Source organism: Sminthopsis crassicaudata, chromosome 6, assembly GCF_048593235.1.
Source record: "Sminthopsis crassicaudata isolate SCR6 chromosome 6, ASM4859323v1, whole genome shotgun sequence".
In the NCBI taxonomy this organism is placed as follows: domain Eukaryota; kingdom Metazoa; phylum Chordata; class Mammalia; order Dasyuromorphia; family Dasyuridae; genus Sminthopsis; species Sminthopsis crassicaudata.
The window spans coordinates 164,098,287-164,170,375 of NC_133622.1; the positions used below are offsets into that span (position 1 = coordinate 164,098,287).

Below are 72,089 nucleotides of genomic sequence, written 5' to 3' on the forward strand. Positions count from 1 at the left end.
CCTTATTTCCACATCGTCAGCAAGGAAGTATGAAAATCACCAGGAGTGTCTCCATTCCCCAAATAAGCAATTCATTCAATGACCCTTCTCCACTAGACTCTGATTTAATTTTTTTTTAACTTTCAACTGTACAATCCCTCCTCACACTGGGTATGGTTTATCTATCCCAATTGAATCAAAAGATGATATCTGCATCAGCACAAAATATTTTTTTTGCAAAAATAGCCAATATTTTGCAAGAAATAGTCAGTTTAGTATAACTCCAAGACAACTGATGAGTGACAAAGATGTTTCTTCATCATTTAAACATGACATTTTCTTTTTTTCTCCCTTCAAATCTAAAATAGAATTGGTTCTTCTATGGTTTCTTTGGAGGATTGATGAGAGGCCTGCCTGAAATGCAAGTGCTATAAACCCAAATTCTAATTATAAAATTTGCTTAATGGTTCTAAATTTTTGTATACTGAACAGAACTGATAAAAGTCCTAGCTGAGGAAATGTGAGAAATAAGTTTCCTTTCTGTCTTTGGGATTATACAACTTTAGGAAGTCATGTAGCTATATTTTCTCCACCTGCAAAAAAAAATTGCAGAAACTCTCCTATCTAGTTCATAGACAATATTAGATGGACTAATAATGTAACTTCTTTGACACTATCTAGATATTAGCATACTGATGATTATTTTTGACCTCTAAAGGATAATATAGAAGATGATACCACATATCCCCAAAGATTCAATCTTCATTTACCCTCTCTTTCTACATGAAAAGAAGCCATGAATAGAAAGATGATACATATATCTCAATAAAAGAATTTTCTAGAATGAACAGAGGTGAAGAGGAAAATAAGGGAAATAACCCATTTCATCTTGTCAACAGTTTGTGGGAATTGGTGGAAGAGAGAAGGTAGGATATTGAGAGGGAAAATGCACTAAGAAACTTTTTAAATTAATAATTGTAGATTATTAACTTTGCATTTCCTTTCCTCCCACTTATTCCAAAATTTAGGATTTTCTTGCCAAAACTGTGTTTGCCCAAATTTCTTGCACATGTTTTCCATCTGGAACTCTTTTCTCAAAAAAAAAAAAAAAAAAAAAAAAAAAAAAAAAAAAAAACTTATAAATTCATTAAACTCATGTAAAATACCTTAACAAGTTAAAAAAAAGATCTAAATTACTTGTACCGTGTCTTTTATCCTAAATATCCACTTGGACATTTTATTTTGTAATAGGTGTAAAATTTTAAGTCAAAGGTTCATATTGCAGAGCTGCATGACAATGAACCACAGATTCAAAAATGTGCTTAGGCAATCCATTCACAAGGTTGAACTTACCTAATGGTAATGAGATTCTGGGAGTGAAAAAGAATTACTAAATGAAAAGGTCCTATCCATTCCTGGAAGGCTTAAAGGTAAAAGTCCTAATATAGTCCAGAATGCAACAAATAAAGAGAATGGCCATCTAAAACATCTAGAATACAAATAGATATCTAAGAACGTTGTATCATAAGCCTCAGGTCTGATCCTCAAAAACAATTGTCATTTCTGTAATTCATTTTAATTAGTGAATTTGGCTTCACTTGTGATTCTTAGAAATGATTGTAGAAAATAATTCAAAATGATTGGTAGTAATAATGATCTTGGTAATATTGAGGTACAGATCAAAATTTTGAAGGTATGTGACCAGAAAGTACAGGAAGTGACTGTACGGCTGAAAATGTTATCTCCTTCATCAAACTGAAGCAACCTGAATATTTGTAAGAGACAAAGCAACACAGAAAGAGATTGACACTAAGCTTGTATTCGTGAGGAGCTGTGGGTAGATATAGGCTAGAGAGGGATGGGAGGAATAGGAGAGGAAGTAGAGAAAGAAAAGGAAGAAGGAGAGGGAGAAGAATGGAAAGAAGAAATTCTAAATAAGTGGTCAATTCAGTCAAAATCATTAGTCTAATTAGTATACCTAAACAAATGTTTTTTTGGTAAACTTCTCTTTCTCAACAAAAACAAAAGGTATCTTTTCCCCACATAGTCTTATTCCCCAAAGAAAAATACTAAACCATATATTAATTCTAAAAGTCTCTCCCTTTATAAGGAGTTTAGATTCATTCTGGGAGACCTAATCACAGACTCCCAGAATCTGAGTTCAGAAGCTAGCTAGTCTAATCTGTATTTGGCTAAGAGTGTCATTCCTATGACACCACAGACAAATGCTCATCCAACCCCTTCTTAAAGACCTTTGAGGAGAGGGAAACCACCTTCTTCCAAGTCAACTCCTTCCATTTTCAGACAGCTCTAATCATTAACAAGCATTTCCTTTTCTTGAGTCTAAACCTACCATTTTGAATATCCATCCATTCTTCCTATTTAGTGTCCATTTTCAGCAAATATAAGATTACTCCTGTAACAACATGAAAACCCTTCAAAAATTTTAGTTTCAATCACTACCCTCAAAAGTTTCTTTTCCAACTTCTTAAATCAATTCCCTCACCATCATTGTTGCCCTCTTTTGTAAGAGTTCTCACTTTTTTGATGTAGTGAAAAGAACACTAGACTTGCAGTCAAGAAGTTTTGAATTTGAATCTCATCTCCATCACATGTTGGTTGTCTATTCTATGGAGCAAGCAGGTAATTTGTCTGAGACTTAATTTCCTTTTCTGTAAAAGAGGAATAACAGGATCTATAGTACCTATCTTAAGTGATTGTTATATCAAACGACATAATTTATGCATAGAACTTTGCAAATGTTGAAGTATAATACAAATGTCAGTTATTTTCCATATCACTATTACTACAGTCCTACAAAACTCCTTTTATGAAATAAATATGGTGCTGATAACTAAACCAAGAAGAGCAAAAACAGAGGAAAGAAAATTATATGCCTATTAATATTGATACAAAAATCCTAAATAAAATTCTAGCTAGTTGACTACAGCAATATATCACAAAGAATATACATTATGATTAAATGGGATTTATATAAGGAATACAGGGCTGGTTCAATCAATGGTAGCATAATTGATTATATTAACAACAAAAAGCACATAAATAAAATTAAAAGATGAAAAAGATTTTGACAAAGCACAACACAAATCATTCTTCTTTTTAAACAAACACTTGAAAGCATATATATGAATGGATTTTTTATCCTCAAAAAAATAAGAAATATATTCCATCAGCAAGCATTATCTGCAACAGATATAAGCTAGAAGTCTTCTCAGTAAGATGAGGAATGAAACAAAAATGTCATTATCACCACTATGATTCAGTATTGAACTAGAAATTCTATTAAAAACAATAAGAGAAGAAAATATATTGCTGGAAGTAGAATGTACAATAAGGAAATAAAACTATCTCTCTGCATTTGATGAGATGATATACTTGGAAGATCCTTAATATTCAACTAAAATCAGTTAAAATAATAAACATATTAAAGTAACAAGATATAAAATTAACCCACATAAATTATTATTTCTAAAAATCACTAATAAAGCCCTGAAAGAATATATGTTTCATTTAAAATGACCATAGACAATATAAAATAGGAATATACCTGCTATGACAAATCCAAAATTTATATAATTATAAATATTTTATACAAATAAAGTCAGATTTAAATTATTGGAGAAATTTTAATTGTTCATGAATAGGATGAGCCAACAATGTCAAAATGATAATTTTATCTAAATTCATGTATTTATTCAGTGCCATTCCAGTTAAATTACTTTTTTAAAAAAGCATTTCATTGATCTAAGAAAATTTAATAAAAATTTATTTGGAAGAGCAAAAGTTCAATATATAAAAGTAATTAATGGGGGAAAATGTAAAGGAAGGGGGTCTAACAATACCAGATCTTATGTAGTATAAGGAGATATTTATCAAAACTATTTAATACTAAGAAAAAAATGATGGATCAGTGAAATCCAGTAGGTATATTATACATAGTAAATTACATAAAGTAAAAAACATAAAGTTATGTTTAATATACACTAATATCAGACTTATCAATAGAAAAACCCATTATAAATAAAGAGAGAACTGTGGGATATAAAATGGAAAGTTTTTATTACATTAAAGGGGTTTGTACATAAAAAACCAATGTATCCAAGATCAGAAGGAAAACAGAAAATTAGGAAAATTTCTAATAACCAATTTCTCAGATTAAGTCCTCATATCTCAATTATGCAGAAAACTAAGTCAAATTGATAAGAATATGAATCATTCCTCTTTTTGAAGGATATTTTTTTTTAATTTTTTATTTTATTTTATAATTATAACATTTTTTGACAGTACATATGCATGGGTAATTTCTTACAACATTATCCCTTGCACTTACTTCTATTCAGATTTTTTCCCTTCCTCCCCCAACTCCCTCCCCCAGATGGCAAGCAGTCTTATATATGTTAAATATATTACAGTATAATTTAGATACAATATATGTGTGTAGAACCGAATTTTTTTTTTGTTGCACAGGAAGAATTGGATTCAGAAGGTAAAAATAACAGTTTACATTCATTTCCCAGTGTTCCTTTTCTGGATGTAGCTGGTTCTGTCCATCATTAATCAATTGGAATTGGATTAGCTCTTCTCTATGTTGAAGAAATCCACTTCCATCAGCATACATCCTCGTACAGTATCATTGTTGAAGTGTATAATGATCTTCTGGTTCTGCTCGTTTCACTCAGCATCAGTTGATGTAAGTCTCTCCAAGCCTCTCTGTATTTCTCCTGTTGGTCATTTCTTATAGAACAATAATATTCCATAACATTCATATACCATAGTTTACCCAACCATTCTCCAATTGATGGACATCCATTCATCTTCCAGCTTCTAGCCACTATGAAAAGGGCTGCCACAAACATTTTGGCACATACAGGACCCTTTCCCTTCTCTAGTAGTTCCTTGGGGTATAAGCCCAGTAGTAGTATGGCTGGGTCAAAGGGTATGCACATTTTGATAACTTTTTGGGCATAATTCCAGATTGCTCTCCAGAATGGTTGGATTCTTTCACAACTCCACCAACAATGCATCAGTGTCCCAGTTTTCCCACAGCCCCTCCAACATTCATCGTTATTTGTTCCTGTCATCTTAGCCAATCTGACAGGTGTGTAATGATACCTCAGAGTTGTCTTAATTTGCATTTCTCTGATCAATAGTGATTTGGAACACTCTTTCATATGAGTGGAAATAGTTTTAATTTCATCATCTGAAAATTGTCTGTTCATATCCTTTGACCATTTATCAATTGGAGAATGGCTTGATTTCTTATAAATTAAAGTCAATTCTCTGTATATTTTGGAGATGAGGCCTTTATCAGAACCTTTAACTGTAAAAATTTTTTCCCAATTTGTTACTTCCCTTCTAATCTTGTTTGCATTAGTTTTGTTTGTGCAGAAACTTTTTAATTTGGTGTAATCAAAATGTTCTATTTTGTGATCAATAATGGTCTCTAGTTCTCCCTTGGACACAAACTCCTTCCTCCTCCACAAGTCTGAGAGGTAAACCATCCCATGTTCCTCCAATTTATTTATGATTTTGTTCTTTATGCCTAAATCTTGGACCCATTTTGATCTAATCTTAGTATGTGGTGTTAAATGTGGGTCCATGCCTAGTTTCTGCCATACTAATTTCCAGTTTTCCCAGCAGTTTTTGTCAGTTGAAGGATATATTGAAGTAGTTGAAGGATATGAACAGGCAGCTTGAAGAATATGAATGAGCTATATATAATTGTATGAGAAAATGCTCTAAATCATTGTTGATTAAAGAAATTCAAATTAGAAGAACTATGAAGAATCTTTCAACATCTATCAGATTGTCTAAAAAGATGGGGGGAATGACAAGTATTAAAGGGGATGAGAAAAAATTTGAACATTAATATACTATTGGCAGAATTGTACACTGATCCAACAGTTCTGAAGAACAATCTGCAATTGTACCCAAAGGGTTTTAAAATTGTGTATTACCTTTGAACCAGTGATACCACTAGTCAATCTGTTTCACAAGGTAATCAAAGGAAAAGGAAAAGAACTTATATATTCTAAAATATTTTCAGCAACTCTCTTTGTGTTGGCAAAGAATTGGACCTGGAGCACATACCCATCAAATGAGGAACAACTGAACAAGTTGTGGAATACTACTGAGCTGTATGAAAAGACAAATAGATTGCTTTTAGAAAAGCATAGAATGAGTTACATCAGTTACATGAACTCAGAATGAGCAAAACCAAGATAAGGTTGTATACAGTAACAGCAGTAGTATAATGACTAAATTCTTTTGAGTAATATGATCATTTGAATCAACTACAAAAGTTTTGCAAAGGAAAATGCTATCCATCTCCAGAAAAAGGATTATATGTGTGCACACACATATACATATAAACACATTTGTCTATATATACATATATGTATATATACAAACCACACATATGTAAATGGTGTATGTGTGTTTGTGTTTGTGTGTGTATGTGTATATAAAATGTTGGCTTTAGAGTCTCTAATGAAGGAATGGGAGGGAGAAAACTCAGTTTTCAAAATGGAATAAAATAAATAGATAATAAAAAAGAGAGTTTTATCAAATTATTGATAAATAATTTATCAAATGCTCTGATACTATATCCTGAGAACTATGGGACCTTTACAAATGATTCCCAGATGAAACCCTACTCTCTCTCTCTCTCTCTCTCTCTCTCTCTCTCTCTCTCTCTCTCTCTCTCTCTCTCTCTCTCTTTCTCTCTCTCTCTCTCTCTCTCTCTCTCTCTCTCTCTCTCTCTCTCTCTCTCTCTCTCTCTCTCTCTCTCTCTCATTAGAATGTGAGTCCTAGAGAAAAGGAATTGAATTACTTTTCCATTTGTATTTCCAGTGCTTTGCATAGAATAAGAATTTCATAAACTTTTCATTTGTTTATCTAATTGAGTTTAGAGTCCACTGAACTTCTCACATATTTATCTGAATTAACTTCTATATAACCACCCCTCCAAACTGAATTTTTTTAACCAAAGGGGAAATTTTCATAGTGGTCTATGTTAAATGTCATATTAGATTCAACCTGTCATTCAAGCCTGCAAAGTTGATTGTAGAACCTGACTGACTTTGTCGTCTAATATGATGATAATGATGATGATGATGATGATGATGATGATGATGATGATGATGATGATGATGATGATAGCATATATTTCAGGTTTATAAAGAATTTTACAATTATTGTTTCATTTTATTCTCACAACAGTTCTGAGAAGTAAGTTCTATTATTTTCTCCATTTTCCAGATGATGAAACTGAGGTTTAGAAAGGCTAACTGACATGTCCAGTCACACAACTATGAAGTATCTAATGGAGAATTTGAACTCAATTGTTTCTGACTCTATATTCAAAGCTTTATCCACTGCACTAGTGCACATACACTCCATGAATGCTGGTTGCACAACACAGAGAGCAAGCTATTGACTCTCAAGCAATAGCCTGCTTTAATGCAGTGAGCATGACTTCAGAGAAGGAAAAAAATGCCAAATCTTCAGGTCTGATCAGGATACATGAAGATAATTTTCTCCTATTCCAACAAAATATCCAAATTTTAAAATATCTTTAATATTCTAGATTTTAACTAACCCCAAGATTTCCAAGTATGGTACTGTCTTTAAAAAAGTGCTAAACACAGGTCACTTAATGACCCAAGACCTGAGATTCTAAGAATCCAGCACGATCTTCATCACAAGAGAGTCTTTTTTACTACATATATTCCTTAATGGATCTGGATCTTTCCAAATTATTGGATGATTAAATGACCTTGAGTCACCTGCTAAAAGGTGATACCTTATGGAGAATTTTCACCTATACAATTCACTCTCCTAAGAGAAGTCCTAGCTATCACCTTTTTTTTTTTTTTAGTTTTTCCTCATTCTATCTCAATTGATTTTTAAAACCTTTTTTTTAAATTATTTTATAAATTCTTTCTGAGCAGATAGCCATTTACCATTATTCTTTGCAGTAGGAGAGAGTTTTTTAAAATTTCAATGTTCTTCTCTGAAGATGAACCCTGGTCTTCCCCTATTCCTGTAGTAAATTTATATGATTGCTTCTTTTTCCTTTGCTCATTTTAAAATGCTTATTAATGTAAGCATCTGTAATCCTAGGGTGAGGAAATGTTGCATCTGGCTTCACTTCCCCACTGACTTGGAGCCTTAAACCAAGAACTCGACTCTCCTGCAAATGCCCACAGCCAGCAGCATCCCTGCCCCACTGCTTCTGAATTCACCAGGTGTGCTGGTTCCTTCTCACCCAGGCCTCATCTCTTTAGCAGAGCTGCGCCTATGTTCCTAGTGTGCGCTGAAGTTCCTTCAGTCCTCCCAGATTTAGACTTCTGAATTCCTACACTGTCTGGGAAGTAAAAGTTCCTGTGGTTGGGGCTGAGGCTACCCTAACCCTCCCCCAGTTAGTCCCAAGGCTTCTACTTTGCTGTTTCTGAAGAGCTAGCCTGGAGGTGTTTACACTTCAACAGGTTATAGCTCATTCCAGGAGTCTTTCTTTGGATCTTCTTAGCTTGTCCCAAGAGGACTCCTGTTCTTCCCCAAGTCTTATTTGTTCAACTGGAGGCACAATTTTGTTGGGTTTTTTTGTGGAGGAAATCTAGAGACCTTGGAATTTTCTAACCTACTCTACCATTTTCCCAGAATCCTCCCCTGACTGTTACTTTTCAATTAAAAGACATTTCTTAAATTCCTATTGTATGACAGTCACTGAGGTAAAGGCATTTACATTCTATAAGAAGACAAAACCATCTACATAGAAAAGCATATATCTATGGAAATACATATTGTGTATAGGGTGGAGACAGTAATAGCAGGGATCAAGAAATGCCTCATTGGAGGAGATGGTCTTGGTGCTGAAGTTGGAAGGAAACTAAAGGTCCTAAGAGATAAAAGTGAGAAGGAGGAAATACCAGGAATAGGGAATAGCCTATGTAAAAGTTTGGAGATGCAAAGTTGTATGTAAGGAAACATGAAGAAAGCCAGTTTGACTGGACCAAAGTATGAGTAAAAAAGAGCAATGGAGACTAAGTGCAACAAGGAAGATCGTAGCCATGTTGTCACAAGTGGAGGTTATTGAATAGGGATGTTAAATGACTTGCTCAGGGTCAAACAACTAATAAATGTCTGAGATCAGATTTAAATTTTATTCTTCCTGATTCCAGACTCTATCCAATGTACCGTTTAGCTTCCTCTCCTTTTTAACACTTTTGTGTCTCCTCCAATTAAGATGTTTTGTCCTCATCATTATTCTCTCTCTCTCTCTCTCTCTCTCTCTCTCTCTCTCTCTCTCGTTATTACCAAGTTGTCCACTTGGACCCCCTTATCCAGCCTGGTTCTAATTATTCAGCTACAATATCCATGCCACAGCCTTATACTTCTGCCATATTTTATATTGATGAGGAAACATGTTAATATTCTAGTGACTATAAATTGTCTTTTGGCCATCCTAGTCACAGGAATCATCCCAAAATTTTAAAATATATTATTAAATTAAAAATAAAAAAGAACCCAGAAGTCCACATCCTTATAACTCATTTAAATTAATGTTGATTTTCATGCATTCACAAGAATGAAGTTGGGGATCTTGGTCTGGGAAAAACATCTAAAGGTGGGAGAGAAAGCCTAATTCAGACACCAGTATATATATATGAGTAACACCTGCTGGTATAAGTCATCTTCACACACCACAGAAATATTAGTCCAAAACAATTGCCTTATAGTTTATGCTTTTCTTTATTAGTTATTGCAACACTGGGGAAGAATAAAAAAATTTAAGACAAAATTGATGTTTGCTTAACTCTGTTAGCTTGACACCAACAGAGAAACAAAACAGATGATGAATTTAGGATCTTCAAATTCTGTCTTTGTCTTCTTCCACTGGCCAACTAGAAGACAAAATACACATGTACATAAGTAAAAATGATTTTTAAATCTCATAATATTTTATTTTATCTAATTATATATAAAGACAGTTTTGATATTATTTTTTTTAATTTTGAGTTCAAAATTCTCTCCCTTTTTTCACTTCAAATCCTTTCCTTTCCTAACTTGCAATGATCCAAGATAATTCCAAACAATTCATGATGAAAAATGCTATACATGTTTAAAGAAAGCCCTAATGGAGTCTGAATGCAATTTGGAATATAATATTTTTCACTTTCTATTTTTCTTTCATATTTTTGGTCTGTGTCTTCTTTTACAACATGACTAAATATTGAAATATGTTTTATATTATTCCACATGTACAATGTATGAAGCTGCTTAATGTCTCAGGAAAAGAGACTTTCATCAAACTCTCATCAAACTTTCCATCCCAAGAGGGATGATTTCTTAAAGACCACAAGACTTTTTGACTAAGGTAGTGTGGTGGTATAGAATTCAATCAGGCTCCAGTATTGTCCATATGCCATGTGACATGGCACAGGCCACAGAGTGCTGGTAATTTAAATCAGGAGATATGGATTGGTAACCCACCTCTGATGCTTATCATTAAATCATTTAAACTCAACAAGATTAAATATCTATCAGTTGTGAAATGTATTACTGCAATGTGCTCCCACAAAGTTGAAATCCCAGCTACTTAACTTATTGATTTATTGCCAACGAAATACCCAAAGAGAGTTACCTGAAATGTTAGTATTGGCTTGTCCATTTGGTGTTTAAGCTAAGGCAGCTTGAGCTGCAGCAACCAGTTTGGGACCCTGCATGCAAAGAAATCACAATTGTGTGAGAAAGTGATTCTCATCAAAGGATTTGGGAAGATATTTTGCATAAACATTCTTCAATGTTAGATTTCTGTTAAAGGAAAGGGTGTCTATCTGTATATCCAACTTGTCTTGAAGCTATAGGAAAGCCTCTCCTGTGAAAGAGAGATTAGATTCCTTTTGTTGGACCCCTGATGATGGCAAAGCACAGAGGAGTAATGAGTAGATGTTAACAGAGAGAAGCAATGTATTCTTCTCCCTCAAGCTCTTCAAGTTGAGCCCAGATGACAAATTGTCAGGTAGGGAAAAGAGAATTCTTTTATGGGCGAGTGTTGGACTACATCAACAATTGTTAAATTTTTTTTATATTGAGAATTGATTTTCAATATAACTCGTTTCCTTGACACCTGTATGTATTTACGTTTGTGTATTTCAAAAACATTATTCTGAAAAGGACTCCATAGGATTCAATAGAATGACAAAGAGATCCATGAAACAAAAAAAGGTTAAAAATCACTGACGTTGATGGTTTCTGAGGTCCCTTCCAATCATAAGATTTGGATTCAGTGATTATGTGAAACTGGATCTGTTTTACCTCTGTACAAGAATTGAGATTGGTCCTTTTCAAAAAGATGGTCAACTAAAGGAATTCTTCTATTAAATCTTATAAATTCTACATGTCTGATTTTCATTCAATCTGACTTACAGGAGTCAGGAGAGACTGATAACCATTTGACAAATGAAAAAAAAACTACAACTGCATAACAAAAATCAAGCATCCAATGGGCACATAAAAATACTGTAGTCAAGTGAAAAAGGGGAATAAGCTCTTGCTTCAAGGATGAACAGTGATGATAACCTTGTAGGAAGCTAAGGTAAAAAACCTAAGTATTCCTGCATAAACCTCCATTTCAAATATTATCAAGGACTCCCAAAGATAGATGCATTAAAAGAAAAAAGAAATCCATACATCTTCAGCAAAGCAAGCTTCCTGGTTGTCAGCTTTGCAGCATTTGTCCACGAAGGCAGTGAAATCAGTAATGACACCCTTGAGTTGGTCATCAGTGATCTTGGGCTTGTGTTTCACAAGTTCTACAAGTACACTGGAATGAGAGAAAACACAGAAATGGTCAAGAAAGTAAGGAGCAACCAGGTTGGCCAACCATTCCTCATCTGCCCCTAGCTCTAGGTTGTAAATCAGAGGGGAGATGATGACATTGAAGCCTGAAATTTGGAGAAAGATGTGAATAAAGACGGTCCTTTTGAAAGCATTAGGGCTTCCTTAGGACATTTCCCCTTCAGTAATCACAGGCTTCATCCCAAATAACCAGAGAGATGTTCCTTTAGTTGACATTATCCAAAATGACAGATAGCTCTCTATTTGATTCTGTTTGGGGTAGTAGTAGACTTAGGTGAGTGGCTAGATGCCAAGAAAGATCTAGTGCTGGACTTAAAATCAAGAAGAACCGAGTTCAAACACTGCCTCTGCCTCAGACTATTACTAGTTGTGTGAGTCTCTGCTAGTTGCTTTATTTCTTCAGCCTCTGTTTTCTCATATGTAAAATGGGGTTCATAAATAGCCTTTACCTTGCAGAGTCGTTGTGAGGGTCAAGTAAGATAAAATGCATAAAGCATTTTTGATATCTTAAAGCACCATATAAATACTAGTAGCTATCATTGCTATTAGATAAAATTCAATTATAGTCATTTTCTTTTGAATGACTTGACTGAATCATTTTCTAAATACTTTTCCCTAACAGATTCTTGCCCTATGAGGTTTGTTCATGCTGTCAGAAGAGTATCTTTCTTACTCTCAAAGAGGAAACAATTTTGAGCCAAGCAGGAGACCTGATTCTCCTTACCTCTGTTTCTTGTCCTGTTTCTCCTCCTCAGGAAGTGTGCATAGGTCAGCATGGAAGGTGAATGTGTCTGCAGAAAATGGCTTGGCTTCATATGTTTCATCAACTCCCAAGGCACTGAAGCAGGGTCTGCGGTTCACCAAGGAGTCCTTGCAGCATTTGGTGATTCTCTCGCTCACTGGTGTCTTCTCATGCAGGCGGCACAGATTGTCAATGACGATGGCCAGCTGAAGAAAAAAGAAAATGTCAGGTGAATTCGTCAAATGGGCAAGGGGAGCACATTACTATTTATAACCGACTAAACCAAACTGCTGATTGAAGCCCACACTTATTCATTGCCTCAATATAATTTCAAACATCGAATTTTTAAGCCTCAATTCCATGAGCGATTAGAAGCTTCTGAAAGTGTGGGGTTTATTAAAAAATAAATAAAGATTTTTTTAATGTGGGTTTGTTTAGGTGCTCCAAGGAAGAATCAACTTCTCTGCCAGAGATTTTTAAAATTGGAATCTCAAAGTGAAAATTCACAATAGGATGAGAGTAGAAAAAAAAAGAAAAAACTTACATAACCCTCAGCACAGCCCAGTTTTTCTTGGTCACTGACTTTACAGCATTTAGAGCCAACTTTTGCCAACTTATGTCCAAGATTGAGCAATGTTGGGGTTGACACTTGAGGTGCTTTCCTGGTGTATCGGATCAGCAATCTGTAATTATAATGTTCAATTGTTTTAGTCAAAGAATCACTTTTTAGTAAAGTAACAATAATAATTGCATTAAAAACTTGTCAAGCAGCAACACCAATCCAGAGTCAGCTTGACATCTTTAAACTGACCATCCCTGACAGTCAATATGGCTCTTCCATTTTTCTCCCTCCCTGACTCTCCACTGCCATGGCATCCATCACTAATCCATTCTCCTCAGTTCTGTGATCTGCATAATGCTGGCATATGAGCCTTCATAAATCACCTCAATGATGTTCACTTTTTTAATGATGTAAGTTTCCCAAGTATCCCAGTTTCCCCCAATATTGATCTTTCTTAAACATGGCCCTTAAAAATGCTTTGGTCTCAACCACCTCTTTGTATTCTATAAATTTATTCTCCATCACAAAGAGTAATCCATCCATTTATTTGTCCTCAACCATTTTGTTTACATTTCAAATGTTGTCCCAAGCCTTATATTTGCCTGAACAAATCTGGATTTCTTTGCTCTGTTGCTTTCTTTTATAGTTTTTTTAAAACATTTTACCCCATTACCTATTAAGTTGTTATTTTCCATGCTGAAAAATCTATTTAGTTCAACATTGGATCATAGATTTAGAACTGGAAAGGATCTTGGAGGTCATAGAGTCCAACACCTTCATCTTACAGTGAAGAAAACTGAGTCTGTTACTTGCCCAAGACTAGACATCTAGTAAATGTCACTCAGGTCAGAATCAAATGCCAAATTCAGGTCTTCCTGACTCCAAGCCCAGTGTTGCCTAGGTCAGCTGACCTTCTGAGTGCTACTCCTGTAATCCTAGTTTTAAAAGAACCAAAAGGGGCAGCTAGGTGGCACAGTGGATAGAGCACCAGCCCTGAATTCAGGAGGACCTGAATTCAAATTTGGTCTCAGACACTTCCTAGCTGTGTGACCCTGGGCAAGTCACTTAACCCCAGCCTCAGAAAAATAAATAAATAAAATAAAATAAAAATAAATAAATAAAAGAATCAAAAGCTTACAGAGCACTTTGAAAGAGAAAGTTGAAGCTCTTGTATTTTATTGTCTTTTATAAGACATACTCCTATTAAACTCTAAATATTAAAAACTGATCAAGCAGCAAGGTCCCACTTACGCATTTTCAAAACCATATTCTCCAACTTTCTCAAAAAGGTCACAGTTTTCCTTGATTAAATGCTGGCTGTCATCAATAACATTTTTCCGATGTTCAGCCTGAAAGAGAATAAGACAGTGTTTATATTATGTCCTACCTGAATATGTTATATATATATATTGCTTATGGTTTTTTTCACTGATTAGAATTAGCTTCAACAACCACTTAATTTCATGCAAAAGCATATCTAAAATATCAAAAAAGGATCTTTAAGATTTCTATATGAGGACCTACCAGTCCCAATGCCTAATGACCCTCAGGCTTAGGAAAACCCCAAAATTCTTGAGTCTCTTTTACATTGTGCCTCTCATAATGTTTTTTTTTTATTTTGTCTTCAGTAAAAATGTAGAAAAGCAAAATCTTTTCCTTTGTTAAAGAGCTGTTCTAGAATGAGAGTCTCATCTGAAATCTTCCCATCTCTAGGGTAGCTCTTCTTAATTTTTTTTTAACCATTGCTCATAACAACTTGATTTGAAAGCCCAGAATAAAACAAGATTCACAAGAAAAGGTCCAATTACCTTTCCTTTGACTTTACTTTTTTCCATACTGAGAAAGACAGAATATATACATACATACATATATATGTATATACATAAATACATACATATATATGTATATATATATATAAATACATATATATATAAATACATATATATATATGGAAAAAGTTAAGTGAGAAAGAGATACATAGATTCACAGATACATAGATACCCATGTGCTGTGCTATCATTTCCAGATAAAGCAATCCCGAGCACATGCCATCCTCAGGAAAGTACTTTGATTTTTCCTTTCTTATGAGAAACCTACCACTTTAGCATAGCAAGTGGGAGGGTCAGCTGTGGCGCAGCACTCCTCAAGTGTATGTTCATAGTCCTTGGCAAGTCTAAGCAGTGTGGTAACGGCAAGCTCAGGGTGTCTTCTTGCATTGTCATACAAATAGCTTAAAAATGAAGATCAAACAGATGTCAGCATGGTAAGGAAAAGGACCAGTCCTCAGCATTATTCTTCTATCCTGAGATTTCATGAATTTTGTAAAATTAAAAGAACAACAAAAATACTAAGATAAAATGTTTAGACTTAACATTGCCTATTGCTATCTATGTTGATCAATTCAAAGGATGGGTTAAATTTTCCTTTTTTTTTTTTTTTCAAAAAAATCAGTTGTGTGCAGTCTTATTGTATAATATTACAACATATCACTGAGTCCAGAGGACAGCAGAAATAAATCTCCAGTTCCACACTTATTGCACTTAACTCCATACTGCCTTCTATCATTACTTAGTGACCACATGTCTGGATGGCTATTGGCTTCTCAACTGGTCTGTACATTCAGTTTTAGACTTCTTTGTCTCCCTTGCAATGCCCTGCTAAGAACTGTGAGTATAACACAGACTCAACAAATATTTGTCCAATGAATGGGAGCGAATGGATGTTTGGATAGATGGAGAGATGTTTTAATGAACAAAAACCATCTTGGCTGGCAGGAAAAATGCAAAGCTTCCCTTTCTTCCCTAATAAATGAATGATAATGTCACCGAGCTGGAAGGCCATAAAGTGGATCATTTCAAAGATTAAGGGGCCTCTGGGGTCTTTTGTATCCCTCCAACCAGCACATGTCCGAAACTAATCCAAGTTCCAATATATCTGTCCTATCTGGACCAGCAAAGCAATTATAACTTCCTGCCATCATTATCTGTTCTTGAACTTGAAAGGAAAAAAGTCTATTTCATGGAGCCAAAGATGAAATACAATTATGCTGAAGTTACAATCATGGATCCCATAACTAAGCACATCAGAAGGCCCAAAGAAGGTTTGTCTCTATTTTTGCCTAAAAGGCTTGGGAGAGGAATAGGATACAGAATGAGGAAAAGCAAGGAGTGGCCAGCTACTCTACAAAAGTGTCTAGCAAATAGACAATCAGATAAATGGTATTCAGCACAAGAATGACACACATGAACAATATTAAACATTAAATTACGTGGCTAAGAAGAGGTCTTTTGCTTCTTTGTAGTTTTGGCAAGCGTCCTTGGTTTCTACATATTCAGCAAGAAGGTCAGGGAGGCCAGCAGGAATAGCATCATTCTCCAAATCAGCGATGCACTGGCTCTTCTCTATCAGAGGCTTGTCACAGCATTCTCCAAGTTTGCTAGAAATTGTGTCTTTGTTGTTACAAATGTAATCAGAAAGAGCCACCTACAAGCAATAAGATAGAAGTGATTAATTCAACACATGAATTGGGAACTCCAACTCATTTGCCTTTCTCTTCTAAAATGCCTTGGAGAACATTCCTATTTTTAACAAACTGTCCTTCACATAGATCCCTTCCTCTGAAGTTCCTTCCATATCCTTGCAGCCTCAGAAAACTGACATTCCCCTGGAGACATGTCATCCCTGTCCACCCTCTCCAGAATGGAATGTCCCTTTTCTCATTCTTTGCCTCAGTTCACACACAGAGAGACACTAGACCAAGAGAGAATGAGGATGGGGTTTCTTGCCCATTTGTTATGACTTTCAGATGATGCCCCTACCACTTACACTCACTAATTCACCCCAACCAGATGTATCACCCTATCCAATCCCTAATGGTTTTCATCTACTTCCCCTAAGTGATTCTTCCTTTTCTCCTGCACTTCAGTATTTGGTTGCAGCTCAAGGCTCTCTCCACTCTTATCTATCCTCCACTTGGCTAATTTTTCCAAGACTTAGCTCTAACCAGGTCACTCCCTTTCTTTGCAAACTTAATGGGTCCTTCGTACCTCCAGTAGCAAATATTAACTTCTCTTGATAACCAAAGTACTCCATAGCCTGTGCCCTTTCTACCTTTCTAGTATTCCTACACTTTACTCCTTTTCATAAACTCTTCTGTCTAGGGACACTGGCCTACTTTGTACTGTCTGCCCCTCATTCATCAATGCTCTGTCCCCCTCACTTTTGCCACTTAGCTTTCCTGTCTTTTTAAAAGAAAGATTAAGAGGTGCTTCAGTTGTAAATTCCCTCCTCAGATAACCTTCCAAGTACTCGGTGTATATCTTGAATATTCATTATTTATTTGCATGCTGTCTCCTCCCATCAGAATTTAAGCTTTTTGAGGACAGGAAGTATTGTCTTTCTTTGCATATACAACACACACACACACACACACACACACACACACACACACACACACACACACACATATATATAGCACAATATCTGTCATGTAATAAATGCTTGATAAATGCTTATTAATTGTCTGACCAACTGGATAGCAGTCATATTTACCTTAGCTTCAACCAGTTTTGCCCCAAGATAACAGCAAAAATGATAATGACTCTATTAAGAATTAATTTTGGTAAGGGGAATAATAGAGAAAATTTGAACATATAAGAAGCCATGGGAGTTTCCTCAAGGAGTGGAAATATTTCTCAAAATAAGAATTAGGGGGAAGCAATGAGAACACAAGAAACCTTGTCTACTGTATTTCACCATATTGCTAATGACCTCTCTTATTTTATCATGCAGCAAGTAATTACTAAGTGCCTTCCACATACAAAGTATTATGCTAGGTCCCAGGAATTCAAAGGCAAAAAGTGCTTATCGTTCAAGGACTTATGTTCTGGCCAGGGAAATAACAAATATAAACATAAGTATGTAAAAATGTGTACAAGTCAATACATGGTAATTTTCTGTAGGAAGAAATGAGCAGTTGAGAAAATTAAAAGAAAGACTTCCTCTAGAGAGGTATAGTTAATCTTAGTCTACTGCCTGGAATACAGTAGGTGCTTAATAATGCCATTTTGAAAGACTGAGGTGAGGTTTAAAAGAAACTAGGGATTTGAATTTATTCATTATGATTCCTCTTATCCTAAATTTATAAAATTTCTGTTTAAAAGATTTAGATAAGTATATCATAGAGAAGCTTACATAACAACAATATGAATTAATGTCAGTAAATACTTACCCTATCATCAGCACACTCTAACAGGTCACCATGGCAACATTCAGTATGAATCTTAGCAAGATCTTCCACAATTTTATGAATTTCAGCAAAATCAGCCTTGGGGAATTTCTGGCTTAGCCTAGCTACAAGCCTAGAAAGATAATCCACAAGAGGTAAATAATTAAAACTTAAAGTTTACATGAACATTTTCTGAAAATCATTTTAATTGCTATGAAATTCTTTAATGAGTTAACACATATAAAGTATTTAGGAGATAACTGAATATAATATCAGTGTTGACTTTGAACCATCATGACCGTCACTCCCTGAGTCTGGAATGAGGAACATGAGTTCAAATTCAGCCTCAGATACTTACTAGCTATGTGACTCTAATCAAGTTATTTAACCCTATCTGTTTCTTCATCTGCAAAAATTGGAATAATAGTAGCAGCTATTTTCCAGGCTTTTTGTGAGAATAAAATGAGATAACATGTGTCAAAACACTTTGCAAACCTAAGAGCATGATATGCATGCTAATCATTATTAATTGTTTCCAATGCCAGCATAATCACTTATGAGGCACTATAGGTTTATGATCAGTAAAGAAGGCCAGGGTAATTAACCATTTCAACATAATCATAGAGCTAATAGATGGCTTCTGAAACTAGCCACTCTGTTATCCCTCCAAATACTGCACCAAAACCTGTTAAGAATGACTTCTAAGGACCCCCAAGAACAGAGAATCCTGTTTTGAGTCTCTCACAAGGGGTCTTAAGCATCCAGATGCACATGTTAACCTGTATTGATAGCATAAGTTGATCAGAAAAAAAAAAAAGAAAAAAACTATGCTTTCATTTAGCCACAGGAAATAATTACATGGAATGCTTATCAGGGAGTTAATTGGTCTCTTTAAGAAGAAAACTACTTCCAGGTCTCACAAGAGGGAGATTTGGATAGGGAGAATGAAGGGATTGGGGTGAGGGGGAATACAGAAAGGTTCCTTAGCTCTGCCTGGGCTGGCACATGCTGACTTTGATAAAATACCCTAAGGTTATAAAGTGCTTTCATAATATATTTCAGCAGAGTTCCACAACCCAAAGCAGTGTGTCTAATGTGTATCTCTGTTTTACAGAAACAGACTGGTTTTCCCAAAGTCCCAAAGCTAGTAAGATGTCAGGCAGGAACCATAATCAAGTCCTTTTTTAAACATTCTATTTCATTGGAAACTTAATCATCAACACAAATAAACTTTATGAAAAGAAAGATTATATTTTAAAATATCTGTGACCTCTTGTCATAAACTGGTTTTACAATTTATTTTCAGTCATATATTCACAAACACACATACATATACATGTACATGCATATATGTGTGTGTGTGTGTGTGTGTGTGTGTATGAGAGACTCCGGCCAAGTCACTCAACCTTTTATTTTTCTATGTAACTCTCTAAGATTAGAAGTTGCAGAGAAGGTGTCAACTTCCATTAGTAAAGACTATGATCCCAAGACTTCTCCATAAAAATCCCTGGTCCAATCCTCCTATCCTCTACATACACTTATGCAGAAATACGCATAAACAAATATAAATTTTGTCCCCCTTTTTCATTTTATTTTTTTCTTTTAAATATTTTAAATATTTCTTATGATCTTAGGAGGCAAGAGCCACAATGTGTATTATTCTTTTTGTAAATTCTAAGTACTAAATAAACATGGTCACCTAGAGATTCTATAAGGTACTTTGGGGAACCCCATTACAGTGAGATACTTTGGGCAGTCAACCCAAGATAGATAGATGGATACTTTAATAATGACACCAGAATCAGGGCTTAGCTGGGCTGAATGAGACAATCTCATGAGCCAAACCAGACCCCTTTACTAATATGGCAGGAGGAGGAATTGGAACAATAATCTCAATCAAGCAGGAATGAAGTGAGAATGGGATTGTGGGGAAAAACCCACCCAAAAAGCCTCTCTAGCACTCCTAGTTTGAGGATAAACCTTAAGTCTTACTTATAAAACTGAAATAGAAAATGCCTGTCACTTTTCTTACAAGGACTAAACAGGAAATATTCAATTCTAAAATAATTAAATTGACTCGTTTCATTTTTATTGATCCTGTTGACAGTTAATTGACTTTGTCCTATAACTGCCTAAGTTATGATTCTTTGTCTCTGAACTTAGTGCAGAAATACTGTCCTGTAATGAGCTAAATATAGAAATCCTGTTCTTCCACTAATCACTGTTCAATTATTGCCTTAAGGAATTCTGCCATGCTTGGAGGATGGGGATGGACACAAGGCAAATGTTCCTTCAATGATGACTAGTTTGCTATCCAAAGAAATCTAGCCTACTATCTTTTAACCTTGCAGGTGAACACAAAAAATGAATTTTTCTTAATCACAAGAAGAAGGAAGGAAGCTATTACTAGACCCTCATTTCCAACTTCCAATCAATCATATTGTTTCCTGTGCCTCAGCTATGTAACAATCATGTTGTCCTAAATCCCTTGATGTCACCTACTCTGTTTTATTATTTGTTCTATGCTTAGAAAAATGAGCTGCATCTTAAATTCTTTGTTTTTAAATAATTGAGATAGTCTTTAGATTCATTCTTCTAGAAGGTAGTTCCCTGTAAATAAAATATTATCTTGCTCAGTTTACTGTTTTGTTGAATTTAACTTGGGATTTTTTTTTTACCATTTTGGAAATGAAGAAATTAACAACAAAAAGTGGTGATAGGTATCAATATTGGAATCCCAGGCCTTTTTCTGTCTTTGCTTCTTTTCTTCAAAAAATATAAAGGTTTTTAGACAAATGGAGCTTAAAGACTTACCCAGCCTTGACAGCTCTCTCTCCAAACTCGTCTAAACTGGCGCATCGGAATCTCTGTTTTGCTCCTGAACTTATGACTTTATCTCTTAAAGCAGTAAGCTGTAGGAAGAAGAAATCACCTCTTTCAAAAATTATTTTCCCTTTTTTCATTAATATAAAAAATAATTTCCCCACAAAGCCCTCACAAATCAATCCAAGATTTTCTTCATAATTTAAGGGGTTTAACCTGAATTCCATGAATGAGAGACAGAGGCAGACAGAGAGGGGGGGGGTTATATTTCAATATTATTAGTTCCCTTTGTAATTTTATGCTTTTCCTTTTATGTACCCAAAGACCTGATTCTGAAAAGGATACATAAGCTTCACTAGACTGCCAAGGGGATCCATTACACAAAAAAGTTAAGAAATCCTGAGTTCTCACCCAACAATAATAAAGTATGTACTTGGACTTTTTTTGTCTATAGTAGTGACAGATTTTTGGCCTAAGTCCTTGATGCACACTTTCCTGATGCCTCTTATGACTAAGGTAACAAAATTAGAAGACTATTATTCAGATTTAGGAATGGTCAGTGATGATCTCCCCAATTTGTAATACATTGCAAGTTCCAAGGAAAAAGAAAACATTTTGAATTTTCTCTTGGTTCCTCTAGGACCTTGATGGTATCTAATAAGGGACTGCCAATTGCTTATTGGATTGGAATTGAAGCTAGGACCTTCATTTCTATTAACTTTATGTGTGAATCCATTGAGTTAATTAGACACAAGAACAATAATTAGTTAATTGAATGTTTAACCTCAGTCGACCTGTTTCCTCATCTGCAATGAAATTATTAAACATAAGAATCTCTAAGGCCTCTCCCAGTTTTCAATTTCTGCTCCTATGTGCACCATAATATTTTTAACATTCTATATCCTGTTGGAAAAAGCTTTGCTAATTAGGATACATTCTCCACATTTGTAAAATTACATAGCTTATATTATCCTCAAAGAGAGTTTCAAAAGTATTTGACAGAAAATTTGATAATAATGTCAAATTTAAATTATTTATTTACTAAGCAATAGTAGACTTGGGAATAAAGTGAAAATATATAGGATCTGATGGGGATACAAAAGGAGGTCACATCCAAAGACCATCTCCTTCATTGGCTTACTATTTTCTAAAATTTTACTCTTAGAGATTCATTCCTTCAAGGGTAAGGAGCTGTATCTCTTAGAATCATTTTTTTAAAAGGAAAACACCCTTAGGATAACAGTTCAATTATTAACAATTTAATGTGAATTACTTTACAAGATTATTTTCTAAAAAGGATGTTTGATGGAAAGAATGCTCTCTCTCTCTCTCTCTCTCTCTCTCTCTCTCTCCCTCCCTCCCTCCCTCCCTCCCTCCCTCCCTCCCTCCCTCCCTTTCTCTCTCTCTCTCTCTCTCTCTCTCTCTCTCTCTCTCTCTCTCTCTCTCTCTCTCTCTCTCTCTCTCTCCCCCTCTCTCTCCCTCCCTCCCCTCTGTCTCTCTCTCTGTTTTTGTCTTTGTCAATGCCTGTCTGTCTGTCTCTCCTCCCCACTCTTTCTCCCTCTTTTAATAAATACCTTGTTGTCAAAGCAAGCGCCTTTGTCAGCCTCCTGGCAACATCCTTTCACTGCCTCCCTATACTGATGAGCATAGGCAAGGAGTGCTGGGGCATAGAAGTAGGGGTGTCTTCTGGCAACCTCATACAGGTAGCTGAGAACAAGTAAAGAGAATAAAGTTTCCACATTAATGAAAGCACTATAAATTTTTTTTTAACTTTCTCTAAGTCTACCGCCTTTAGAATCCTAAGTCTAGGAATTTTGAGTAGAGAAACTCCCTCTATTTCTGCACATTGACTACTTCTCAATAATAGTCTTTGTCACGCTGCCTGGGCCACTGAAACCACAGAATTCTAGAGATAGAAAAGAGCTCAAAGTCCATCTGATCCAAGAGGCCCAAGGAGATTGACTTGCCTTTGCCAACTAAATGGCACTAAATGGCAAGGTGGATAAAGTAGTAGACCAGGATTCAGGAAGACCTGAAACATTTAGAACCTGGACTTGTCACATAATTTTTGTCTGCTTCAGTTGCCTCATCAATAACATGCATCTACCTGATTTGTGGGAATCAAATAAAAGAATATTTGTAAACCCCTTAGCGCAGGGCCTAGCCCATGGTAGGTGTCCCCATAATTGCTCTTGGTCCCACACAGTTAGTATATATGACCTTGAAACCTAGGCTGTCCCACTGGCCCCTACACTCACTTTCTGTTCTTACTTACAATCCCAGTACTCTGTTTTCATTCTCTTGGAAGTTTTTGCAGAGAGTCTCAGGTTCAGGGGCTTCAATTTTAGGGAGATTTGGGCGGTCATCTTTGTGGCTCAGGAAACAACGATTTCTCTCAGGTTCTTCCTTAGCACAACAGTCTGCCAATTCGCCATAATTTTCCCGAAGACTTGGCACTTTGCATAACTTATCACCTAAAAGTTGGTGCTAGGAAAAAAAAATAGATGATTAGTCTCTGACCTATTTAAAGCCCTGGGCATCCTTGACTTTCTTATTTGAATGGACCAAGACTCAGGAGACAAGAAGCTAGGAAAGGAAATTGCCTTAATAGACTTCTGCCCCTTTCAAATTATCTGACTTTCTTTTAGTTCATACAACTCCTTGCATTTTTTTAATGACAGGGAACAATTCTGGTCTGGTATTTAGATAGAAGCTCAAGAACAAAAAGAGAAATTGAATTTCTTGGTGGGACACATTACTATTGGCTCTAATGTCCTATCTGAAATGAAATAAGAGAGGTCAAACTCAACTAAAGTTGATACTCACGAGGGATTTGCCACAATTTTCTGCTGATTCGTCAGCAGCACAGCCTTTTGCGAATTCCACAACTTCACCCACTAATTTTATGTGATCTTCAAAAGGGCATTTCTGGAGGTACTGAGCAAATGTGATCAAAACTCTGAAACAGAGATTTCTTATGGTTACTGAAAGCAAAGATGGAATAAAATATAAAAATCCCATTATAAAATGTTTGTTATGGGGCAGCTAGTTGGCGCAGTGGATAGAGCACCAGCCCTGAAGTCAGGAGGACCTGAGTTCAAATCTGACCTCAGTCACTTAACACTTCCAAGTGGTGTGACCCTGGACAAGTCACTTAACCCCAATTGCCTTAGCAACAAAACAAAACAAAACAAAACAAAAAAAAAAATATATATATATATATATATACATATATATATGTATATATATATATATATACATATATATATGTATATATATATATATATATACATATATATATATATAATAAAATGTTTCCTATGCTGAAGATCCAATTGCATCTATATTATCTCCAGGTTGTCTAGAAGATCATCTATACCTTGCCCAACTTGATTACAGTATCAGTCCCTCAGCAGAGATAGGGAAAGCATGTGCCACATGGGTGAACCATCACTACCACCTCAACCACCACCCCCGTACTCACACCCATAACTCCATGCCCAAAGGCCTAACAATAGCAACACCTTTCTAAGCGTATAGCTGGATCGACCCTTGTAGAGATGAGATATGGCAACTGTTTCTGAGGCTGCTTGAAGCCCTATCTCTTTGGCAGCCATAGCTACTAAAGAAAAAGAAAATTCTCATCACTGAAGTCTTTGGCAGTGTCAAATGGTTAGACATCAGAAGCAGAAAATAGTTTTATCAGTGGAAATGTCATTAAAGGAGAGATATTACCATGTGTTCTGTCCTTTTACCCTAAGGAATATGGATTTTTTTCATTTATCATGTACATGGGTTCTCTTGAAAACAGGGTGTATTTTCTATTTCTGTGTATTTTTTCCCTTAGCACAATGTTTAATGCATGGTTTTTTATGCATTCACTCAAGGATAAATATATATTATCTCTTCCTCATTGTTCTTACCGAAGAATGGTGGGGTAGTAAGAAAAGGCATTTATAAAGTATTTACTATGTGCCAGGCAACTGTGCACAATACTTTACAGATATTAAGCCACTTGATCCTTAACAGTCTTACATAAACTCTACTCTCAGATTCTCCAGTCACACTATATGCTAAGTGACTGATAAATTGAAAGTAATTTTCATCCCAAAGGCATTGGTATTTTGCTAATTAAACAAATGGAATCAGGTCTCAAGCATTAGCTATTAGATAATGATTTTGAAAGTGGAGCACAGGATCTTCCTAGTCCCCCCAAATCATTCTATATGTAAGACAATCATTGAGTAACTGAATTCAATTTAATTAATTATCTAGGACCTTAAGTTCTAGAAGACATGAGCACAGAATCTACTTCGCTTATTAGACATGTGACCCAGGGGATGTCACTCAACCATTGTCTGCTTCAATTTTCTGTAAATTTATCAGTAAAAATAGGGATAAATGTAGCATGTTCAGTTGTCATCCTTGGTGACCATGTGGAAATGTGGAGTGCCTATTTCCAGCTATAAGTGACATCAAGGCTTCTTTGGAGAGATGTTGAAAACTTCTTTAATTAACTTTTGAGCCAGAAACCAATGGCAACTGACTATATTCCTTAGGAGAGGTTGCAGAAAGAGGGGAAAGGGACCCATTATGTAAGATTTAAAGAAATGTGACAATCAATATTAGTGAAAAAAAGTTAATTCAATTTTTCATTAATATACTTACAGGCCTTTCACATTTTCTTCACCCAAATCTCTATACCGTTTGGCAATTTCACTCTTAGCTAGATGTTAAAAAAAAAAGAACATTGATTAAATTTATGTGTGTGTGTGTGTGTGTGTATATATATATATATCAAACAATCAAGTGAAGAAACCCTTATCCATTTGATTCACAAGAAAACTTCTATCAGCACAAATAAATCTTTGTAGAATAGTCAAACTCAGTTCAGTATAACACCGGACAGTTGTTGAATGGCAAAGACACTTATTGAATCATAATTTGAACTTTATGGTTTCTTTGTTTTTTCCTCAAATTTAAGATAACATTTTTATTGTTTATTTGGTTATTTTCAGTCATGTCTGAATATTCATGATTCTTTGGATGTTTGTTGGTTTTTAGTTTTGGAATAGTGGTTATTTTTCAAAGATAATGAAGTAGTTTTCCATTTCTTCTAATGCTCATTATATAGATGATAAAATTGAGGCAAGAAGGGTTAAGTGACTTGCCCAATATCATACAAACAAATAAGTATCTGAAGTCTTCCTTGAATTCAGATCTTCCTGACTCCAGGCCCAGCACTCCATTTATCTAGCTGCCAAAGTAGAGTTAGTTCTTCAATAGCTCCTTCAGAGGAGTGACGGGAAATCTGCCTGAAGTACGACATAAACTCAAACTCTAATTTGTCTAATGGTTCTAGATTTCTGTATATTGGGACAGGACCAATGAAGTCTTAGCTGAAGAAATGGAAGAAATAGGTTCCCTTTCTGTCATTTCAATTATTAATGGTACTACTCAGTCATATACAACTTTATAATATTGTACAACTTTAGGAAGTCATGGTGTCTACATTTTCTCCGTCTGTAAAAGATTACAGAAACTATCCTGTCTAGCTCATTAGCAATATTAGACAGACCAATACCTGTTCTTTGACACTATATAGATACAATCATCCTGATGATTATTTTCCACCACCAAAAGAAAATATACACAATGGCATCATAAATCTCCAGAAATTTAATCTTCATTTAGCCTCTCTTTCCTTTTTAAAAGAAGCCATGAATAGAAAAATTCTTACGTGCATCTCGACGGAAGATTTCCCTGGAATGAACAGAGCTGAAGAGGAAAATAAGGGAAATAAAGGTGACCCACTTCATCTTGTCAATTGTTTGTGGGAATTGGCGGAAGAAGGAAGGTAGGATGCTGAGAGAAGAAATGCACTAATATACTTTTTTAAACCAATAATTGTAGATTATTAACTTTGCATTTCATTTCCTCCCACTGATTACAAAATTTAGAATATTCTTGCCAAAATTGTGTTTGCCCAAATTCCTTGCACATGTTTGCCATCTGGAACTCTCTTCTCAAAAAGACCTTGCAAATTCATTAAACTTATGTAAAATATCTTATCAAATTATAAACAAGGATCTAAACTATTTGTACCTTTTATTCAGTACTATGTCCTTTATCCCAGATTCCCATTTGGACATTTTAGTTTGCAATAGTTGTAAAATTTTAACCAAGCTAGAAGTTAGGGTTGGAAAGCTTCATGAACAAGGGCCCTAAGTTCCAAAATGTACCTTGGCAATCCATTTGCAATGCTGATCTTACATAATGGTAATAAGAGTCTGGAAGAAAAATTACCAAGTTAAAAGGATTAGAGGGGCTTCTATGTCATTCATTCCTACCCTTATTCAATCTGTGTTGGAGTTTGAAAAGTCCTCATTTATCTCAGGATGCAACAAAGGGAAAGAGTAGCATTTAGAGTATCTAGAACACAGCTAGATATCCAAAAAATTTGCATCATCAATATCAGACTGACCCACAAAAGCAATTGCTCTTTCTGTAACTCACTTTAATTCTTGAATTTGGCTTCACTTGTGATCCTTAGAAATGATGATAGAAAATAATTGAAATAATTGGTAGGAATAACGATCTTGGCAACATTGAGGTAAAAATCAAAAGCTTAAAGCCACATGACCAAGTGGCACCTCAAATAACTTTGAAAATGCTGAGATATCCCTCATCAATCTGAAGCAACCTGAGTATTCATGAGAGACACAACAATAAGGGTAGAGAGAGCCACCAGGCTCATATTCTTGGAGAGTTATGGACAGATATAGGTTAAAGGGATGGTGACAACCATCTCATCCAAATGAAAAAATGCACTTCCCTCCCTTACTTGTAGAGATGGGGACTAGGGATATGAAAACATCGCATATATTGTAATCTCTCAAAAAGAAAAAAGGCATCCTTTCCCCACATACTTTTATGCCCCTAAGAAAAACATAGGAAAAACAAACAAACAAATAAATAAATAAGGAAAATAAATTTTTATTTTAAGCCAATTGCTAACTCTAGTAGACTTTCCCTCTACAAGGAGTTTAGATTGACTCTGGGAGACCTAATCACAGAATCCCAGAATCCCAAAGGCTAGTCTATTTTGTATCTGATTAAGAATATCATCTATGACATCATGGACAAGTAGTCATCCAGCCCTTGCTTAAAAACCTCTAGTAAATCAATTTTATTTGTAAACAGCTATAGTTGTAAAGAATTTTCTCTTTCATTAGGCCTAAATCTATCTTTCTGAATTTCCATCCATTCTTTCTACTTAAGGCCAATGACAGAAGAAATAATAAGATGACTCCTACATCAACATAAAAGCCCTTTAAAGACTTGTAGTTGCTATCACTACCCTCATAATACCCTCTTTTCTGGTTTCTTCAGTCAATTCCCTCACTATTATTGTTGTTCTCTTTTGGAAAGAGTCTCACTTTCCTGATATAGTACAAAGAGCAATGGACTTGCAAAAAGGAAATTCTAGATTTGAATCCTACCTCCACCACATGCTAGCTGTCCACTTCATGGCACAGGCATTTCATTTGTCTGAGACTTATTTTAGCTTTCTGTAAAATGGGAATAATGAATGACAATTTATGTATAGTACTTTGCAAACATTTAAGTTGATATAAAGATCAGTTACTATGCTAAATATTATTATTGTATAGGCCTTTCCTCAAATATGAGTCTCAGAATGATTCATAGAAGTCCAGATGTTATCTACATGGGACAAAATAGAATGAAACTATGACCTCCCTCATTCTGAACACTGTGCCTCTCAATGTAAGGGAGCAATAATGTTTTTTGTTGCCATGTTATATCATCAGCTCAATTCAACATCAGAAAGTAATTGATTGTATTAGTAGCAATAGCATTAAAGAAGAGGTGTTACTATTTTTCCAATGTTTACTAAAAACCATGGCATCTTTCCATCTGATTTCCATAGGAATACTTCCATATGTGTCATCTTCTTCATAAGAATGTGAGCCCCTTGATTCCTTTTCCATTTGCATTTTCTTGCTTTTCATATAGTAAACATTTTATCAATGCTTTATTCATTCATCCCACTGAAATTAGAATCCAGGTATTTACTTGAATAAACTCTTGTCTAATCACCCCACCCCACTATCCTTTTGATTTTTTTTAACTCAAGGGAAAAAGTTTCTAGCAGTTCATGTTCAATGTTATCTCATTACATTCAACCTACTATCATGGCAGCTAGGTGGTACAGTGGATAGAGCACTAGCCTTGAATTCAGGAGGACCCGAGTTCAAATTTGGTCTCAGACACTTAACACTTCCTAGCTGTGTGACCCTGGGCAAATCACTTAACCCCAATAGCCTCAGTCCGCTCCCCCCACATGCATACACAAAAATATTCAATTCAACCTATCCATTCAAGCCTATCAAGTTGATTATGGAGCCTGATTTTATCAATTAACACAAAACTTCTTAAATTATGGGTCATGATTGGAGTCACATAACTGAATGTGGGCATCACAAGATTATGATTTGTTATTAGTAAATGTTTGATTTGTATACATATTTTACATGCCTATATTCCAGGATCATATAAAAATTTCTTGGGCACAAAGGGATCATGAGTGGAAAAACTTTAAGAAGCCCTATAAATGTCCATATGAACTCCCCATCTCAGCTTCATATCATCCAAAATTTCATGAGAGTCTCTTCTATGGCTTTTAGGTGAGTCATTGATAAAATTGTTGAACAGCACAGGACCAAGGACAGATCCCTGGGGCACTCTTCCACAAGACCTCCTTTGAAGCTGACACTGACTTTTTGGATCTTGACATTCTGTTCACAAGAATAATGTGAGAGACTTTGTCAGAAGTTTTATTGGATAGCAAACATGTAGTCCTTATAAACATTTAGATGTTTGTTGTAGTTACATAAATATATTTTTGATAATGATGATGATGATGATGGTAGCTAGCAGATTTTCAAAGCACTTTATAATTATTGTCTAATTTTATCCTCACAACAATACTAGCAAGTAGGTGCTATTATTTCTTAAGGCTTAGAAAAATTAACTGACTTGCCTAGGATCCCATGGTCAGCAAGTATCTGAACTCAGGTCTTCCTGACTAGATCCAGAGACCTAACTATTAAATTTTACATAGTTCATGAATGCTGTTTGCACAGGACAGAGAATAAACCACTGTCTCTTGAGTAAGGATGTGCTTTAATGCAGTGACATGATTTCAGAGAAAAAAATTTTTTCATCCTAATGTACTCAATGGACAGTAATAAATTAATATATTACCTTTCTTAAATAACATATCTATCCTTTATACTGCATATTTATTTACAATATAAATCATGTGAAATTGTGTAAGTCAACCAGGAGAACATTGTATCCAGTAACCCAGCAATATTATAATGATACTCAACTGCAAAGACTTAGCTACTCTCATCTCTTGATAATATAAGACAATTCAAAAAAATAATCCTAGACAATTCCAAAAATAATCTAAGACAATTCCAAAGGACCCATGACAAAAGAATGACATTCATTTACAGAGAGAGTACTGATGCACTCTAAGTGAAGACTGAAGCATATGTCTTTCACTTTCTTTCTTTTTCGTGTATGTGTTTTCTTTTGCAACATGGCTAATATGGAAATGTGTTTTGCATGACTTCAAACACATAATTAATATCATATCACTTGCTTTCTCAAGGGGTAAAGATTTTGGAATTAAAAGTTTTTAGGGGCAGCTAGGTGGTGTAGTAGATAGAGCACCAGCCTTGAATTCAGGAGGACCAGAGTTCAAATCTGGTCTCAGTCACTTAACACTCCCTAGCTGTGTGACCCTGGGCAAGTCACTTAACCCCAGCCTCGGGGGAGGGGGGAAAGTTTTTAAATATAATTGGGAAATAACAAAATATATAAAGATAAATTTTAGTGTATAAATTAATCAACAAGCTTACATTAAGTGAGCACTGGTCATTGTATGGATTTACAAAGAAAAAAATATTAAAATAGTATCATCCTTCAGAGATGCTGTATTCTATCAAGAAAAATAAAATGTGTACATATAAATTTTTTTCAAAAAAACATATGCATGGCAAATACAGAGGGCTTACAGACCAAACTTATGCTTCAGGAATTTTCTGAAGAATCTGTGTCATGGTGAAGCTCTGAGCCACCTGGGAGGCATCAAAAGGACACTGAGTGCCTCTGAAGAAGACTGATGTCAAGAAACACTTTGAAGTCCTTTATTATCAATTGCCTGGCATGTAAATAATAGTCCAAAATGCAGTAGGCCTCAATGATCCAAAGGAACACAATGAACAAGTCAGGGAGTCATGATTCATTAAATTTTCAAGCTCTAAAAAAAGCATTTAACAAAAATTTTCTTTTTTATATAATAAGATTTGGTATTTTTAAAAAGACAACAAATAAGCTTATTTATATTCCAAATTTTAAGTGGACTTTGTTCCTGAGGAACTGTGATTTGAATTTGTCTAAATTGTTCAAAAAATTTCCGTAGACATGGTTTTTCAAGAATTCAAAGAAAAAAATATTTGCTGCTATTTAAAGTATGTTTATTAAGACCTCACACATTATCTCCTCTTGGAGCCCTTATTCTAGAATAGGAATAAAAATTGAAGGACTCATCTTTTATAAGAATAATGAATGTCAATAATAAAAAAAATCAACATACACAATCATTCATATCTTTCTGCTCTAGAGAGACTATTATGGTTTAATGCCAATGTTGACGATAGCATTCATCATCCAAAATGTTACTGCTCTATTTATGGAATCTTAAAATTCCTCCAACCATCTTCCTTCTTTCCAATTGGTTTCTCTAATTCAAACATGTAGGGTTTTCATAACAGTAGCACCTATTTCTGGAACTCAATAAGCATATTCCTAGTTTATGTGAAGTTTTGGTTTTATTCTTAATTTACTAAAACTGCAACATCTAATAAACTCAGTCTTTAATATCTTTAAAACTAACGGATTCAATGATAAGCCCAAACCTCTCACTCAGCAGCTCTACTAAATATTGGCATAAAAGTCACGTCATGAAATAGACAGTATCTAGAAACAAACATTGACCCTAGCATTAACAAACATGATTATTTATTCAAGGACTGGTGTATTTTTGCTAACACTGCACAAAGTTAAAGCAGTATTCCTATGCTAGCTTCATGAAGCACTGTCAGCCTGAAGGGGCCTTCCTTTATGTAAAATTAATCTTTCTTGGTCTTCAAGAACTGCTGGGAGCTTGAGATTACCACTGGCTGCACAGGGTATGTGCCTTAGGAGACCATCATTTCTCTAGCTCATTTCTAGCAGAGCTCTTGGGAAGAGACCAGAAGCAGCTTTTAGTACCCCATGAGACAGCTCCTTGGGTGGGAACTTCCATTAAACTTGCTTGTGAAGAACTGGTCCTATTTTCTACATATCATCTATACTGATGAAAAATCCTCACTAGTCTTTCTTCAAATGGAAGGATTCTATTGGTAAACAGAGTTTGTAAAGCATTTGTTGATCTGTAGCTGACCCTTTCAAATGATATTGTAATAAATGAAGCATTTATTCCCTCCCTCAAAACCCTTTCCAAAATGGTTTGGCACAATTACAGAATTATTTTCATTCTTGAAACTTGGTTACTGATACTGGCTGTGTAAATGAAAACCTGAATCATTTAAGAATTAAAACTTCTTTTTAAGCTCAGCCCAGATCTGATAACTTTGCTGAGTGTCCTAAAGCCACACCATTTGCTTAGTGTTTATGCATGAAAAGTATGCTTTTACCCTTTGAGACTCACATACACCATAAAATGGCTCATGTGAGTTTGATAATCACAAGCCAGAATAATATGTCATATTTGGAATAATTGCCTACTTCGAGGTATTTTTCTTCCTGTCTTAAATGAACTCTGGCACAGAGAACAAAACCAGGTTGTCTTCTTTTTGCGACTCTTTCTAATATTGAAATTCCCCTTTTCATAAGGGTAAAAGTTTCTGTTTTCTTATTAATGTTTTCTTCAAAATATTTAAGCTGTTGAACAGGGAATATTAATCATGGGAAATGGGAAAGATAATACAAGATTGGAGAAGAACAAATGTCATCCAGATTTTTCAAAAAAAGAGGAGAAAAAACTATATGTCAGTTACCTTGACTTCCATTATTGGGAAAATTCTGGCAAATATGTAGAAAGGGAAGTAGTAGTTACAAAGAGCTAATAGGGTTTCATCCAGAATAGGTCATGTCAGGTTAAACTCATTTTCTTTCTTTCTTTTTTTTTTTTTTTGATAGCATTAGTAACTAATAGATAAGTGAAATACTATCAATAGAATTTACCTAGATCTTAGCATACCTTATAAAGTATTTCATACTATCCTTGTGAAGAAGATGAAGAGATATGAGTTTAAAAAGAATAAGAACTAGTTGGGCTCCACTAGGAGTTATTTATGGTTTGATGTCAACATGGCAGGAGGTCTCCAAGGAAGAACCCCAGGGATATACAATTGGTCTTGCACCGTTTAGCATTTTTATCAGCAAGTTTGATTAAGATGATATGATTATTAGATTTTCAAATGGCAGAAAGTTGCATGAGAGAAACAGGATCCAAAAGCATCTTGACAAGTTAAGCCTTGTGAATCTAATAAGATGAAATTCAATGGGAATGAATGTAAAGTCTTATATTTAAGTACAAAATTTCAGTTTAACAAGTACAAGATGAGAAAAACGTGGATAGGTAGCAGTCATTCTGGGGAAAAAATGACCTGGGGGTTTTAGTGGACAGCAAGCTCAACATGAGTCAGCAGTAGGATGTGACAGCCAAAGCAGCTAATGCAATCTTGGGCTGCTGTAAGAGAGGTATAGCTTTTAGAGATTAAGGGGCATGAGTTCCTCTGTACTCTGCCCCTTGTGAGGCAGAGTTCAGTTCTTAGTAACCCAATTTCAGGAGGATATGGGTAAAAACTAGAAAATAAACTGGAAATGAAAACTATGTTTGAGTATTTGGCACATGTAAAATTTCTTCTGTTTGGTCCCAGAGCAACGGGTGAAAGTTGCAAAAGAGAACAATTTAAACTTGCTAACAGGAAAATTTTTCTAATAATTAGAACTGTCCAAAAATGGAATAGAATTGCCTAGAGTGATGGTGGGTTCCCTCTTCTTGGAGATTTTCAAGCAGAAATTTATTAACACTTATCAAATACATTATCATGAGAATTCCTTTTATAAGTGAATTAAATGAGGTCTGCTAAGATACCTTTGAACTTTCAAATTCTATCATCCTATAATTAACTTCTCAAGATTAAACCCTTAAGTAACTGGGCAACGGAAGAGGAAGAAACAGTGATATGAAGGCTCAAAAGAAAGAAAAAGAGTAGACAAAGACAACCTATACTTCTAGGAGAGTTGTAATATAACTTTATTTCAATCCCTGTAATTACTCCAGAATAATAGAAGTCATAGCATTCATTTTTAAACTTGTAATATGTTTGGTAGAAACCTGGAGTAGAATGTCATCTTCTTTTTCTTGTAGTCTTCCTTTGGAGGCAGGCTGTAAAAAACAGATGAAATCCCTCGTCTTAGCTCCGTAGTTATCATCACAGGGTTGTAGATTTTTGATTTTCAGTATTAAAGCTCAGTATACCACAACCACCAAACTGTAGTCATATCCTCTCTCTCTTGCTTGTCATCATTTCAAGTCTTGTCACTTATATTAGCCCCCCATTTCCAGTTCTCCCAATATCACTTCCCATTTTGAAGAACCTTTTTATCAAAAGACTCCTCACCCAGAAAGACCATGATTATGATATTTCTCTGAAAGATCCTATTGGCCTGAAGAATAATGGTAGGAAAAAAAAGTATGTTAGATGTTTTCCTGGTAGAAACATGCCTCAATGCATGACTCTTGTCTCCTTGATTCCCACAGTCACCTCTTGTCCCTACCTTTCCCCCACAGCTTGATCTAAAACATCCAATGCAACTTAGATGGCTGACCCAAATGGACATAGTATAATAGCATGTGGGAAAAGAAGAATTTTTCTATTGCAGACATCATAATTGGCTAGGGGCCTAAGGAAGCTGAGAAAGTAAAACATTCTAGAGTGATAGTTTGTTATCAACACTTAATCACCATCCTATATCAATCTCCAGTCCTTCACCTAAGACTTCTAAAGCTTTGCTGGGCTTAGGTGCTACACACAAATGCTGCGATAATTGTGGGTGAAACCTGTTTTCTTAAATATCAGCAACAGGAAGCCCTTATAATCAAAGCCAGTGATTTAGGGAGTCAGGAAATTATGAATTCAGGAATGGGTGGGAGATGAGAAAATAGGAAATCCCTCCTCCTAAATAAATTCAATCTCTTGTCTGTCTAGTTGTAAGAATGAAGTCATTCAAACTAAGTGTTTTTGTACTTAATTGTTGGAATGTAGTTGCCTCATTCGACTGCAAGATGCTAGAGGGCAGGAAGGATCTTTTGTCTTTCTTTGAAAATGACTTTTACTTGCCTTGACTTTTCATACTTCTAGTGGAGTAGCTAGGGAAATGGATAAGGATAGAAAGCCAGGATGCCCTCGAGAACTAACTCTGGCCCAATCTCTTATCCAAAGTTGAAGGGACTAATCACTAGTGCTGAGACTTCTATACAGGTTCTATAACTCATTTTGTTATGAAAACTCTTCTAATCATTTATTTACTGATTCTCTCTCCTTTCACTGATCTTCCCTCATCATCCAATTATCAACACTCTCTTGCTTTCCCTCTGTAGAAGTGGTATTAAGAATATCATTAGAGAGCTGTATGATGAGGAAGAGTTGCTAAAAATGAAGAATAACCAATGAGCTATCCTTATGCTCTACTAGTCTCTATATAAAGGAAGACACATTGGGTGAATTCCCTAAGAAGAATTTATAGCTAAGAACAAAAATTATACAAGATGAAAAGGCTTACACAGGTTTCCATCTTCACTGTTGGAGGGAATGCTCCCATCAATGAAATTCTGGTTCTATGAAAAACAGGAAGATATTTCAAACAACCCTTTAATAGACAATGTAGTACAGTGCCCTGTGCTCAAAAGGTTCAAATCCCACACCAGATATTTAACCTGTCTGAATTTTACCTTTTGGCTCACTCTGAGGAACAAGTAGAGAATAATCGAATTCGCAGACCATATAAAGCCAGCAAAATCATTTGTCTGATCCTGCCAAAGCAATGGCAGATGAGGATGAGTTAAAAGCTAGCTACTCACTGCTTGAGTTCTTAAGTTGATAATTTTTTATGAACCACAAAAGATGTTATAAATATCCAAATGGCCCTTGGTAGAAAAAAGGTTTCCCACCCCTGATGTAAAGGAAAAAGTTGATCTAGATAGTCTCAGTAGTAGACCTTCAGGACTAGGATCTTTTTTCAGTAATACCTCCCCTAGAGATTATGGTCACTTTTGTTGTATCTAGAACACCTGAATTCCTTATGTAATCTATTTGCAAAGCACCAACTAGAAAGCCACCTAACTCCAAGCAGCCCTGTCACCATATTGGATTAGACTATCCTCTGCTTACAGGGCTGATGGCTAGGATGATTATACTTTAACCCCTTAACATAGAATCTACAAGGCCTGGGCAGACAGTAAACATATGTAGACCTCTAATCAGCAGAGGCTGAACTCTGGCCAATGAAAAGTGTACTCTGAGCAAATGAATGACAGAAAGTGCCCACGGATGTGACCTCCAGCAACAAGCCTTAACTCTTGGAGAGAAGGAGCATTGCTGATTGTGGCATCTCTGCTCCAATAAGGGGGATCTTCTAAGCAAAGAGCAGCAAATTATGTCACATCAACCCAGAATGGGAATGGTGAGTAATTCCTCTGAACAGTCATGTTCGGTTATGGTAGTCTTCCTCTACTGCTCAAACACCAAGTGATAAGATCAGTAAAATTACAATGGAAGCAATTTGGTGCAGCAGAAACAGTAATTACTCAGGAGTCAACCTCAACCTGATACTTGCTCCCTGATTTTAGGCTAATCACATATCCTCTGTGAAATAAAAGAGTTATATTAAATGACTTTGACCTAATCACTCAGGTCTCATTTTTCTTATCTATAAAATGAGGGAGTTATATTAGACAGTCTTTGAGCTCTCTGTCACATCTATACAATATGTAGTAGGTGTTTAATAAATATTTATTGACCGACTACACTAGTAAGTCCATCCATTTGCTTTTAAAAGAATCTTGCATAATTGGATTGATTCATGTTAAATATCAGAAACACTGAGAAAATGTATTCTAATTCCCTATTTTGCTCATCTTTCACAAGTAATAAATAGCATCAAAAGCAAGCAATTGGATTAAACACAGAAAAATAAAACAATAGAAAATGAAGAGCTACCCATATTAAGCCATACTTATTCATCCATTCCCTTAGCAACACTGATTAAATGCCTACTTTGTGCAAGGTACATAGCACTGCAAGCTGAAGAGGATGCAAAAGTTACTGTGACACAGTAGCTATCTTAAAAGAGGTAATATCCTAGTAAGGAATAGGAGATATAAACATAATATGGAGTGGAACTACAAAAAGGCATAAAAGATAGTCAAAAACTATATTGCAAAGTCCCTTGACCTTTTTGCGTGACCAAAATGCTTAGGACCATGGGGATAGATTGCAATATGTACTGATTAAAAGAAAAGTGAATTGGGATAAAACTAAAGAGAAAACATTTTCTTATCTCTCTTACTGTCAAAAACCAAAAAGAAAAAAAGGGAATAAGTACTGATCCTTAAGTAGTAACTTCTATTTTCAAGTTTTAAGGACTTTTAAGTATTTTCCTTATTAATTTGTAATGTGCATTCAAGTTTTAGAAAACATATAACACCAAAAATTTATATTTGGATTGTTGAAGTTTTTTGTTTGTTTTTTTTTAGCAAAGGAAAGAATAAAGTCTAAATATTGCAACATATTCCTCTTTCACTTTGTATTATAAAATGTACCTAAAAAACTAGGTACAAATTATACCTTTTTTGAATTAAATTATGTTTGATCTATTTTCCAGACATAGCCACTATGTTTCAGCTGCCTTCTTTCTCCACTTCTTAGGCTTCCTTCTCCTGTTGATGAGTTCTTCTTGAGGCCTTCATTTTAAGGAAGGGCCTAGAACAGCCATTCTTTATTATCCAGACTTGGCCAAAATGCCCAGCCTTTCCCTCCCTTGCTTTTCAGTTCCCTTTTATGTGTTATCTTCACACATTAGAATATAAGCTCCTTGTAAACAGGAATTGCTTTTGCATTTTTGCTTGTATTTATATCTGCACAGTTTTGCACAATACTGAGAACATAATGTGAATTTAAATATTAATTGGACTGGATTTGCAAGTAGGCCACTGAAACTGGTTAATGAAAATCTACCACAAAGGCTTTTATAACTTAAAGAAACAAAATATAAGTATTTACCCCTTAACTCATCTGTTTCAGAAATCTACAGGTTTTTTGGTAGGATGATTTGTATCTTTACTAGAACTATTGAGTGCTATGCATTTGGAAACCTTTTTCTAAATCCTAAAATCAATTAACAAAAGAAAATTATTCCATCTGCTTCAGTCTGAAAAAAGATGTGTCCATGAGACATGGGAGGACCAAAGGCTAGAATTTTGCAAGTCATGCATTAAAAGAGTTTATCATCCTCGAGAGACACTTGTAAGATGAAGCCAGTCAGCAGATGGGGCAGATGGAGTATTGCTTAAGGATTCCAATTGCTGATTGGACTGTTGGGTAGAGTGATAACCAATACTCAAAGCAAAGAAAAACAGAGATGAAGAAATCAACTTATCCCCAAATTGTTTTATGAGCTATTGAGTATTGAGAGAGATCTGATATATTTGTACTTTGTAAACACAACAAACATGGTTATGGCCTGATATCTTTGTACAGTGTTAAACACTTTTCTCACACACACACACACACACACACACACACACACACACACACACACACACATTATTTGTTCATTCTTAGGAAAGAAATACAGGAGAGATTGCCTCTCTAATAATACCTCAATCTAAGACCACTTTTATTTAATTCCAATGATCCCACTAAAATTGTTCCTGTTTCAGTAGGGTCATTGGAACTGAATAAAAGTAGTCTGAAGTTGAAGTATTATTAGAGATTAATTATTTATTTCAGATTAGGAACAAATCCTGAAAGAGTTATTCCCAACATAAGACATTGAATCATTATTTCTCTGATTTCACTACAATCCATCACAAAAAAACTAATGAAATTATAGAATTTACAGGTTGAAATAAATATTAATTTTTATTATCTCTTGAGACAATTAGAGATGATCTTAAGCAATTATTAAATGATTAAGTGAATTGGTGCCATGGAAGAGTCATTTGGGAAAAAAATAAGACATAAAATAAGTTCTCAGTGGAGCCCCACTTGCTACTCTTCAGGAATAGATGGATTTACTAGTAAACTTTATTAAATGTTCAGATGTCTAACAGCTGCTGATATGGGACCAAGTGCTCAAAAGAACAATCACAATTGGTTATATATAATTGGGATTCAGCTAAATAGAGATGATAGTTAGCAACATGGGTGCTCATGAGATCACTAAAAAGGAATATGTAGAGAGAGAATAGAGGATGGTCCAAACAGAGTATCAGGATATACACACACATCAGCTAATGGACAGGAATCATGAATCCACAAAGGGAACTAAAAAAGGATTAGTCTGAAAGGTAGGAAGAAAAACCACAAGAGAAGAGTTACAGATATACAGAGACAGAGATGCAGATACAGACAGACAGACAAGCACACACACACACATGCCTAGAGAGAATAGAATATTCAAAAGGAAGGGTTAATAAACTATGTCAAATGCTATATTGGAGTCAAGAAGGATGGAGAATGAGAAACCATTGGGTTTAACGATAATGAGACCATTGTTGACTTTGGAGGGAACAGTTTCAGTCTGATGGTGGGAACAGGAACCAGATTTCAAGAAGTTGAGAAGAGAGTGGGAGGTGAGGAAAGAGAAGATGATGAATGTAGACAACTTTTCCTAGGAATTTATTTTCCTGAAATTGTATTTCAAATTCTTTATTTCTTGTTCTGTTACTCTGGGTAGTTTACATTTTCATAATTTTTCAATTTTATGTAGCAAGGGCATATGTCTCATAATTTTCTATCAGTTCTATCATTTGTTTTTTCCCACATCATTTCTCATCTTTTTAGTCACTAAACAACATTTGACATGGTTGATCAACCCCTCCTTCTAAATATTCTGTCCTCTCTGGGCTTTTGTAACACTATTCTTTTGAGGTTTTCTTCCCACATTTCAGACTGATCCTTCTTAGTTTTCTTTATCAATTAATCATCTTTTCCCATTAACCTATGTGTGGGTGTACCCTCTAGACTCTGTCTTTAATCATCCTCTAGGCTCTTTTTTACATTTTCCTTCTTATTCATTACTAAATTAAAACCAATTTCCAATTGATTTGATCCTTTCTTTAAAGCTCCATTGGTTATAATTTTTGATATACTCCTAAAAATGTGTTAACTTTTTTATGAGATTTTTATGCCCTAATCCATGATCAATTTTTATAAAGGCTCAACCAAGAATATAAGGAATGTATATTCCTTCCTGTTCTCAGTCAATTATTTCCAAGTTCCAAAATATCTAAAATTCTATTGAGGGCCTTAACATTTTTCTTGTCTTTTTTGTTTTGTTTGTTTGACTTACTTAGATCTGAAGAGAGTCTCCACTATTATGATTTTGTTTTATTTTCCTTCCTGTAATTAGGTTAATTTTTCCATTAATTATTTAGATGCTTGTTGGTGGAGTTGTGAAAGAATCTGGCCATTCTGGAGAGCGATTTGGAACTATGCCCAAAAAGTTATCAAACTGTGCATACCCTTTGATTCAGCAGTGCTACTACGGGGCTTATATCCCAAGGAAATACTAAAGAAGGGAAAGGAACCTGTAGGTGCCAAAATGTTTGTGGCAGCCCTTTTTGAAGTGGCTAGAAACTGGAAAATGAATGGATGTCCATCAATTGGAGAATGGTTGGGTAAATTATGGTATATGAAGGTTATGGAATATTATTGCTCTGTAAGAAATGATCAGCGGGAAGAATACAGAGAGGTTTGGAGAGACTTGCATGAAATGATGCTGAGTGAAATGAGCAGGACCAGGAGATCATTATACACTTCAACAGCAATAATGTATGAAGATATATTCTGATGGAAGTGGATATCTTCAACATAAAGAAGATCCAATTCACTTCCAGTTGATCAATGATGGACAGAAACAACTACACCCAGAGAAGGAACACTGGGAATTGAATGTAAATTGTTAGCACTACTGTCTATCTATCTAGGTTACTTATACCTTCGGAATCCAATTCTTAATGTGCAACAAGAAAATGCTATTTACACACATATATTGTATCTAGGTTATACTGTAACATATGTAAAATGTATGGGACTGCCTGTCATCTAGGGGATGGAATAAAGGGAGGGAGGGAAAAATTGGAAAAATGAATACAAGGGATAATGTTATAAAAAAAAATTACTCATGCATATGTACTGTCAAAAAAATTATAATTATAAAATTAATTTAAAAAAGAAAAAAATTATTTAGATGCTATACCATTCAGTGTGAATATATGAAATATTGGTATTGATTCATTATCTATGATGAATTTAAGCATATTGTACTTTTGTATATATTTTTTCTCTCACGTTCTGAGGATATGATTGCCATCTCTGCTTAGTACACCTCATGCTTAATAAACTTTGAATGAGCTTCTTATTTTAACTGTCTACATCTTTTTGTTTCAGGTATGATTCTTATAAACACTATGTAGCTTCATTCTGCTTCCTAATAATGAGATTCTCCACTTTGATTTTATGAATTCATTCCAATCATGAAGTATTTTGCAGAATTACTGATTTGACATTTCATGTCCTCCTTGGCTCTTCACTATCTCCTTCAGTAGATGGAGTCATTTTTTTAGGTCTATTGAGAGAGCAACTCTTGGCTTAACAGATAGTTCTCTCCCACGCAGATTTGATATTGTCCTTTCCCTTGAAACTGTAAGGAGGGACCCACCTCCAAGAGTTGCTGCAACATCTTGAAGTGTCAAGTCCTTTATCCTGGAGCCAGTACACAAATGACCTACCAGGGTCAAGATCCCACAGATCACTGGAGGTCAACTAATTCATTTGTTCCCATTGTATACAAAATAAAAAACCATTATTTTGGATGTGGTACTGTCATTGAGGGAGTCCAGAAAAACATCTTCAAGGAAATAATTTTTGAGGTGAGCCCTGAAAGAGGTTTATTTCCTACCCTTATTTTAGAGATGAGGAAATAGAGCCTCCTTGTGATTTAGTGCAAAGTCACAATCACAAAACAAGGTGGTAGCAGAGCTGAGACTAAAGTCCAAGTTCCCTGTCTCTCTCCCTAGGCAAAGCTGGGATTAAAAACCCAGTTCTTCTGACTTTTAGTCAAGTGTTCTTTCATCTACACAGTTGTCTAGAATTTGAATTCAGGTCTTCCTTAAGTCCCCAATATAATGTAAGTTCCTTAGATTTTCAATTGCTGCATAATAAATTAAATGAAACCTAAATACATGCACACACAATGACCCTAACAATATATGTTAAAATAACAATCAAAACAAAACTGAATGTTATGAAATTGTTATGACCACACTTGATGCCAGAGATGGTGACAACCATCTCATCCAAATGAAAAAATGCACTTCCCTCCCTTACTTGTAGAGATGGGGACTAGGGATATGAAAACATTGCATATATTGTAAGATTTGGTTTAGATGGTTTTGCCAAACAGTTTTTGTTTTTCTTTCTTTTTTGATTCTTTGCTACATTGGGTAGAAGAAGGAAAAGGGATATTTTTCTTAAATGAAGCTAATATGAAAACAAAAATATATATGAATAAAAACTTTTGGGAAAATGGAAATTTATTTTTATTTTTTCTCAATAGTATTTTAATTTTTCAAATACATGTAAAGATAGTTTTCAACATTTGTTTTTGTAGAATTTGTGTGCCAAATTTTTTCTCTTTCCCACCCTAACCTCCCCTTTCCCTAAAACAGGAAGAAATCTGATATAGGTTTTACATGTACAATAATTTTAAATATATTTTCATATTAATCATGTTGTGAAAGAAAAACCAGAACAAAAGGGGAAAAACACAATAAATAAAAAGCAAGCAAACAAAAAAGTTGGAAATTATGTTTTGATCAACATTCAATCTTTATAGTTCTCTCTTTGAATGCGAATGGTATTTTCTATCCCAAGTCTATTGGAACTGCCTTGCATTACTTCATTGCTGAGAAAAGCTAAATCTATCATTGTTAGTTATCACATAATCTTCTTGTTACCATGTACAATGTTCTCCTGGTTCTGCTCATTTCATTCAGCATCAGTTTATCTAAGTTTTTCAATAATTTTCTAAAATCAGCTGCTCCTCATTTCTTATAGTATTCCATTATATTCATGTGCACCAATTTATTCAGCCATTCCCCAATTAATGCCCACCACAAAAAGGGCTGCTATAAACATTTTTACACATATGGATCTTTTCCCCTCTTTTATAATCTTTCTGCGATACAGACCCAGTACTGATACTATAGAGCCCTTTGGAAAATGCAACCTATATGGGTTGCTACATAGGAACTATATGAATTTTTTTTCTTCATCATTCTAGAATCTACCATTGATATATACTGTATGGTATAAAGGCACTGATATAGAGTAGATATTTAATAAATGTTTGTTTCATTGAATTTAATTGAAGGTAAAGAAAATCTAGGAAATTATCTGAGATGAGGGGAAAGAAAAGTTTAAATGAGAGTAAAAATAGAGATGTTTGTCATATTAGTTTTATGTTGTTATATGTGCTTGTGATTATTTAGTGAATGGGACTTAAGAAAGATGTCAAACCCATTTTTATGTTTATAAGAAAAACTATTTTCTTTGGTCTAGACTTGTGATTTTATTGGCATAGGCAACCCCACAATGTCAGTAATGATCCATGTAAAGATTTATTGATACAGATGATCGACTCTCCTGAAATACATAGTCTAGAGTTTAGTGAGAGATTAAAAGAATCTGCCCAGAATCATAAAACTAAGAGGAAGAATATGGATCTAGATCATCCTACAGCATGATACCTACTAACTACCAGTTATAAACAATAGCTTTCTTATTAAAGATCAGAAGTTTGACTCATAGGAACTCAACACACAGATGTCCAAAATTAAAGTTAAATAGAATCAAGTAATATGAAAATCTGTGGAACCAACAGAGTATGAGTGAATTCTTATCCTCAGCAGATCCACAGTAACCATATCTGATTTTTTCTAACCAAAAATTCTCCAGTTGATTTTTTAAATCAATAAACAGATAATGGTCAACAATGAGAAAAGGGGGAGATGGCAAGAACATTCAGGACCTATAAATCTTGCTTTGCTATTACCCTAACTCAAAGTTATGGGGACTTTTCAGGCGCTCTATATTCCACGGGGTAATGGAGAATAGCTTTTATAGCAGAAATCAAGTAACTGGTGATGATGATGATGATGATGATGATGATGATGATGATGATGATGATGATGATGGTGATTGCTTTGCCTTTATAACTGAATTCCTCAGCTCTGGTCAGGATATAATTATGGGGGGGAGGAAGGAAGGGATTGCTGGTAGATACAAGGTTATTACTATTTCACAAAACAAGTAAGCCTCAGTTGATAACCTTTGAAATCTTCACCAAGCATTAACAGTATCAACCTCAGCAGCCTGCCCCTGACGGGTCCAGTCTTGATTGGCATTGCTCACAGAACTTTGAACTGGCCATTTTGTTTGGAAAGCTTAAATATGTTGCATCTCGTTAAGCTAAACAAACCCTTGGACATAACCCCCCTGTTTGATGATCAAGTCTTCCACCCACGGATGGAAAATTTCACTTTAAGGCCAATCATTAGGTCCAGTGGTAAATAACCAACTCAATAGTTCCCAACTCTATGGTCTTACTAAGGGAACTGAGAAACTGTTTTAAAAAAAAATTTTTTATTTCTCAATGGCTTGAAGTCAATACTATCAAAAATTCAGGTTGAAGGACATATATTAACTTATATTTATAAAATGTCTCAAAAGTCACTACAATGTTAACCTTTAATAGCTACTGTAGCCATTAAATGTAACTATTTAATAGCAAAGTTGAAGTTTTAATAGCTTTTATGGCTGTAATATTTAATAACTATCATACTACAGTACAAATCTAGCCTCAGACAATAACTCTGTGAACTTGCACAAGTCACTTAATTTCTGTTTGCCTCAGTTGCCTAATCTATCAAGTGGGGACCATAAAAGCCCCTATTTTCCCAAAGTAGTGAGGATCAAATGAAATTTATGTAAAAAAAACTTAGCATAGTACCTATTACAGCAGATGCTTAGAAAATTTTTATCTCCCTTTTTTTTCTCTGTAAGGGGACAGAATCTTCTGCTGAATAAAATTTATCACCAAGGCAATCTTGCTTCAGGGAAGAAAAGAATGAACACATTATACAGGCATGAATGCGGGAGATGTGGGTGGACAGCACTGAACTTTTCTATTTAGCTTGCCTTTGATTCTTGACCTTCATGAAACTATCCTCTTCTGATTCTCCTGATTCCTGCCTACCCCACCCCTCATCTGCATCCTATACTTCTTTCTTTCCTTTAATCAAGCTCCCCACGTCCCCATCCCATCAGCCAAGTGATATTACTTCCTTCACCCAAATAAGGTGCTTTCTGTTATTCTTTCACATGGTTAGGCCAAAGGTGACCCAATGGATACAGCATGGGGCCTAGAATCAGGAAGACCTGAGTGTGCCATAGGAGTCTTATGCCCTTTTCTCTCATCCCTCTATACTATTTCACTTGATAATTTCTTCAGCTCTCTTGGGTTCAATTATCATCTTCATACTGATGATTTACAAATGTGCTTATCCAGCTCTAACCTTTCCAATTGCCTTTTGAACATCCCAAATTGCATGTTCTATAGATTTCTTAAATTTAACTCCTCCATACCCTGTCCCTTCCCTCTTTCTAACTTTTATATTACTGTAAAGTATATCACCATTCTCCCAGTCACCCATGTTTATAAATAAGAGTTTGAGTCCCATTTTGGATACTTACTTGCTTTGTGACTCTGAACAAGTCTGAATCTCAGTTGCCTCATCTGTAAAATGAATGTGTTCTACTTCTCGTCTTTCTAATCTAAACCAAATATCCTAAAATTTTACAAATGTCTCAAAATGTTCCATAGTTCCACATTGTCTTCTCCCTGTATGAACTATCTATTCCAGAAAGGTATATTCCTAAATGTCCCCCGAATATGAAATGCTCAATCTTCCAGAAATTTGTCTGTGAAGTTTTGTTTACTTATGCATTGTGAAGATGTCAGGCTGCAATAAGAGTCTCCTTGGGATCATAGAAATCTTAAAAGTCCCACTCCAGGAACACATTGACTTTGGAAGGCTTGTTTAATGTCACAGAGACTGTACAAAGAATACTGGAGTTAGTCAGTTCACAAGTACTCATAAAAACTCAATATATTTTAAGGTTACAGGGACCTTAAAGAAGGTACTTCCACCTAAACTTTGGGAAACCAACAAGAAAAGATTTGGAGGGAAGATCAAGACATAGGCAGATGACAATGTTTCTATGTTATATGATACTACAGTTAAAATACACAGCCATAACCCTCTTTGTAGTGGCCAGAAACTGGAAACTAAGTGGATGCCCATCAATTGGAGAATGGCTGAATAAATTGTGGTATATGAATGTTATGGAATATTATTGTTCTGTAAGAAATGACCAGCAGGATGATTTCAGAAAGGCTTGGAGAGAATTACATGAACTGATGCTGAGTGAAATGAGCAGGACCAGGAGATTGTTGTATACTTCAACAATAATACTATATGATGATCAATTCTGATGGACGTGGCCCTCTCCAACAATGAGATATGAACCAAATCAGTTCCAATAGAGCAGTAATGAACTGAACCAGCTACACCTAGTGAAAGAACTCTGGGAGTTGACTACGAACCGCTACATAGAATTCCCAATCCTTCTATTTTTGTCTGCCTGCATTTTAGATTTCCTTCACAGGCTAAATGTACACTATTTCAAAGTCCAATTCTTTTTGCACACCATTTGTACAGTACAATATATTGTATTTAATTTGTACTCTAACATATTTAACATGTATTGGTCAATCTGCCTGCCATCTTGGGGGGGGAGGGGAAAAAATAGAACAAAAGGTTTGGCAGTTGTCAATGTTGTAAAATTACCCATGCATATATCTGGTAAATAAAAACTATTAAATAAAAATAAAATAAAATAAAATACACAGCCATTCATAAAGGTTATATCTTAACCTATAACTTCATAGTTCAAGATTGAAAGAATAAAACTAACTCATTGGGAGAAAATAAAGCTTGGCTTGCAATTTTGGAAGTTTCTTGAAATATTACATATCAGTCCCCCAAATATGGAATGCTATTGATTTTATTATTTCTTGATTTTTCATAAAGTCATTAGCTTCCATTTATTCAATTCTAATTTTCAGGGAATTATTTTCTGAGGGTGATGTCTTGATTTGCAAGTGAAATGAATTTAAATGAGGCTGAGCTATTCAAAGTCATTAATCTCATTCTCTCCTTTAGAGGCATTAGAGTCCAGTGACAAGATATAAATAAGGATAACTAGTAATGGCTCAGAACATAGTGGAAAACACTAATCTTTTCCCAGGTCTCAGTTTGTCAGAGCAAGGTCCATTCAGTAAATAAAAGCAAGGTAAGAATTGGGGCAAAAGATGGTCTAGTTTGCTCTCATAAAAGAATCAATCTGGGAGGGAAAAAACCCTCAGAATTTCTGGCCAGAACAGAAACAATTGCTTTCTACCCATCCTCTACCCTGCCTTTGAACCCAGAATTTTTTTTAAAAGATAATTAATATGAGCCAGGAACAAAAAGTGGGTGGGAGTGTTGTAGTGGATCTGAATGTACCTGAAAATCTTTTATTCACACATCCACATGTCATAAGAACTAAATTCATGACATTCTATCATTCTATTGCCTATCGTTATTATCCCCATTTTAAAGTAGAGGATTCTAAGGCAGACTGAAAGTAAGTGTTTTGCCCAGAGTCACGCAACTACTAAGTGTCTCTAGTTATATCTGAACTCAGTCCTTGCTGACTCTGGGTTCATCACTCTCTCCCCTGTACTACCTCACTGCCCAGGAGAAAAAGAACTGTGGAGAAGCCATTGTGGAGACTAAATAAATAATGACAAAAGGCAGAATCACCTTGAAAAATATGGATACATATGTCACAGTGTGCTCATTTTTGTGTCTCACTCTTAATAGTATCAATTCATAAGGCGAGAAGAAAGAAGAGTTTCCCCATAACAGAAATTACTTTAATGCCAAATCATGGGATCCAATTCGATACCAGCTTCCCTCCTCCCCTCCCTGTTCCCATCATTATTCTCCTTTCCATATGTCACACCATCTCCTCTCTATATCCATATCTTCCTACTATTCTGGGCACCAATTACCCCCCCTTCTAAAGAACTCTGATTTTCTTTTCCTGAAGCAAGATGTTTGTTACTTTTATGATTTTTTTTTTGCTTGAGGCATTGGAGATTAAGTGACTTGTCCAGCTAGCAAATATTATATGTTTAAGAATAGATTTGAACTCATGTTCTTTTGACTTCAGGATCAGTATTCTATCCACTATACCACCTAGCTGCCCCTATGTTTCTAGAGAAGAGGAAATGGTTTCCCTGAGCAGAACCTCTCTTCAATTTACACTCATAATTAGGCCTTCATTTCCCATTACAAGATATATTTCTATCTTCTTTCTATGCTCTTAATGTAAATCTCTTCTCTCATGAGGTCTAAGGCTTTTCCTTTTTCTGCCTCTCCCATTTTCCTTCCCTCTTAGTTTAGAGAGTCTACAAGTCTTATCTTCCCTTCATTATCCACCCTTGGGCTTGATTAAATAACATTCAATCACCTTTATCTTCCACCTTCTCTCTCTCCCTTTTTACACCTTTCCATTCTACAATTTAATGCTATAAAATATGTTGATTTGTCTGTAATGGGACTGTGGGGTTTAGTTTATGAATTTTCAGGCCAACTCCTTCGCCTTTATTTCTATTTCTTTAAATTACACACTCATTTTTAATCCCATTTTGCTCTTAAAAAATAATTTCTTAACAATCCTTTATTGTTTTTTTTAACCCAATAGCTCAGTCTTTCTCTTTCTCATTAAAATAAAAAATAAAAAAACCATTAGAGATGGATTGTGTTTTATTACTTATTCTTTATTTTGTTACTTATTCTGCAAGGCAGTTGTTTTATTTGTTTTTTTTTCTTTTTGTGTATTTTAAGGGGTGTTTGCAAATCATAATCTGTTACATCTGTTTTTGTTATTGTTTTTACAAAAAAAAAAATTCAAATGCCTCTTCTGTATTGAATGAACATTTAGTGCTGTGGATAAATTATCTTACTTTGGCGTTTACTTTTCAAGAATGTCCACATTGACAATGAGATTGGCACATGCATTGCCAGAGCTAGCTCAATGTTTGGGAGGCTCTGAAGGGAAGTGTGGGAGAGGAGAGATATTAGACTGACTATCAAACTAAAGGTTTAAGGAGCCATTGTGCTGACCTCATTGTTTTATACCAGCACCATGACAGGAAATGGAATCGCATCCATTTGAATTGTCATAGGAAGATTGTGAAGATCTGAAGATCACCTGGCAGGATAAAATACAGACACTGAGTTCTTTCTGGAACTCAACCTCCAAGCATTGCAATTCTACTGCAAAAAGCATAACTCCGTTAAGCTGGCCACATTGTTTGAATACCAAATGTATGCTTGCCAAAAAACTTATTTTATGTAGAATTCACATAGGACAAATGCTCACAAGGTAGTCATAAAAAGCAATACAAAGACACTCTCAAAGTCTCTCTTAAAAACTTTAGAATTGAATGTATGGCATGGGAGACAATGGAATAGGACTGTCCATAGTATGGTGTGCCTTCATAAGAGAACATGTTGTGCTCTAAGAGCAAAACAGAATTGGATTAGCCCAGAAGAAACTGGAGATGTGCAAGATTAGAGAAGCTACCTCAATAGTAAATATGGACTATTTGTGTCCAACCTGTGGCAGAGTGTTCTGAGTTCATATCGGTCTGATCAGCCACAGTTGGACACACTGTAACTCTCCTCTAACATAGTGATATCACTTTGATCCTCTTTGAAAACAAAGGACAGCAACCATGAACCATTTAATGATAAGGCTCAAATTTGAAAGATGAATCATTTTGAATTTTCCTTTTTGAGCTCCTTTCCTTTGAAGAATATATTATTCTATTCCTTCTGTGGTTTCTAAGGGGTATAAGATATGCTAATATGCAAATTTACTTTCATTTATATCTAAAATTCTTTCTCTCAGACATTGCAGAATCCATTCACATAGAAACTGTTTTATTTAACCACCATATCTTAGAGTTTGAAGTATAGGACTTTGGCTTTTTGTTGTTGTTTTTCTTCATGTGATCTATGAATTCCTTTTTTTTTTTTTGCCTGTCAATATACATTTACTAAGCACCTATTCTTTCAGGCACCATGCTAAGTAAGCACTGGGAATGCAAAGACAAAAGATAATCCCAAGAAGCTCACTAGTGGAAGAAATGACATGAAAATAAATATATAAAATTATAGACAGGAAAAATTAAAAATAATCAAAAGGAGGAAATCACTAGAATTTGGAAGAATATAAAAGGTGGAATTTTATTTAATAAAATCTAAAAAAAACCAGGAGGTAGAGTTGAGAAGGCAGAACATTTTAGGTACAAGGGAGAATCAAATAAAATGCCCCGAGCAAAAGATAGTGTCCTCTTCAAGGAACAACAAGGATACCAGTATCTTAAGATCAAAGAATAGTGGGGGAGGAGGGGGAAAGGTGTAAGAAGATTGAAAAGGTGAATAGGGTAATTTATTAAGATCTTTGAACATCAGAGGGTTTTACATTTGATCCTGGAAATGATAGGGAGCCTCTGAAGTTGGTCTGTTGAATAAAGGAGTTTTAACTAATAAGCATTTCTTTTCTATCCTTCTCACTTCCCCTTCCCGTTATGGAATGGGGAAAATCTCTTGTCACAAATATGTTCAGTGAAGCAAAACAAATTTGTGCGTTGATTATGGCCAAAATTATGTCTTATTTTGCATCTTGAGTTCTGTGGATTTTTTAAATTAGTGATTTGTTTTCTTTATTCATATTTTATAAGCAGTCATATTATTTTCTGCCCTATATTGCTTATACTGCTTAGATTTTTCAATATGTCATGTCTTTCAGGAAAATATTATGATCCTTGAGTGCTGTCTGTATAACTTCTCTTAATGACTTACTCATATAGAGATCATAGAGTTAACATCATAGCCTTTTGCTTCTAGGTTATCTATCTCAGTATATTTGTCCATTGTTTGGGTTTTGATGGTTCACAGGGTGGGTAAATAGCGATTGTTTCTGTTTTGGCCAGAAATTCTGAGGGTCTTTTCTTCCCAGATTGATTCTTTTATGAGAGCAAACTAGACCATCTTTTGCCTCAATTCTTACCCAGCTTTTATTTACTGAATGGGCCTTGCTCTGACAAATGAGACTTGGGGAAAGATTAGTGTTTTCCACTATGTTCTGGGCCATTACTAGTCATCCTTATCTATGTCTTGTCAGTGGACTCTAATACCTCTAAAGGAGAGAATGAGATTGATGACTTTGAATAGCTCAGCCTCATTTAAATTCAATTCACTTGCAAATCAATACATCACCCTCAGAAAATAAATCCCTGAAAATTAGAATTGAACAAATGGAAGCTAATGACTATGAAAAATCGAGAAATAATAAAACCAAAAGAATGAAAAAGTAAAATATCTTATTGGAGAACAACTGAGGCAAGGAACTGAAAATTAAATGGATGCCCATCAGGTATAGAATGGCTGGATAAGTTAATGTATATGAATGTAATGGAATATCATTGTTCTAAAAGAAATGATGAGCAGGCTGATTTCAGAAAAGCCTGAAAAGACTTACATGAAGTTGCTGAATGAAGTGAGCAGAACCAAGAAAACATTGTATATAGGAACAGCAAGATGATGTGATGATCAACTGTGATGGGACTTAGTTCTTTTCAATAATGTGATGAATCAAGGCAATTCCAATAAACTTGAGTTGGAAAATGCCATGCAGAGAGAGAACTATGGAGAAAGAATGTAGATCAAAAGATAGTATTTTCACTTTTGTCGTTGGTGCTTAGTTCTTTTTTTTCTTTCTCATGGTTTGTTTTCCCTTTGATATGCTTTTCCTTGCACAACATGACAAATATGGGAATATATTTAAAAGACTTGCACATATTTAACCTATATTAGATTGCTTGCTGTCATGGGGATAAGAGGAAATAAAGGAATTAAGGAGGAAAATTTGGAACACAAAGTTTAACCAAAATTAATCTTGAAAACTAACAATACATTCTAACATCTGTTCTCTTCTAATTCATCCTTTTCTAGTTCGTTTCTAGTTCTCATTTCACTTTTAAACCATTATTGAACATCTTATTCTCTATTCATTATTATTCATTCTTGGGATTCCATAGTTCTGCATCTCATTAAATGTTGGTTCAATTTCATTTGTTTTGTAATATTTAATTTGAGAAGTTTATAATCATTTTTAGTTCTCATCCCACATTATAATTTTAGCACTTTTTTGTTTTCTTTTTCTACTCTGTACTTAATTGAATTTTACTATTCTTGAAAACTTTTATGCTTTAAGCATATAGACACTTATGTCTATATGTATTTATGTGTGTATATATTTATGTATACACACAGACATCTTATGAGCACATTTTTTACCTAGCTCCTCTCTTTCTGACTTTTCTCCCTTTAATGGCAGATAGAATTGAAGATAGAGTGAAAAACTGCCTCAGACCCTCCCATTTTGGAAATGTTATCCTTCATCAGCCTAAGCCCTTGTTTAGAAGGAGAGGATTAAGCCTAAAGTTGGATTAAGCTCAATGTAGCCTTTAACACTAGCCCTTTTACTCAGTTCTTTCTGTTCTTCTTACTCTTTTCTCTGGCTTGGCTGAATCATTTGCCACTGATTTTTTCAGTGTTAATGGGTGATCTGGGCAAAACTTCTGTAGCTTTGGAGTTTCAGAACCTAAGGTCTAAGCCAAACAAAAAAATGCCCAATCACCTTCCCCTCATATAGTAGTATAGAGAACATGTCTGTTGCTTTGTGCAAGAAGGTAGAGCTAGAGGTCTGAGAGGACATAGTAGCCATGGTCTAAGGTACAAGAGATATATCAGAGAGAATGACAGTTGGGATAAGCACTCTGAATGGTATAAGATATATTTTCTAGTTCTCTAGCTCAGTGGCTCCTCTAGATCCTTCAAAGATTGTAAGGCTCTCCTCCAGGCAAAGGAGAGTGAAGAAACCAGGATTAAAATAGATATGTTCCCTCCTACCCACTGAAGTGAATTCTTTGAGGGAATTTAACTGGAATAGTCTTTCCTTGTTCCCCCTATGCCTGAATCCAAAATTCTGCTAGATGATTGAAAACTTGAGTTAGTCTTCTAATTTATACATGACCCAGAGGATCTAACTAAGCTTTTTCAGCCAATCTAGATCCTTTCAATCATCCAAAAACATTTCACACTTAATTGAAAATCTTTGGATAAGGTGAGTTTTATTCATACTTCATTAAGATATCTGGGTAAAGTGGGAGGATTTGATTCATTTATCCGTACACAAGAAATGTCACCCAATGAATCAGGGAACACACAATTTGGCAGATGCTCCCAAGTAGAAGAAAACTAGGGAGATAAAAAGCAAAGAGTGAGATTTATAATGAAATATGCATAATACCAGAATTTCAGGTTTTTTAAAAAGTGGATACAACATAGGTCTCCTTCCCATGAGGGAATGGTTAAACAACTCGTGACATAAGAATGTAAAGGAATAGTATTATGTCATAAGAAATTATCAATATGAGGAATTTAGAGAAACATGGTTAAGATATGCTCTAATCAATATAAAGCAAAGTAAGTAGAATGAAGAAAATAATATATTCAATAACTACTGTAATATAAATGAAAAGTCTTAGGAATTTGTCAAACTCTAATTAATTGCAATATTCACTCAGTCTCAGAGAACTTATAATGCAAAACATCTCTTTTTTTCTTAGTAAAGGAAAAGGATGTGAGTGCAAAATATGGAGTTCCCCCAAAATTGTTGTGTTCCTTAAATATTTTTGCTACAAAATAATACCCAATGACAATGAAGATGGCTTAAAAAGAATAAATTATATCAATACTAAAAGTTTTAAAACTCATGATTATTACAATAGATGTAGAAAAAGCTTTTGATAAAGTGCAATAGTCATTTCTATTTAAAAAAAAACACTTGCGAGTATTGTATAAATGGATTTTTCCTTAAATCATTAAGAATTTTTTGTAATGGGGATAAAATCAAGTATGAAACAAAGATAACCATTATCACCAATGTTATTCCATATTGTTTTGGAAATCTTAGCAATAGCAATAAGAAAAGAAAAAGAATTATTAGGAATAATAATAGGGAATGAAGTAATAAAACTATATCTTTTTGCAGACAATATGATGATATTTCTTTTTTGCAGCTAGTACAAAGATATACTTGGAAAATCCCACAGACTGAAATAAAATGTTAGTTGAAATAATTTTAGCAAAATAACAGGATATGAAATAAAATCACATGAATCATTAGCATTTCTATATACCACAAACAAAACCCTGCAAGAAAAAATAGTAAAAAAGAATAATAACTCATTTAAAATAAGTCTAAATGGTAAAATATCTGGGAACACAACAATATGAAAACAAAACCAAGTACTATACAATCAAAATTATATTTAAAAACTTTTTGTATAAATAAAATCAGTTTTAAATAATTGGAAAAACATTAATTGTTCATTGATGGGCAGGGCCAATATAAAAAAATGACAATGTTACCTAAACTAATTTATATGTTAAATGCTATCCCAATTAATTACAAATATTTTAACTGAATTTTAAAAAAAGAATAACAAAATCATTCAAAAGAACAAAAAGTCAAGAATATCACAGGAACTCATGGGAAAAATAAAGCAGTAATTTTCAAAACTATCTGGTACTGGTTAAATAGAAAGATAGATCAAAGGAATAGAGTAGATATATAATTTACAACAGCAAATAAATATAGTTATCTTGCAATTGACAAGTGTAAAGACTTAAGATTTTGGGATAAGAATTCATTATTTGGTTTTAAAAAATATAGAGAAAACTGGAAAGCAGTGTGGTAGAAATTGGACATAGACCAGTATCTTATACCATTTACCAAGATAAGATCAAAATCTATACACGAGAGAGATTGCAAAATAAATTGAAGAACATAGAATATATTACTTATCAGACTTATGGATAGGCATACAATTTATGAATAGACAAGAGAAAAAACAGAGTGAGGTGTGAAATGGATAGTTTTTAATTTTATTAAGTTAAAAAGGTTTTCTACAAATAAATGTAGGCAAGATCAGAAGGAAAAAGTAACAGTTTGTCAGATGAAGTCTCTATCTAAAGTATATAAAGAACTTTTTCAAATCTATAAGAATTAGTCATTCCCAATTAATAAGTGGTCCAGGAATATGAACAAATATTTTTCCAATGAAGAATTCAAAATAATGTATGTCATATTTTAAGTGCTCTACATCACTATTCATTAGAGAAATGCAAATCAAAACAACCTTAAGATACCATCTCATACCTATCAGATTTACTGAAATAATAGAAAGGGGAAATGTTGGAGGAGATGTGGGAAAATTGGGACGCTAATTCATTATTGGTGGAATTGTGAATTGATACAACCATTTTGGAGAACAATCTGTAATTACACCCAAAGAACTATTAAACTATCTATATCCTTTGATCTAGTGATATAACTAGTAAGTCTATTTCCAAAGATGATTAGGGGAAAATGGAAAAAGATCTATATGTTCTAAAATTTTATAGCAGCTATCTTTGTGGTGGCAAAGATTTGAAAATTGCAGGGATGCCCATCAACTGGGAAATTGCTGAACAAATTATGGTATACTACTAGGCTAAAAGAAATGATGAACTCAGTGATCTTACAAAACCATTTAAAGGCTTGTATGAAAGAATGGAGAGCAAAATGAGCAGAACCAAAAAAACATTGTATACAGTAAGAACAATATTATTTTAAGAATGATTTTAAGCAAATAAGTCATTTTGCCTATTAATACCTAAATTATCTATAAAGTTCAGGTGAAGAAGGATGTTATCTGCATCTAGAGAAGGAATTAATAAATAGAAGTATGTGTAGAATAATTTTACACAAACACACATACTATTTGTGTCTAATGATAGCCATTTTAGGTTTGGGAAGGAGAATAAAAAGAATAAAAAAGGAATTTATATGATAGCTTTATTATATATTTGAAAGAAACAGCAAGTTGTACATAACAGAGTTGTACAACATACATTTTATTATACTATGCTATGGAAATGCTTGTTTTATTCCATAAGTTAAAATTTAATTAAAATTTTTAAAAATAAAGAAGAAAAGCTTGCAATGTCAATTCAAAAGTTAACAATAAGAAATTTTTGATATTAAAAATACTTAATCCCAAGAGTACTTCTTTGTATTTGGCAAAAATTGCTAGCAAAATGGAAAGAAGTTTGCAATAAATAAGGTTTGAAGCAGTATCTTGGGACATAGGCCACAATAAACTTCAAATTTGTTATTCATAATTTGAAAGAACCATTGAAGGGAATTGTTTCGGACCTAGCTGACTAATGAAAAGGTACTGGTTGATAAATAATTGAGTTGGAACAGTTAAAACACTAAATTCCATCTGACTCTTTGGGGAACATCTCAAAAAGGAAAGAATCATAAATATTAAAATACAACCATCATTTTGTTCGGTACACTAACCTCAAACTGCCTTGGTACTTGAACATAATGTTCTAGAAGCTCCCACAACAAAGTGTGAAAAAAAATCACTATGAGATAACAATCCATTTGGCAACAGTTTAATCAGTCAGCCTAATGTTATTTGAGAAAGTGCTTCTGGGCAACCTGGAACAGGCACAACCTATTTTGTACCAAAGAATTCGCCCACACATGTTTGTCCATCATGATCTCTTGTGATCCTTCACCAATCCTAACAACAATTTGACCTTGTCAATGAACTCCTAGGCCCTGGGAGTAGAGGGCATGTGCCATTTGGTCAGAGAAGGCCCTCAAGCCAACGGCAAAAGATGGAAATGTGGATCCCTTGATCTTTCCATTTTACCCTAGCCAAATTCTCAATTACTTCTCTTTACTCTTACCCATAGTCTTCCTTCCCTCCCATCTCATGAAGTTTCTCAATCTTCATGAATTTAACAATCTTCAATGAACATGAACATTTCAATATATAAAGAACTCTCCCAAAATTGATTTGTATTTGAAACCATTATCTACTATTAATATAATTTCTTTTAAAAGTCTATTTTAATTGAACATAGTTATGACAAAATTTCCCTAAATTTCTATGTCTTCCTCTGATCTTTTTGTTTTTAGCTGCATATTTTTAATATTTTTAATGTTATGTGACTACCCACTAACTCATTACCCTCTCAAGTCCTTAGCAAATAGAAACATTTCCTTCTATTTGGATATGTATGTCTCATTCTGGACCTCTAGAATATCACTTCTCTGCCAAGAGGTAGTATACCCCATGATCAGGCTTCTACAGTTACTTTTATTTCCAGGTTTTTTTTATTAATGGTATTTTGTTTTTCCCCAATTTTGTGTCAAGACAATATCCCTTGTACTCACTTCTAATATTCATTTTTACAAGATTCCAAATTCCAAATTTTTCTCTCTTCACAGTTGTAAAAATAAAAAGAAACAGATCAAAAGAGAGAAAAACAACAACAACAACAAAAATAACAAAGTAAGGAAAAGGGTATGCTTCAGTCTTCATTCAGAGTGGATCAGTTCTTTATCTGAGTGTGGATAGCATTTTCTTTCCTGAATCTTTTGTCCTTGTCTTAGATCATTGTGTTCCTGAGAAGAGCTGTGTCAGTCATAGTTGATTATCACCCAGCATTGCTGATACTGTGTACATTTTCCTGGTTCTGCTTATTTCATGTTGCTTCAGTTTGAATGAGTCTTTTCAGGTTTTTCTGAAATCTGTCTGTTCATCATTTCTTATTGCATGTTATTACATTCATATATCATAGCTTGATTAGCCATTGTCCAATTGATGGACATTCCTTCAATTTATATTTTGCCATCATAAAAAGGGATGCTATAAATATTTTGCACATATATATCCTTTTCCTTTTCTTTAATGATCTCTTATGGGATACAGACCAGTAGTCCTGTAATTCACTTAACTTCCTTAAGTATGTGGATGCTATACTATTTAGTGTATCTGTGTTTAATATTGATATTACTGCATTCCCTATAATACTTTTTAGCAAGATGTAACTTCCTTTATGTCTTTTAATGCTTTGATTTTGTCTGAAATCGTGATTGCTACTACTGCTTTTTTAACTTCAGCTGAAGCATAATAGATTTTGTTCCAGTCCCTTACCTTTGTTTACTTTGTGGTTCTCTGCTTCAAGTGTTTTTGTTGTTACCACATAGGTTTTTGTGGTTTTTCTATCTACTCTGCTATCCACCTCTGTTTTATAGGAAAGTTTATCCCATTCACATTCACAATTAGGATTACTAACTCGGTATTTCCTTACATCCTATTTTTCCTCCTGCTTGTCTTCTCTTTCCTTTTCAACTTTTCTCTCTTAATCAGTGTTTTGCATGCCTGCCATTACCTTCACTCTGCTTTCTCTTCTGTAAGCTCCATTATCCTTTACTTAATTTCCTCCCATCCTACTTTCCTTTTGGGTAAGATAAATTGGTGTATTCAACTTATTGTATCCCTTTTTGAGCCAATATTGATGTGAGTAAGGTTTAAGCAATGCCCATTTCTCACCCTTCCATCTTTCTCTCTACTGTAATAGATATTTTGCACCTTTTCATGTGAAATAATTTATCCCATTTTACCTTTCCTTTCCCTCTGCACATAAAGTACTCCTCTTTCTCCTATCTTAATTATTTTGTCATTCCCTCAAATTCACCTTATATCGGTAACCTTTTTCTATGTACATTCCTTGTAGCTGTAGCTGTACTATTGGTGGTACTATTTTTAAAAATTACAATTATCAACTTCTATATAGGGATGTAAACACTTCAACTCCATTGAACCCTTTATGTTTTCTTTTCATTTTTTACCTTTTAAGGTTTCTTTTGAGTCTTGATATTAGGGATGAAATTTTTTGCTCAGTTATGGTCTTCTTATGAAAGCTTGAAATCCTTCTATTTCATTGAATGACCAATTTTCCCTTGAAATAAATATTATGTTTAATTTCACTGGATAAGTGTTTCTTCCTTGTAATCCTACCTTCTTTGCCTTTATTCACTGTCCTGATCAGCATTCTGAAATCTTTCAAATTTGATTTCTTTTACATAAGAAATGAGAGCTAAAGAAAAATATGAAAAGAGAATGAACACCTTGGAAAAATGAATGCAAAACCTTACTAAAGAAAATAACTCTTTGAAAATAGGATTTGATCAAATAACAGCTAGTGACTCCAAAAAAATAGAAGAAAATACAAAGTAACTCATAGGAAAAATAATTAACATGAAAAAAAATATTGAGGAAAGATTATTTATAAATCATTGGATTACCTAAAAGCTATCTGAACAACAATAACAACAAAGAGCTTAGACATCATATTTCTAGAAATCATAAAACTTCCCAAATATCTTGGAGTTGAACAGCAAAGTAGAAATTGAAAGAATCTGCCACTCACCTGAAAGAAACCCCAAAGCGAAAATTCTTAAGAACATTATAGCCAAAACCCAGAATTTCCAGGTCAAGGAAAATATATTGCAACCAGCCAGAAAGAAAGAATGTAAATACTAAGGTGCCAATTAAGACTACAAAAGATTTGATGGCCACAGTATAAAAGAGAATTGATCCTGTAATTTGATGCTCAAAAAAAGCAGAGGTTATATACATATATATATATATATATATATATATATATATATATATATATATATATATATATATATATATATATATATATATATATATATATATATATATATATATATATAAAGGAATATGGGGGAAGGGGAAATAGATTTTTAAAAAATAAAGAACTTGCAAGTATTCATGATGAAAAGGCTAGAACTAAATAGGAAATTTTACATAAAAGCAAGAGTTAAGAAAAATATATTAATATACATGGCAACAACAAGAATATATGATGATCAATTCTGATGGTCGTAGTCTCTTCAATGATGAGATGATTCAAACTAGTTACAATTGTTAGTGTTGAAGAGAGCCATCTATACCCAGAGAGAGGACTGTGGGAGCTGAGTGTGATTCACAACATAGCATTTTCACTCTTTTCATTGTTTGCTTGCTTGAATTTTATTCTGCTTCTTTTTTTTCTGGTTTGATTTGATTTTTCTTGTGGAAAAAGTATAAAACAATAAGATGGAGGTGACACAAAATTAGTCACCATAACTGCGAAAAAGAAAGATACACAAAGATTTAAAATAAGGAGTTGAAGTAGATTCAATTCTATTATGCTTCAGCTGAAGTGAAAAAAGATAAAAGGATAGGGGTAACAATCATGATCTCAGAAAAAAACAGTAGCAAAAATAGAGTTAATCAAAACACGGGAACTATATTCTGCTTTAAAAACTACTGTGGAAAATGAATTCGACTCTAGGAACTGTGGATGCTAGACCTGGTGCAGACAGAAATGAGGCACTTGCCAGGATCAGAAGTGGAGCCGTAGGTCAGCTCACAGGTTCCAGGATTACCATGTTGTGAAAAGATAGTTTTTTATTGAATAAAATTGCAATTACTGTTTCAGGAGCATAAAAAAGACTGGAAGAAATACCATGAACATCCAAGAAATTTACACAGCTTACTTCACCCAGACAAAATCAGTAGAAACAAGTGATGGCTGGAATGTTCTTACAAGCTCTCTTTGGAGACAGTATAGTGAATTTGGATTAATGAAACCCTATTTGCTAGTTTACTATCCACATATTGTTGTCCCACCTTTATCTAAAAAGAAGGAAGAATTATTTGGCTTAAACTCTCTGCAGACAACATGATTTTGTGGAAAGATGAAGAATTTGTTTGAAAACTTTTAAAAGTGGTTTCAGATTCTGGTCTTTCCAGAGACAAAATTTGTTTTTAACACAGAAAAATAACTATAAGGGGACAGTGAATCAAATAGGTTTCCATCTAAAGGCAGACTCTAGGTTAAAAGTTCTTTATGCAACATTTGAAGTGAAAAAGCCCACATAAGAGATTTAATGAGCTAAAACACTATGATTAACTACAATCTCTCATTTCACATCTTCAAGTCAGAACCAGAATGGCAGACCAACTCTATGGTATTGTCTGAATAGCACAAAAAGGAGATGTTTTTAATAGCGTTTAGCATTGAAATTAAGAATTTATGGTTAACCCTACAAAGTCATTAGATATTGTCTGAGAGGATGCTAAACTAGTAGAAATTATATTTAAAGGTCATGTTTATATGTCCTTTCAGCCCATGTTCTCTGATTATAAATGAATGCTAAACTAGTAGAAGTTCTATTATTAGGTTTTATATATATATATATATATATATATGTATGTATATACATATAATATGTATTTCATATATATTATATATATAATATGTATTTCATATATATTATATATATAATATGTATTTCATATATTTTTATATATATATATCCTTTCAGCCCATGCCCTCTGTATAAATGTATAAAATGTTTCAGAGAGTTTTTACTTCAGATTATATTCTTGAAGTTTACCCAGAAAAGATGGCCAAGTAGAAAGAAACTCCAATGCTGGAGTGAGGTAGGAGTGACTTTTTACTTGCCTTATAGTGGAGCTATTTGCTTTGACAAAAGCTCAGCAGAAACTTAGTATGAAATCTAAGCTATTCCATCTATACCTCCTCAGCATCCTTGTAAGTAATGTATGCATATATTAGAAAATGCCTTCAACTTTGTGTTTTACCAGAATTTTTATACTAGACAAAAAAAAATTTACTGCCAAAAAAGAAGGCAATTGTTTAAATGAGTAGTGGAGTCCATTGTCATGAATTACGAAAAAAAACTTTTAATCAAATATATTAAATATAATAAGGAAATTTCCAAATCATTTTTTTCAAACCTGATTGATGAGCCTAAATTAACTTGGGTTCTTTCTTGACATAAGATGTTTCAGGACAAAAGATGTAACATGCCAATATGTAAGATTTATACCACAACAAATGTGGTATCTTCATTATTAACATCCTTCTTTTATACTGCTTGGCTGAAACTGTATTAAAAAACTAACTAAATTATATCCATTTTTGTTTGCTTTTCATGGTATAGTACATTCAAAAAACAGGCATCTTTATTTTTTGCTAGCTTTGCAGAATTTTAAATGTGAACTTGCTGTTTCTAATTATGTAGGATAATAATCATCCACTACTATTTAGCATTTGAATTTGTTACAAGTTGAAAATGTTGCAAAATATTGTGGAAATGTCATGCTTATTAAAAGAAAGAAACATTGTGTTAAAATGAATTAATATCAATATCAAATACATATGCACCAAAATACATAGGATCTAATTCTTAAATGAAAAATTAAATTAGATATGGAAATAAACAGATAATAAAGCTACAAATAGTTGGGAATTTCAATTTGTTCCCTGTCAGATAAATCTAACAATGACCACAAAAAAAGAAAAAGGACCTAAATAAAATTTTAGGAAAGTTAAGAAAGCTGAATCTTTGGAGAATATTGAATGAGAATAGAAAAGAGAACATCTGTTTCTCAACTGCTTATGACATCTTCACAAAAATTGACCATGTATTAGGGATGCAAAAGAAAACTCACAAAAATAATTTTGTAAAGTTTGTGGTTCTAAAGCAACATACACTAAGTAACTGTTTCTTGGTAGCATGCATTGGATCAACGTAGTGGGTATTCCAGTAATTTTTAACAACTGGTTCTCCAGAAAAAAAAAAAAAGTATACATGTGATAAATTTGTAAATTTAATCTTCTGTATCAGCTTTCTCCCAATCACTTTCTTGAATTTAGATAACCAACAAAACAATAAGTCAAGCCTTAACAGGTAGAATATCCTTATTTCCAAGATATAAATGCTAATACTAGAAACTGAACAATCAGCTCTCAAGAGCTGGCAGAAGCTGACTCTTGCACATCTCTAGAATAGTGATAATCCACAGATCCAATTTCAACTGTGAAGTGCCATCATAGGAGTCAAACCTGAGCCTTTTAGTACCAGCTATTTGCTTTCTTTTCCAATCTTCCATAGATAAATGAGGCAAAGAAGGCTGACTCATTCAAGCAAGATTAACACACACTTGGTGAAAATTCCAATTCTCATGAATTAACATTTTCTGGTGATCTACAATCCTGGGTATTTCCTATAACTTTCACTCCTTCTTTAAATATCAACATAGCTTCAGTATTAACATTATTATTTTTTTTGTCGAGGCACTTGGGGTAAAATGACTTTCCCAGGGTCACACAGCAAGGAAGTGTAAGTGTCTGAGACCAAATTTGAACTCATATCCTTCTGAGTCCTGGACTGGTGCTCTCTCCATTATACCAACTAATGCCCCTTAACATTCTTTGAGAAAAGGCACCTGCATCTGTATTAGTCTTCCACAGATGGTAATGTAAACTGAGGTCATAGTTGATCAGTATTGCTATTCATCTCTGACAGACAGTATCTCATTGAAAATAGTTCCAATATGTCAGTGGATTCTTGTCAATCCACACTCATAACTTTGCTCCATATTCAGTCTTTGAACTTAACGGTTATAGTCTATTTTAAAATCAAGAACTCCAATTTCTGGATCGAGATTCAATCAGTCTGACGTTTGCTGACAAATGCATCTGGGTTCTGATAACCATCATTTCTTTAGTATAGAAGTACTCCCAAATCCTCCAATCTGGAATCTGTATTCAATATAAAAGACTTGCTTGAATCTACAACAGGCCATTATTAGTTCATCAGGAGGCAGATGACCAAATATTTGTATGCTTTTTAAAAAAACATATATTTTTCTACAGTTTGTAGGTTTTAAGACAACTTTGCATGTCTTGCTTTCCTGCTTCTAGATCTCTTCAGTCATAAAATCATAAGTGAGGTCATTCAGTCATCCAGAAATAACAGCATAATTCTTAATAAATTTGCTATAACAACCCACAAATCCTAGAAAAGTCTCTAGATCTCAAAGATGCTATAAATTTGTTCAGGTTGGGATCTTTGTAATCCTAAGTGCTCACAATTTTTATGAGATGTTGTGATCCACATATTTCACAGAGACTATTTAAAAATGTCCCTTGATAATTGAAAGCTTTAAATCATTTTCCAACATTTCCATCAGTCTTTCCTCTTGTTTTTCCAGGATCATTTCAAAGGCAATGAGATCATCGGGGCACACTAATATTTTCAAATTAATAAGCATTTACTAGGTGCTTGCTATGTTCTAGGCAATATGCTATGTGCTGGAGAAACAAAGATTAAAACATGTATAGCTGGGGCAGCTAGGTGGTGCAGTGGATAGAGCACCAGCCTTGAATTCAGGAGGACCCGAGTTCAAATCTGAGTTCAGACACTTAACACTTCCTAGCTGTGTGACCCTGGGGAAGTTACTTAACTCCAATTGCCTCAGCCAAAAATAAAAAATAAAAATAAACATGTATAGCTATCTTTTCCACAGTAGTAACAGAAGTCAGTTCTCTTTCTGATTTTCTCCTGATGACAACAACTCTGTGTCTGTTTGTTATTGTTTCTACTCTCTCGTCCCTTTATCTCTCCAAAAAGGATGACTTTATCTATGAATAAGCCATATTCTATGAGCTTTTTCAGTTATTCCAGTATTTGCAGGGTTACTCCTTAGTTTAATTTCCATGATCCTTAGATGATATTCCTAGAGTAGTTGGGAATGAATTTTTGTGTGATAGGCTATCTATAGGCCCCTTCCAAACTACTTGAACATTTTCATGTGATCAATCAATTTGGCATAAATCAGTGGCTCTTTGCTATACTTTAAATCATCCCTACTTTGGCTACTTGGGTCAATCTAGTCACATCCATATTCACAGAGGACCACTTGACCTCTTACCAACAATAAATAATTATATATGTGCATCAAGAATTTGGGCCAATTGCATGGCTAAATTCAATAAACACTATCTTATTCAGGGTTACAAATCCATTTGAGATTTTGAGTTATAATTCTAAGGTTTCTTCTCCTTAGAGTCTACATGAGTTAAGATAATTCTCATCAAAATTCATCTTTTTCCTCTAACGTGCTGAACAATTCTAGAATCCTCCTTTTTGCTCCTGATTCTTCCTTCCCCAGGAGAGCAAGGGTTCTTTCCTGAGAAAATTGTTACCTTGTTCTATTATATCTGCCTAAAGCGAAATATCTGTTTCCCAGCCTACCCACATGATAGCTTTCATTATATAATGCAAAGAATATAACTCTTACCTGAGATATAGATGTTTGTTATATGTATGATTCAGGGGAACCAGCCCATGCCTCATCCACAAGTGAATGCTTTATCTTGCAAGAATCTTGACTCATCTTCCTCTGTATGTATATGAGACTTCTAAAACAGATGTAAGCCTGAATTTCAAACTAACACTGAAAAATTTTTAATAGAAATCTTACATGTCAAAAGGATAACAAGTCAATTCCCTAGTACTATCTACTCTGGATTTTGTTTTACATGTCTTCATCTAATTTTTAAAATGTTTTTTCAATTGATATGCACTTATTTTTTCTTTTCCTCTCCCCCTCCATTAAAAAAAAGAACATTATAATAAATACTCATAAACAAGATAAATCATCATATTGGTAAAAATTAATCAAATTATCATACATATTGAGTTCATCACCCCTCTGTAGGAAAGCATTCTTTATCATTAATCCTTACACCAAATTCATCAGAGATCTTTGAGTAGTCAAATGAACCTGGCAGTTCCTAGAATACATCCTCAGTGGACATTCCCGCTTTCCTTCCACTATAAACTATTCTACAGTCTTGTACTATATCCTTAAATACTCAAAATTTCTTCAATTTCATTCACAAGGATTATTGCAACTATCACTAGTCCCCATTAGGTGTGTGGCCCATTACATGATAATTACAAATCATGAAACATTCAGTTTATCAAAGTATTGATCCATAATAACAATAGTTGAATGATCAAAAATATCAAAAATGTACTGGCCTTACAGAAGTGAATCAGTGAATAAAGCACTGAGCCTGAAGTCTTTCTGACCTAATTTCAAATATGAGCTCCAATACTTCATAGCTGTGTGACCTGAACAAGTTACTTAACTGCTTGCTGCCTCACTTTCTTCAATTATCAAATAGGAACAACAGTAACACCTACCTTCCAGAGTTGTTGTGAAGATCAAATATTTGTAAAGTACTTAGCTGAGTGCCTGGTACTCAGTAGACACTTAATAAATGCTTATTCCCTATCTTCTTTCCATAGTCTTTTGCCACAATGATATTATATAAGTGAATATATAATTAGCAATTAACACAAAACCAAATCACAGCAATGAAACTATGCAAATTAGATATAATGAGAGTAAGAATATTATATTTGCACACCTAAAAGGCAAATATATAACATTTAGATTCCTGGTTGTAACTAGCAGACTTTCATATGTAAATGTAAAACAGGATCAGTTATTTTATAACAGAAGGGGAAAGAGGGGAAAAAAGTTTTGTTTGTTTTTTTCTAATCCTCAGATGAATTCTTACTTCTGCAAAGGTTCTGAGTATGAGGTATTTGGCTAAAAAGAAAGCCTAGCTACTCCCTCTGGTCCATATTCTCAGCTGGATGATACTATTCTTTACTGACTCTCTCATTCCAGGGCCTCACTGATTGACTTGTCCCTCAGTTAATGCCTTTAATCCATCTTGGGGCAAAATGGAGTTCTTTGTAATTCCAATGAAAAGGAAAGTTGCCTTAAGTCCAATTCAGAAAGTAAACAAATCTGTGAACTGATCCAACCATTCTGAAGAGCAATTTGGAACTATGCCAAAGGGCTATTCCACTACTAGGTCTGTCTCCCAAAGAGATTATCCCCCCCAAAAAAAGAAAAGATCCATATGTCAAAAATATTTATAGCAGCAATTTTTTAATTTATTTTTTTAATTTTATAATTATAAAAATTTTTGACAGTATATATGCATGAGTAATTTTTTTTATAACATTATCCCTTGTATTCATTTTTCCAAATTTTCCCCTCCCTCCCTTTACTCCCTTCCCTAGATGACAGGCAATCCCATACATTTTACATGTGTTACAGTATAACCTAGATACAATATATGTGTGTAAATCCCATTTTCTTGTTGCACGTTAAGTATTAGATTCCGAAGGTATAAGTAACCTGGGTAGATAGACAGCAGTGCTAACAATTTACATTCACTTCCCAGTGTTCCTTCTCTGGGTGTAGTTGTTTCTGTCCATCATTGATCAACTGGAAGTGAGTTGGATCTTCTTTATGTTGAAGATTTCCACTTCCATCAGAATACATCCTCATACAGTATTGTTGTTGAAGTGTACAGTGATCTCCTGGTTCTGCTCATTTCACTCAGCATCAGTTGATGTAAGTCTCTCCAGGCCTTTCTGAAATCCTCCTGCTGGTCATTTCTTACAGAGCAATAATATTCCACAACCTTCATATACCATAATTTACCCAACCATTCTCCAATTGATGGGCATCCATTCATCTTCCAGTTTCTAGCCACTACAAAAAGAGCTGCCACAAACATTTTGGCACATACAGGTCCCTTTCCCCTTCTTAGTATTTCTTTGGGATATAAGCCCAATAGCAGAATTGCTGGATCAAAGGGTATGCACAGTTTGATAACCTTTTGGGCATAGTTCCAAATTTATAGCAGCTCTTTTTGTGGTGGCAAAGATTTGGAGACTGAGGAATCATTTGGGAAATAGCTGAACAAGTTGTGGTATATAAATGTAATGGAATATTATTGTTCTATAAGAAATGATGAGCAGTTCTCCAATTGATAAATGGTCAAAGGATATGAACAGACAATATTGAGATGAAGAAATTAAAACCTATTCTAGTCATATGAAAAAATGCTCTAAATAACTATTCATCAGAGAAATGAAAATTAAAACAACTCTGAGATACCACTACATACCTGTCAAATTGGCTAAAATGACAGGAAAAGGTAATGATGAATGTTGGAAGGAATGTGGGAAAACTGGAACATTGATACATTGTTGGTGGAACTGTGAACTGATCCAACCATTCTGGAGAGCAATTTGGAACTATACCCAAAGGGATATCAAACTATATATCCTTTGATCCAGCAGTGCCTCTGTTGGACTTATATCCCAAAGAGATCATTAAAAAAACTGTTTGTGGCAGCATTTTTTGTTGTAGCAAGGAACTGGAAACTAAGTAGATGCTCATCAGTTGGAAAATGGCAGTATAATTATGGTATATGAATGTTATGGAATATTATTGTTCTATAAGAAACAACCTGCAAAATGATTTCCGAGAGGCTGGAGAGACTTATATGAACTGTGAAATGAGCAGAACCAAGAGATCATTGTACATGACAACAACAAGATTATACGATGATCAATTCTGATGAATGTAACTCTTTTCAACAATGAAGTGATTCAGACCAATTCTAACAGATGTGAAGGAGAGAGCCATCTGTGCCCAGAGAGAGAACTGTGGGGACTGAGTGTGGATCACAAAATAGTATTTTCACCTTTTTGTTGTTGTTTGCTTTTTTCTTTCTCACTTTTTTCCCTTTTTGATCTGATTTTTCTTGTGTAGTATGATAATGTGGGCATATATACATAAGAATTGCACATGTTTAACACATATATTGGATTATTTGCTATCTAGGGGAGGGGTAGGGAAAGGGAGGGAGAAAAATTTGGAACATGAGATTTTGCAAGTGTGAATGTTGTAAACTATCTTTGCATGTATTTTGAAAATAAAAAGCCATTATTCACAAAAAGAAAGAAAGAAAGAAAGAAGAAGAAAGAAAGAAAGAAAGAAAGAAAGAAAGAAAGAAAGAAAGAAAGAAAGAAAGAAAGAAAGAAAGAAAGAAAGAAAGAAAGAAAGAAAAGAAAGAAGAAAGAAAGAAGAAAGAAAGAAAGAAGGAAGAAGAAGAAAGGAAGAAAGAAGAAAGGAAGGAAGAAAGGAAGAAAGGAAGGAAGGAAGGAAGAAGGAAGGAAGGAAGGAAGGAAGGAAGGAAGGAAGGAGGAAGGAAGGAAGGAAGGAAGGAAGGAAGGAAGGAAGGAAGGAAGGAAGGAAGGAAGGAAGAAGAAGGAAGGAAGAAAGAAGAGAAAGAGAGAAAGAAAGAAAGAAAGAGAGAAAGAAAGAAGAAAGAAAGAAAGAAAGAAGAAAGAAAAGAAAGAAAGAAAGAAAGAAAGAAAGAAAGAAAGAAAGAAAGAAAGAAAGAAAGAAAGAAAGAAAGAAAGAAAGAAAGAAAGAAAGAAGAAAGAAAAAGAAATGATGAGCAGGCAGATTTCAGAAAAAAGCTGGAATAACTTACATTAGCTGATACTGAGTAAAGTGAGCAGAACCAGAACTTTGTAGACATTAACAGCAATATTATATGATGGAAAACTATGATAGACTTATATCTTCTCAATAATACAATGATCTAAGACAATTCCAAAAGACTTGAGATAGAAAGTGCTACACATATACAGAGAAAGAACTATGGAGCCTGAATGCAGATAAAAACAAACTAATTTTACTTTTTTATTAATTTTTTTTGTTTTTTTCTTTCTTGTGATTTTTCCTTTGTTCTGATTCTTCTTTCACAACACGATTTATATAAAAATATGTTTAACATGATTGTACATATATAGTTTATATTGGATTGCTTGCTGTCTTGAGAAGGGGGAAGGGAAAAAGATAAATAGAAAAATCTGGGAATTGAAATCTTATTAAAAAAATGTTGAAAACTATCTTTACATGTAATTGGAAAAGATAAAATACTACTAAGTGAAAGAAAGAAAGCAAACAAGTCTTTAAAGAAATCAGTATATAGTCTTAAAGGAGATCTAGAGAAACATGAGAATGTAAGAAGCAGGAGTATTAACAGTTTTATTCTGGAAAATAAATCTCCAGTCTCCAATGGCCTCCTCTTGGTTTCTACATAATTCAGCATATTTCTCAGCATTCTGACGATAATAATAACACTTTATTATTATTGCTAGCATTTATATAGTGTCTACTATATGCAGGCACTGTGCTAAGTACTTTGTAATTTCATTTGATCCTCACAGTAAACCTGGAGGGTAGGTGTTATTATTATCTCCATTTTATAGTTGAGGAAACCAGGCAAAGAGATTTACCCAAATTAGCTAGTAAGCATTTGGGATCACATTTGAACTCAAGTCTTCAGGAATCTAAGCTGAATACTCCATCCACTGAATCACACAGCTGCTTCTAAATTGAGAAATCAGGCCTGGGGAAGAGGGGGAGAGGGAGGAAAGAAGGGAGAAAGATTTGGAACACAAAATTTTGCAAAGGTGAATGTTGAGAGCTAGCTTTGAGTGCATTTTTAAAAATAAAAAGCTATTATAATAACAAAAATAAATAAATAGATTGAGATACCAGCAGTTGAAAAAGTGGGAAGTATTGAGTGACCATCCAACGTGACACATCTCCTTTCCTCCCTCATGTTCTTGCTGTAAAGCTATGGTTGAAGTCACTTGGGCAAGGAAACTATGGCTCCCCCACAACCCACACACAAATAAACAAAACTACAATATTTTCCTTGTGGCATGGCTCTCTCAGGTACTTTTGATAGATTTCCTTTGTAATATTATGTATTTTGTTTTATGCACTTAATTTCTTCTGAGAAAGGATCCATAGGGATGACACAAAAAGATATTTAAAAACCCTGATTGAACAGAAATTGATCAGGCATGAATGCTCTTCCGGTTTCTGAATGAATTTTGGCAAACTGCTTTCTTCTCAAATTCAGGAAACATTTATTCACCTGCTCTTCTCCATCACATCATGATATTTTCATACATTTCTATTGTCTAGACCTCATTATTTGCCATCTGAAAGAGATGCTAGAATTATACTACATTGGTCCAGAAAGCAGAACTCTAATCAATTAATGGAAATTACAGAAAAATATATTTTGGCCCAATGTAAGGAAGAACTTTTGAATAACTGGAGCTGTCTAAAAATGAGAAGTATTATAATAGAAAGTAACAAATTCTCTGTCCCAGGATAATAATAAATGGCAATAATAACTATAATATAATAACAACAGCTAACATTTTATATAACTCTTACTATGTGCCAATTTCTATGCTAAGCACTTTACAAATATTATCTCATTTGATTCTCACAACAACCCTTGGAAGTAGATGCTATTATTATTTCCATTTTATAAATAAGGAAACTGAGGCAAATATTGGTCAAGAGACATGCCCAGAATCACACAGCTAATAAATATCTGTGCCCACATTTGAATTCAGGTCTTTCTGATTCCTGGTGCTCTATCTACTATACTCTCTGGCTTCCTA

At 34.3% G+C, this 72,089-nt stretch overlaps 1 protein-coding gene across 2 annotated transcripts; it reads right to left on the bottom strand.

The window, feature by feature from the left end:
- Window positions 1–9,734: 9,734 nt before the first annotated feature.
- On the bottom strand, window positions 9,735–27,107 carry ALB (albumin). Of its 2 annotated transcripts, none has more exons than XR_012483604.1 (15): window positions 26,957–27,091; window positions 25,885–25,942; window positions 24,043–24,175; window positions 23,492–23,703; window positions 22,791–22,923; window positions 21,208–21,305; window positions 18,397–18,526; window positions 16,435–16,649; window positions 15,264–15,396; window positions 14,418–14,515; window positions 13,149–13,287; window positions 12,587–12,810; window positions 11,695–11,827; window positions 10,625–10,721; window positions 9,735–9,952 (listed from the first exon to the last, which is right to left on the bottom strand). XR_012483604.1 is itself a non-coding variant. In XM_074276230.1 (15 exons), the coding sequence occupies exons 1-14, from the start codon at window positions 27,033–27,035 to the stop codon at window positions 10,680–10,682; spliced, it is 1,827 nt and encodes a 608-aa protein (XP_074132331.1). In that variant the 5' UTR covers window positions 27,036–27,107; the 3' UTR covers window positions 9,735–9,905; window positions 10,646–10,679. The 2 variants fall into 2 exon arrangements, 1 of the variants encoding a protein (XP_074132331.1); XM_074276230.1 differs by having other exon boundaries at window positions 9,735–9,905; window positions 10,646–10,721; window positions 26,957–27,107.
- Between the last annotated feature and the right edge of the window lie 44,982 nt (window positions 27,108–72,089).

What these genes read in the sequence shown, in the direction of transcription:
- ALB (XM_074276230.1), bottom strand. Translation starts at nt 27,035, where the DNA reads ATGAAGTGGGTCACCTTTATTTCCCTTATTTTCCTCTTCAGCTCTGTT. An exon ending in AAAGACCTCTTCTTAGCCAC is followed by an intron (nt 15,397 to 16,434) that starts GTAATTTAATGT and finishes TTCATTTTTAAG; the next exon opens with CTATTTGTATGACAATGCAA. An exon ending in AAACAGGACAAGAAACAGAG is followed by an intron (nt 11,828 to 12,586) that starts GTAAGGAGAATC and finishes CTCTCATTCCAG; the next exon opens with TGTACTTGTAGAACTTGTGA.